A 72089-nucleotide genomic window follows, 5' to 3' on the forward strand; every position below is an offset into this window, starting at 1 on the left:
GGGCCCAAACCCACCATCACACAGCACCTTCAGTATAGGCTCACAGCTCAGAATAACCACTTGGCAAGGTATTGGAGGGCAAACAGTGACTGGGTCCAAACTCCACCATCACACAGCAACTTCAGTATAGGCTCACAGCTCAGAATTACCAATTGTCAAGGTATTGGAGAGCAAGCAGTGTCCGGGGCCAAACCCCACCATCATGCATCACATTCCGTATAGGCTCACAGCTGAGAATTACCAATTGGCAAGGTATTGGAGTGCAAACAGTGTCCGGGGCCAAACCCCACCATCATGCAGCACATTCCGTATAGGCTCACAGCTGAGAATTACCATTTGGCAAGGTATTGGAGAGCAAACAGTGACCGGGGCAAACCCTACAATCATGCCAGCTGGGGGATCGAGAACCAGGTGCCACTGTCTCAGAAGAAGGGGTCGGCCATTTAGGACTGAAATTAGGAGAAATTACTTCACTCAGAGTGTGGTGAATCGTTTGAATTCTCTACTCCAGAGGGCTGGGGAGGCGCAGTGGTTGAGTATATTCAAGACAGAGATCGATTCATTTTTGAATATTAAGGGGAGCAACGGATTTGTGGATAGTTCAGGAAAGTGGATATGAGGTCGAAGCACAGCTATGACCTTACTGAATGGCGGAGCAAACTCGAAGGGCCAAATGGCCTGCTCCTGCATCTATTTCTCATGTTCTTACATTCTTAAACATTTGCATATCTGAAACAGGGACAGGCCATTGCTCATCCCATTCCAGGCAGATCAGCGCTAATGCGGAGTGAGACAGGCAGGCATTTAGCTGTGGGCCCACAGCCAGGTGACAGGCTTCCTCCTCCCTGGGCCAGGCTGCGGCTGCTCGCTCGCTCCCACAGTAACCGGGCCTCCCGCTGCTGCCCTCCAGACGCTCGCCTCATGCTGCCATTCCCAGGGCTCGAACATGGGAAAGAGAAACCTCAATGGCAGCCTCCCACGGGACGGGCAAAGACCCCGAATCAGTGGGAGCTGCCATTTTTGTGGTCGGCCCCAGAGTCGCCGGTTTTGTGTGGATCCCCTGAGCCACCATCCTTGTGCGGGGCCACAGAGCATCCATTTTGTGCGGGTCCCTGAAGCCGCCATCTTTCTGCCTGGCCCCGGAGCCGCCAAATTTGGGCATGGCCCAGGAGCCGGCAAATTTGTGAGGAGTCCCAGAACCAATATTTTGTGCGTGGCCACGGAGTTGCCATGATTGTGCAGGGCGCCAAAGCCGCAATTATTGTGCGGGCCGTCAGAACCGCCATCTTTTTGCGGGATGCCACAACTGCCATTTTTGTGCATGGCGCGAGTGCTACCATCTTTGTGAAAGGCGCGTGTGCTGCCATCTTTGTGTGGGGTGCAGAGGCACCATCTTTTTACAGGCATCAGAGCTGCCACCTTTGAGCAGTGCGCTGGCGCCGCCATCTTTGTGGGTGTCGCATCTGTCTGCATCATTGGGCGGGGCCCTGGAGTGGCCTTCCTTGTGGTGGGGCCAGGAGGCACAATCATTGTGCAGGGCCCGAGAATCGCCTTCATTTTGCGGGTCCCCGAAGCCGCCATCTTTGCATGGGGCCATATATATGCGGGGCCATATGCGGGGCCCCAGAACCAATCATTTTTGTTTGTGCCCACAGAGCCACCATTTTTGTTCAGAGCCCCAGAGGCACCATCTTTGTGTGGGACCCCGAAGCCGCCATCGTTGAGTGGGATGCAGAGGCGCCATATATATGCGGGGCCCAAGAACCGCCACCTTTGTGCAGTGCCCCCAGAGCCAAAAATGTTTGTGCGGGGCCCCAGGCCGACCATCATTGAACGTGGCCCCAGAGCCACCATCTTTGTGCGGAGCCCCCAGAGGCGACAATTATTGTGCAGAGCCCCAGAGCCACTATCATTGTGCGGGGCCTCAGAGCCGCCATTTTTGCAGGGCGCCAGAGCCACCATTATTGTACGGGGCCCCAAAGCCACCATCATTGTGCGGGGCCCCAGAGCTGCCATCTTTGTGAGGGTATCCAGAGCCGGCATCTTTCTGCGGAACCCCACAGCCACCATCCTGGTGCGAGGCGCAGGAGCCGCCATCTTTGACCGGTGCTCGGGAACCTCCATCTTTGTGCGGAGCCCCCAGAGCTGCCATGTTTGTGCAGGCCCCTCAGAGCTGCCATTTTTGTGCTGGACCCCAGAGCAGTAATCATTTTGCTGGGCACCAGAAGTGCCAGCTTTATTCGTGTCCCCAGAGCTGCCATCTTTGTGCGTGGCCCCGGATCCTCCACCTTTGTGCAGGGCCGTGGAGCTGCCATTTTTGTACGGATCCACAGAACTGCCACTTTTGTGCTGGGACCAAGACCCGCCATCTTTCTGCTGGAAACCAGAGCCGCCATTTTTGTGCGTGGCCCAAGAGCCGCCATCTTTGTGTGGGGTGCCGCAATATCAAGACCAGGGAACTCTCAACACTCTGGCTGCAAACTCTCCGCTTCTACTCATCCTTTAATGAATTTTACAATCAGAGTAAAGGGATATTTCCCCACATTCTTCAACTGCTCTCTGAACTTAGTCTGGGTCACAGCATAAATCCCAGTGTTTTTGCAGCAACTCAGCAGCTGCAGCATGAATCCCAATTCCCGTACATAAGCAGGTATAAATACAGACCGATACCCCAAAAACCACATCCGCCTCCATATAGAATTCACCATAAACACTGCCCATAACAGGATGAAGTTGCCTGAGATAACAAGCAGTAAAATGATGGATTTCCTGCGGCTCTCCATCTCTGGGTCTCTGGGATTCTCCCCACTGCTGGGACCCCGGAGTCTCCTGCGGGCTCTGCTGGACACTACAATGTGTCTGACGGTGACAGCGTTGAGCAGCAGAATCACCACAAATGGGACACACGGGGTGAGAATATAATGAAGGAACTCGATTGTTCCCCAGACCCGTGAATTCTGAACATTATTTGAGACATCACAAAACCAGGGGACGTTCCCAAGCCTATACAGAACTCTGAACATAAAATACCAGGTGAAGTTCTTTAAACCGCTCAGCACAGTCACTGTTCCCAGAACAACAGCCGCCATTTTCTCGGTGCAATATTTAGTTTTCAGCTTCTGGCAACAAATGGCCACAAATCGATCAAAGGTGAAAGTGACGGTGAACCAAACAGAACAGTCTGTGGCTGCAAACAGCAGGACAGCGTGGATATTACAAACGGGGATGGACCACAGGAAATAAAACTGTTCACTATAAACAATCGGAATGTGCCTCAATATCAGGTCGAGGATAACGACCAATAGATCTGCCGCTGCCATGGCCACCAGGTAGCGAGTGACACATTTGGAGAGACCACACTTTCCCCGAGGCAGGATCACAATAGTCATTAAGTTCACTGTGAGGAAGGGAAATAAACATGGTCATTATACATCAGGCTGGCAGCAAAAGCAACATTTTGATGGGCTCCAGTGAGAAATCTGCAACTCACGAGCGACATTCAACGGTATAATCTAATTCTATAACCTATGAAGCTGAATACAGTGTTTAATGTAAGAATAAGCAGGAATACATTGTGGAATCAATAAATGAAATGGGAATAAATACAACATAACATAACAGATGTTTCATCAAGGTGAGATTAAATGACCGATCTATATTTAGCCCAACAGAAAACCCACCGCCCGAGGTACCAGGGACACAAAGGACCAGAACATCTCAGGAAGCCTTCGTGTCCCGGGATCAGTCAGCATTTGGAGTGGTGCAATTCGCTTCTGTGCACGTGTTAGGGAGGGGGAAAACCCGCTTGGATTCCTGCTCCTGGTTAGAATATCCTTTATATTTAGAACTGAGAAGGAATGCAACAGCCAAATACAGAAAGTGCAAGCTTGGCATGCAATAATTACAAGCAATTGTATATAAAATGTACGGATGGAATATGATAATGCTGAGATAATAAATACAAGTGCACTGCAGTTATAAAGATAACTGGGCTATCAGATGTGTTTTGAAGATTGAGTTTTCTACATTTTTGTTGAAATAGACAAATTGTAGCTCATTCATAGGCAGACTTGCCAAGTAACATTGCTAATAATGAACTCTGAATTAAAGTAAATAGTGATGATTGACAAGGTAATGTCGCACTAAATGCATTTGTCAGCATCGAAATCAGACGATTTATCCCACAGTCAAAGTGCCAGAGAATGCCTTTGTAAAGTATCTGGTCACAAGTGGAAGAGAATTAACCTGGTAATGTTTCACTTGTTGATTCCAACATGTGTAGAGAATATCAGACGAGAAGATTTCAAAGAATTTTCTTATCCTCAGTACGTCATTTATAATCAGCTGGGATTGTTTATCCTGAAGTAAAGCAGGAGGCAATAGGGAATCACTCTGTGTCTCACTGAAAGATCCATTGAATTGTGAGAGTGAGGCATGGGATCCAATTGTAAATTCAAAACAAAGATTGGAAATAAATCTATTGAAATCTGGCTGAGTGATCATTTTGTGATAATGTAAATTATCCTTGTAATCCTATATTAATCATCAGAAGCAGTGCCACTAATGCAGAACTGGAGAGGGTGGGAAAGGATTCACTGACTGGAACTCAATGATTAGCGGATATTTCAGACATTTAAAGATGTGGATGTGATCTGCCAGGATTTGTTCCTGTGACTCTGTAAGTAATCATACCGAGCATTAGGTGAAAACAAAAGCAAAATACTGCGGATACTGGAAATCTGAAATGAGAACAGAAAATGGTGGAAATACTCAGCGGGTCAGGCAGCATCTGTGGAGAGAGACAAACAGAATTAACATTTCAGGTCGATGAACATTCGCAATTAGGTGAAAAGTCGCCGAAACCAAGACAACATTCTTCTGATCTGACACGAATGATCAGTGTAGGTAACAGACTGAAATTCGTTAAATAAAGTGTCACCAACAATAAATTTGCTGGAGTTGAATACAGAACATGTGAATCTTGTTAACACGATATTACCTTCAGAATCAATAGCTGACAGCAGCGCGGATGGGATGGGGAATGACAAAGAGAGAAACATAGTTAAACATGCAGGGGAAAAGTCGGTTGGTTAGCGCCTCCACTTAGTGCCTGCAGGGGGTGCTAATGGGGCGCTGGGAGCTCCTGATTTGAGGGCAGCTATTTTAAGCTGCTCGCGAAATTGAAGTCATTTTGCGCCACGATCTCCTGCACCCACAGATCGTGATGTCAGTTGAGCGTCCAACGACCCGGTAGTGCCCCAGACCGGATATTGAGTGCCCCCTGCCTTAGTGCCTGCCACTTGGAAGGGCGGGTAGAGGGGAACGTTTTCAAGTCAGGACGCGGCTGGGGGAGTTCTAGTTTAATGCAGCTGCTTCCTGCCTTATCTTGTCGGCAACAGTTTTGGTGCACGCTGTTTGAGCGGGAGAGAGACGTCTGGAGAGATTCGACGATGACCGAAGGAGTTTTGGGTCCTGAGCACCATTTTGGAGGTTAATTTTTATTTCACCTTCCTTCTATCTATATTTAGAAGCTTCCATGTGGGCTGCACTAACTCGGGGCGTCGTTTTCTTCCAGCTTCACCATCGGAGGCAGCAGAGGCGCAGAGAGAGAGTGGCAAACGTGGCAAGAAATGGAGGAATAATAGGTCCCTGCACAGGAGACCTTAAGCTCCAAGGGTATTCCGGGAGCACTTCTACTATATTCAGTTGTCTGAGGAGCAGTGTTTCCAATGGCTGTGCTTCAGCAAGGAGCTGGTCACTGAGATCTGCCACCACCTGCAACCAGATCTGCAGCCTCAGATCAAGACCAGGACGCCTCTGTCGGTGGCAGTGAAGGTGACAGTGGCTCTGACTTTCTATGACTGCGGTTCTGAATATCTCACTGTTCGCTGTTCATTGTTGCATCCGGGAGTTGACAAAGGCTTTGTAGACGAGGAGACGCAGGTACAACTCTCCCCATGGCCCGGGACAAACAGCGCGAACACGCACGTGGCTTAGCGAGGATAGTTGGCTTCCCCATAATTCAGAGCGCCATTCACTGCACGCATGTGGCATTGTGGGCACCTCATGAGAATGCAGACGCCTTCTGAAACCAAAAGGGCTTCCACTCTCTGAATTTCCAGTTGGTGTATGACCACAGACAGCTCCTACTCACCGTCAATACCCACTATCCTGGCAGCAGCCACGATACCTTTATCCTGCGTCAGTCCAGAATCACAGACCTCTTCCAAACACCGTTAGAACATACTGGATGGTTATTCAGGGACAAGTGTTATCCACTCTGCACCTGGCTGGTGATAATGCTCTGGAACCCCAACACCCCTGTCAAGCTGCAATACAATGAGAGCCATAGCACCACCAGGAACTTCATTGAAAACACAATCGTTGTCTTGAAACAATGGTTCCGGTATCTGGACCACTCAGGAGGAGACCTGCAGTATACTCCCGAGTGAGTCTCACTCTTCATTGTTGTCTGCTGCAGGCTTCTTAACATTGCAATCATGAGGACCCAGCCATTGCCACCAGGGATTGGTGCACCACCTGAGGAGGAGGAGAAAGAGGGAGAGGAGGAGGAGGAGGAGAATGAAGAGGAGATTCAGCAGCACCAATGTGGGAGGGAGGGGCACAATGTTACCACTGCAAGGGCCGTGCCTGAATGGCTTATATGACACTGATTCTAAACCCTTACTGAGAAGGTGGCTTCTGGGATGAAGAAGCCCATCATTGAAAGCATCGTGCTCCCCCTTTTGCCGGGCAAAGCTGCAAACAATCAAATCATGAAAGATGTAAAGTAATAATTTAAAAAATGATTTATGTTACAAATACTGTGTCATTTATTCAAGACAAACAATTAGAAACAAAACCTATCAACCAGAAAAACTAGATCTCATAACATGGAGATAAACAATAAAACAATAAACAAATATAAGAACAACAACCTCGAACTTTCCCAACAGCAATCCCTCGATTTATTTATAGCTTGTGCTGTTGTGTCTTCGGGGGTGAACTCCAGCCCATGCACACTTCACCCCTTCCCACGCTGCTGCCCCTCCGTAGCAAGGCTGGTGGAAGGCAGCTGCGTCCCTCATTCAGAGATTGGAGATGGCCTTGGAGAATGCCCTCGACCAGCGCTGGGCCTGGTGGACCCGGCTGCAGACTGCACCGACTCTGCATGGGCGGCAGCAGTCTGGGCTGGCTGTGTAACAGGCCGTGCAGAGTGCAAAGGGCAAGTGGCAGTCTTCTTCTTCTTAGGAAGTCCTTTGGACGCAAGGATGATTTGCTTCCACGCTAAATCTGAGTTCTCAGGTGACTAATGAGTCCAATGCGGGACCTACAGTTGGGGCAGACGTTGGTTGAAGGGGCGGGTGAGTGGGATGATTGGGTTGACGTGCGCTCCTTCTGCTGTTTGCACTTAGCTTCCACTTGCTCCCGGCGAAGAGACTCGAGGTGTTCCGTGCCTTCCCGGATGCTTCTCCTCCACTTTGTGAGGTCTTGCGCCAGGGATTCTCAGGTGTCGATGGGGATGTTGTACTTTTTCAGGAGGCTTTGAGGGTATCCTTGAAGCGTTTCCTCTGCCCTCCTGGTGCTCTCTTGCTGCGTTGGAGCTCCGAGTAGAGTGCATCTTTTGGGAGTCTCGTATCGGGCTTGTAGACGATGTGGCCCATTCATCGGAGCTGATCGAGCGTGCTCAAAGTTTCGATACTGGGGATGTTGGCCTGAGCGAGAACACTGACGTTGGTGCACCTATCCTGCAAATGGATTTGCACGATCTTACAGAGACAGTGTTGGTGTTACCTCTCCAGTGCTTAGAGTTGCCTGCTGTACATGGTCCGTGTCTCTGAAACATAGAGGAGGGCGGGTATCACTACTTCTCTGTAGACCATGAGCTTGATGCTGGTATTGAGGTGCTGGTCTTCAAAAACTCTCTTGCGGAGGCGACCGAAGGCTGCACTGGCACACTGAAGGCGGTGTTGGACTTTGTCATTGATGTCTGCCCTTGTTGACAGTTGACTCCCGAGATATGGAAAGTGGTCCACGTTGTCCAAGGCCTCGTCATGGATTTTGATAATCGGGGAGCAGCAGTGTGTCGTGGAGGCAGGTTAGTAGAGGACCTTTGTCTTATGGATGTTTAGTGTAATGCCCTTGCTCTCGTACATTTCGTTGAAGGTGTTGACGATGGTTTGGAGTTCGACTGCTGAGTAAGCGCCGATACAAGCACCGTCTCCATACTATAATATGATGACAGAGGTTGGAACGACCTTGGATCTGAACTTGAGGTGAGTAGGTATAAAAGTTTCCTGTTTGTTCTGTAAATTAGCTCCACTCCAGCGGCGAGCTTACTGAGGGTGAGATGGAGCATTGCAGCCAGTTGGATCGAGAAGAGCGCTGGTACGATGACACAGCCTTGTTTGACACTGGTCCATACGTGAATTGGATCTGTGGTGGATCCGTTGGTCAGGACCATGGCTTGCTTGTCACTGTGAAGAAGACAGAGGATGGTGTCAAACTTTTGAGGGCAGCCGAATTTGAGGAGGACACTCCATAATCCCTCATGGTTGACGGTGTTGAAGGCCTTTGTGAGGTCAAAGAAGGCCATGTACCGCGGTTGGTGCTGTTCCCTGCATTTCTCTTGTAGGTGACACACTGTGAAGATCATGTCCAGTGTGCCCCTCAGTGGGCGGGACATGCATTGCGATTCTGGGAGGAGCACTTCAGCCACTGGGAGAAGGCGATTGAGGAGGATTGTGGCAGACAGCAGGGGGAATCCTCTGTAATTACCGCAATCGGACTTGTCACTTTTCTTGAAGATGGTCATGATTACGGCGTCTCTGAGATCCCCTGTCATGCTCTTCTCCTTCCAAATAAGAGAAATTACTTCATGTACTTTGGACAGTAATGAACCCTTACCATGTTTTATCACCTCGGCGGGGATTCCATCTGCTCCTGAGGCCTTTTAGTTCTTCAGTTGTCGGACGGCCTTTCCAACCTCGTGCCGGGCTGGGGTTGTGATGACGTGGTGGCGGGTAGCATTTTGCGTGATGGAGTTGAGGACACTCGCGTCAAAGACAGATTATCGGTTAAGGAGATCTTTGAATTGTTTCTTCAAGTGGACACTGACTGCCTCTCTGTCCTTGATGAGTACCTCTCCATTCTTGGCCCGAAATGGGTTGGGACCTTGGGTGATTGGGCCGAAGGTGGTCCTGACTGCTCTAAAGAATCCACGCACGTCGCGGTTTTCAGCTGGCTGCTGGATCTCCTATGATTTCTCCACCCACCATCTGTTCATTAGTTCATGAGTTTTTTGTTGGACCTCGGCCTTCAGGCGTCTGTAGAGCTGCTTTCTTGCCCTCAATTTCTCTTGCTGTTTCCAGATCAGGAATGCCTTGTGCTTGCAGCTTATTATCTCCTAGATCTCCTGGTCATTCTCGTCGAGCCAGTCTTGGTGTTTCCTGGTTGAGTGACCGAGCGTTTCGTCACAGGTGCTGATTATGGAGGCCTTCGAGTGCAGAGCAGATGCTGTGGACAATCTGTGTCTCTGAATTACTGGGAGTTGGCAGATTGGTTGTGAGGCACAGGCTGAATGTGGCTTTCTTAGCAGAGTCTTTGAGTGCTCCAACGTTGATTTTCATCCGACATTTCTTCTGTTGCCACCGCTGTTTCGGGGCTACGCTGATAGCGATGACATAATGGATTAGGCATTGGGCTGTCCAGCAGTCGCCAGCTTCTGTCATGGCGTGGGTGATATGGACATCCTTGCAGTCCTTTGCTCGGCTGATGATGTAATCCCCCACATGCCAGTGATTGGAGCGAGGGTGTTGCCTTGAAACCTTGTACTTATCTCTCTGATGGAACAAGGTGTTGGTTATGACAAGGCTATGTTCTAATCATTTCGTCAGGAGCAGGGTACGATTAGAGTTGGCTTTCCCTACCCCCTCTCTGCCGATCACAACCTCCCCAGATATCTGTGTCCTTTCCAGCTCTGGCGTTTAAGTCACCAAGTATAATCAGCTTGCCCCCATTGGTACTCGGGCCAGGGATTGTTGGAGGCTGGAGATGAATTGGTCTTTGGTCTCGTCTGTGGCATCCACTGTTGGGGCGTATGCACTGATGACTGTAGCGCACTGGTTCTGGGCTAGCGTGAGCAGTAGAGTCATTATGCATTCGTTTATTCCACAAGGGGAATCTCCGAGATGCTCATCTAGCTCATTTGTTATGTCGAAGACAACTCCATGGAGGGGCCATTCTTCTCCAGCTTTGCCTTTCCAGCAGAATGTGTAACCACCACCTTGCTCCTTGAGCTGGTATTTCACTGCCTGCAGGTCTGGCTTAGGGCGGTGATGTCTATGTCAGTGATTGGAGCAGGAATGCTGTCATCCTGAGAGAGGACAGCACCTTCCTGTTCGACCAACAAACTGCCACTTCGCCGGGGCAGAAACTTTTGCAATACAATCTAGCTCACCTTATTGTGCACAGTTTTAAATCAAAAGTGAGCGAATGCGCAATATTTCACCCACCCATACACATAAGAATATAAGAATTAGGAACAGGAGTAGGCCATACGGCACTTCGAGCCCTTCATTGACTAAAATCATGGCTGATCTTCGACCTCAAATCCACATTCCTCCCCACCCACTCCCCGATCCTCATATCCCTTGATTCCTGATGAGTCCAAAAATACCGAGGAGAGAATAGAGAGAAGGGAGTTGCTCTACCTGTAATGATCTAAAGCTGAGGACAAAAGATGAGAAAGTGAAAAGGAAAGAAAGGAATAATGTGTTAGCTGTGGATCACTGGGTTGCACACTCGTCTCTGACTCACAAGGTTGTGGGTTCAACTCCCACTCCAGTGACTTGTAACACATAAATCTAGGCTGGCACTCCATGGCAGTGCTCAGGGAGTGTCACACTGTTGGAAGTGCCGTCTTTCATATTAGACATTAAACCGCGGCCCCGCCTGTGCTTTGAGGTGGACGTAAAAAATCCCATGCCGATATTTTTAAGAGGAGCAGGGGAGTTATCCCCGGTGGACTGGCCGATATTAATCCCTTAATCAACATAACAGAAACAGATTATCTGGTCATTATCACATTGCTGTTTGTGGGAGCTTCCTGTGCGCATATTAGCTGCCACGTTTCCCACATTACAGCAGACTACACTTCCAAAAGTACTTCCTTGGCTGTAGAGCGTTTTCAGACGTCCGGTGGTCGTCAAAGTTGCTACATAAATGCAAGTCTTTCTTTCTTAAAAGATAGAATCATAGAATGGTTATAACGCAGAGGGAGGCCATTCGGCTCTTTGAGCCCGTGCCAGCTCTCTGCAGGACAACTTCAGCAAGTCCCACTACCATGCACTTTCCCCGTTGCCCTGCAATATTTTCCTTTAGGTACATATCCAATTCCCTTTTGAAAGTCACGATGGAATCTGCCTCCTCCACCTTTTAAGGAAGTGCATTCCAGATACTAACCACTCGCTGCGTATAAAAGTTTTTTCTTATGTCCCCTTCGGTTATTTTGCAAACTACCTTAAATCTGCGTCCTCTGATTCACGATATTTCCACCAATGGGAACAGTTTATCTCTCTCTACTCTGTCCAGACCCCTCATGATTTTGAACACCTCTATCACATCTCCTCTCAACCTCCTCTGCTCTAGGGATAACAACCCCAGCTTCTCCAGTCTAGCCACGTAACTGAAGTCCATAATCTCTGGAATCATTCTTGTCAATCCTTACTGCACCCGCTCAAAGGCATTAAAATCCTTCCTAAATTGCGGTGCGCAGAATTGGACACAATACTCCAGTTGAGGCCGAACCAGCGTTTCACAAAGGTTCATCATAACTTCCTTGTTTCTGTACTCTATGCCTCTATTTATGAAGCCCAGGAAGCTGTATAGTTCTTTAACCGCTTTCTCAACCTGCCCTGCAACCTTCAACCATTTGTGCACATATATCCCCAAGTCTCTCTGTTCATGCACCCCTTTTAGAATTGTACCCTGCAGTTTATATTGTCTCTGATCATTCTTTCTACCAAATTGTATAATTTCATACTTTCCTGCATTAAATTTCATTTGCCACGTGTCCACCCATTCCAACACAATGTCTATGTCCTCTTCAAGCCTATCACTATCCTCGTCACTGTTCACTATACTTCCGAGTTTTGTATCATCTGCCAATTTCGAAATTGTGCCCTGTACACCCAAGTCCAAGTCATTAACATTCATCAAGAAAAGCATTGGCCCTAGTAGCGGCCCCTGGGGAACACCACCGTGTACCTTCCTCCAGTCCGGAAAACAATGGTTCAGCAGTACTCTCTGTTTCCTGTCACCTCGCCAATTTCGTATCCATGCTGCCACTTTCCCTTTTATTCCATGGGCTTCCACTTTGCTGGCAAGTCAATTATGTGGCAATTTATCCACGTCTTTTTGAAGTCCATGTACACCACATCAATCGCATTGCACGCATCAACCCTCTCTGTTTAATCATCAAAAACACAATCAATGCTGGCTTTCCTTAATTAACACAAACTTGTCCAAGTCCCTGTTAATTTTGTCCCAGAGTATAGTTTCTAAATGCTTTCCAACCACCAAGGTTAAACTGGTTGGCTTTTAGTTGCTGGGTTTATCCTTACACCCGTTTTGAATAAGCGTGCAACATTTGCAATTCTCCAGTCCTCTGGCTCCACACCGTATCTAAGAAGGATTGGAAGATTATGGCAATTTTCACCCTTCCCCCCTCAGTATCGGAGGATGACTCCCATCTGCTCCTGGTGACTTATCTACTTTAGGCACAGCCAGATTTTCTAGGACCTCGTCCTTATAAATTTTTAGCTCATGCAGTCTCTCGACCACCTCCTCTTTCCCTATGAATTTGGCAGCAGCTTCTTCCTTGGTAAAGATAGATACCAAGTATTAATGTATTATCTCAGCCATGCCCTCTGCTTCTATTCATAGGTCTCCTTTTTGACCCTTAATCAGCTTCTCTCCTCTTAATACCCGTTAAATGCCTACAGAAGACGTTTGGATTCCATTTATTGGTAGCTGCCGGTCTATTCTCATAGGCACTCTTTGTCCCTCTTATTTCATTTTTCACTTCCTCTCTGAAGTTTGTATATTCAGCCTGGTTCTCACTTGTATTTTCAACTTGACATCTGTTATACGTCCCCTTTTTCCTGCTTCCTCTTACTCTATCTCTTTCATCATCCAGGGAGCTATGGCTTTGTTTGCACTGCCTAACACCCTTGTGGAAATGTACCTCGAATGTACCCAAATCATCTCTTCTTTAAAGGCGGCCCATTGTTCGAAGACAGTTTTGTCTGCCAATCTTTGATTCCAATTTACCTGGCCCAGCTCCGTTCTAAACCCACTGAAATTGGCCCACCCCCAAATAAGCATTTTTACTCTAGTTTGCTCCTTTTCCTTTTCCATAGCTAATCTAAACCTTATGATACTGTGATATCCGAGTGGTAAGGTCAGAAACTGAGAGAAGCGAGATATTAGGAACAAAACCCAACTGTTTATTTACACGGTGTAGCAGAGAAACATCTCTTAAAGGCTGCAAGCAAAGCAGACAATGCATGATGGCAAATTGAGGATGAACCTCTGAGTCATACCCATAATGCAATGCCACCTTACCTTAATAACTGGTGTACCAGGACATTCAACACATGACCCATTACCGTAAAAACTGGTGAATGTGAACCCTTAATATTTGGCTCCATCTGGTGGAAACTTAAACATTACATCCCAGATTACCATAGATCCTATGATCACCGTTCCCTAAATGTTCCCTTACTGGGACTTGCTCCACCAGTGAGTATAGGAATAGGCGGATAGAGCAGATGAATGCATGGCTAATGAGTTGGTGCAGGAGCGAGGGCTTTAGTTTTCTGGATCACTGGGCCTGCTTCTGGGGAAGGTGGGACATGTACACGTCGGACCGGTTACACCAGAACAAGAGCGGGACAATTATCCTTGCGGTGACATTTGCTCGCACTGTTCAGGGGGGTTTAAACTAAAATGGCAGGGGGTTGGGAACCTGAGCAGGGAGACAGAGGAAAGGGAAACAGGGATAAAAGCAAAAGATAGGAAGGAGAAAAACAAAAGTGGCAGTCAGAGAAATCAACGGTTTAAATCAAACGTGACCGCAGTAAATAATAATTCTAATAGGTCTAAGAGCGTTAAAACAACAAGACTGAAGGCTTTGTGTCTTAATGCAAGGAGCATTTGTAATAAGGTGGACGAATTGGCTGCGCAAATAGAGGTAAACGAATATGATTTGGTTGGGATTACGGAAACGTGGCTCAAGGGTGGCCAAGACTGGGAACTCAACATCCAGGGGTATTCAATATTCAGGAAAGATAGGCCTACTCCTGCTCCTATCTTCTATGTTTCTATGTTTCATTCCCCAGAACCAGACCCAGCAATGCCTCCTTCCTCTTTGGGTTGGAAATGCACCAATCAAGAGAGTTCTCTTGAACTCACTTCAGAAATACTTCCCCCTCTCTGCCCTTCATAATATTACTATCCTAGACTATATTAGGATAACTGAAGTCCTCCATTATTACTATATTTCTTCAACCTCTCTAATTTCCCTGCAGTTGTGCTCCTCTATATCCTTCCCACTAGTTGGTGGTCTATAGAATACACCCATCAATGAATTGGTACCTCTATTGCTCCTTAAATCTAACCAAATAGATTCTGTCCTTGACCCCTCTAAGACATCCTCTCTCTCCAACATTAATATTTTCCTTAATCAATACTGCTGCTCCACCTCCTTTCTTTCCTTCCCCTCTTTCCCGAAAATCTTTTATCCAGGAATATTTAGTACCCAATCCTGTCCTTTTTGAGCCAGGTCTCTGATATCACCACGGCATAATTTTCTATGTGGTGAATTGCGCCTGCAGCTCAACAACCTTATTTACCACGCGAATTACACACATGCACTGTAAACCTATTTAACAGTGTCTGCTGTGGCTCAGTAGGTAACACACTCACCTCTCAGTCAGAAGTTTGTGGGTTCCAAGTCGCACAGCAAGGACTTGAGCCCATAAATCGAGGCTGACACTCCAGTCTGCATGGTTGGAGGTGCCGTCTTTTGGAAGGGATGGGAGCAAGCACTGAGTGCGGGTCATCAAAGGGTGCTGTGAGTTTGGGTAAGTGTGAGGGTTCTTTAATTGTTATTTCTCTTTAAATCATTCTTGATAAGGTTACTTATGCAGTTTAAGTAAAGGGGAAAAGTTAAATATTGGGGATTCTGTTGGTTTAAGAAGAGTAAAACAAGGTTACACTGCAGTAGGAGTAAATTGGCACAGCAGGCAGTGGAAACCAGTTTTCTAACCAATCAGCAGGGATGACTCATTTGGCTGTAAACAAACAAACAGTATAAAAAGACCAGTCCTAGTGCGAGCAAGCACTGAGTGCGTGTCATCAAAGAGCGCTGTGAGTTTGGGTAAGTGGGATGTTAGGTCACTCTTTTCAAACTTTACCTCTGTGGGTTGTAGTTAATAAGACCTTTCTGGTGAAGAGTGCCTGTTGGTAAACCATTTAACTGGTGTAACTAGAGGGATTGATTTGATTTAAATCAAATTAATTAAAGGGGATACTAGCATCTAAAATCGGGCAGAGGGTGTCCGTAACTAACAATAAAGCATTTAATTAATTACATTGAATGGAGCAGGTGATGTGTCACTGTTGTGAGATGTGGGAGCCGGTGAACCCCATTGAGGCTCACGGTGATCACGTCTGTGAGAAGTGTCTGCTGCTACAGGAACTCCAGCTCCGAGTTGATGAGCTGGAGTCTGAGCTTCAGACACTGCGACACATCAGGGAGGGGGAGAAGTACCTGGACTCTGTGTATCAGGAGGTGGTCACACCTATGAGGTTAATTAATTCAGATGTATCCAATGGTGAGGGACAGGATGGTGTGACTATGAGTGAGGCAGGTACAGGGATCCAGGAGGTAGAGCTGGAGGAGCCACAGCCCTTGCTCTTGTTCAACAGGTTTGAGGTTCTTACTCCCTTTGGAGACTGGAGCAGGGACTGCAGGGAGGATGAGCAACCTGGCCACAGCACCGTGGAACGGGGTCCATTCAAGAGGGGGGGAGTAAATAGAAATGGTGTAGTGGTAGGGGATAGTAGTATTAGGGGGATAGATAGAGTTCTCTGCAGCCGAGAGCGAGAGTCCCGAAGGCTGTGTTGCCTACCCAGTGCCAGGGTTAAGGACATCTCCTCTGGGCTGGAAAGAAACGTGCAGTGGGAGGGGGTGGATCCAGTTGTCGTGGTCCATGTTGGTACAAACGACGTAGATAGGACTAGGAAGCCGGTTTTGTTAAAGGAGTATGAGCAGCTAGGGGTCAAATTAAAAAACAGAACCTCAAGGGTAATAATCTCCGGATTATTACCTGAGCCACGAGCGAATTTGGCTAGGACAAATAAAATTAGAGAGTTAAATGCGTGGCTCAAAGTCTGGTGTGGGAGAAATGGGTTTTGCTTCCTGGGACACTGGCACTAGTACTAGGGCAGGAGGGAGCTGTTCCATTGGGACAGGCTTCACTTGGCCAGTGCTGGGACTAGAGTCCTGGCGGCTCACATAACTAGGGCTGTAGAGAGGGCTTTAAACTAACTAGTGGGTGGGAGGTTCCTAGAGAGCAAATAATAAAAGTGACAACAGAGAAGGTCATAGACTTAGGTAGCAGTGTGGTAATTAAAAACCAGAGCGTGTCAGGAAGTGGCAGAAGGTATGGAGTAAAAGATAAAGTAATAAAAAGGGCAAAAGCAGGAACTAAGTGTCACAAAACATATTTGAAAGTTCTCCATCTGAATGTACGTAGCATTTATAACAAAATAGACGAGTTAATGGCACAAATAGTTACATATGGGTTTGATCTTGTGGCCATTACAGAAACATGGCTGCAGGGTGACAATGCCTGGGAATTAAACATACCAGGTTATTTAACGATCAGGAAGGACAGGCAGGAAGGAAGGGGCGGTGGGGTGGCTATGTTAATAAAGGAAGGAATCACTGTAATACAGAGAAATGATATTTGGTCAAAAGATCAGGATAACAAAACAGTTTTGGTGGAGGTAAGGAATAATAAGGGGAAAAAAACACTATTGGGCGTAGTCTATAGGCCTCCGAACAGTTGCAACTCTGTTGGACGGAGTATCAATCAGGAAATAGTTGAGGCTTGAAATAAGGGAATATCTGTAATTATGGGGGATTTTAACTATCATATTAATTGGACAAATCAAATTGGGCAGGGCTGCCTTGAGGACGAGTTAATTGAGTGTATTAGGGATGGGTTTCTTGAGCAGTATGTAACTGAACCGACCAGGGGGCAAGCAAAATTTGATCTGGTCCTGTGTAACGAGACAGGATTAATTAATAATGTCCTAGTAAAGGATCTCCTTTGAATGGGTGACCATAACATGGTTGAATTCCATATTCAATTAGAGGGTGAGAATATTGGATCTCAAACAAGCGTGCTAAGCTTGAATAAAGGAGACTATGAAGGTATGAGAGCGGAATTGAGTAGAGTGTTTTGGGAAATAGATTAAAGGGTAAGACGATACATGATCAGTGGTGCACATTTAAGGAGTTATTTTACAACTTCCAAAAAATAAATATTCCACTGAGAAGAAAACGGTGTAAAAGAAAAGACAGCCATCCGTGGCAAAGTAAAGAAATTAAGGATAGTATTCAACTAAAAACAAGGGCATGTAAGGTAGCCAAATCTAGTGGGAGGATGGAGGATTGGGAAAACTTTAAAAGACAGCAAGAAATAACAAAAAGATTGAATACGAAAGGGAAGATAGATTATGAAAGTAAATTAGCAAAAAATATTAAAACAGATAGTAAGAGTTTTTATAGTTATATAAAAGGAAAAAGGTTGGCTAAAGTAAATGTTGGTCCCTTAGAGGATGAGACCGGGAAATTAATGGTGGGAAATATGGAGATGGCAAAAACACTGAACGAATATTTTGTATCAGTCTTTACAGTAGAGGACACTAAGAATATCCCAACACTGGACAAACAGGGGGCTATACGGGGGGAGGAGCTAAACATGATCAAAATCACTAAGGAAGTGGTACTCGGTAAAATAATGGGACTCAAGTCGGATAAATCACCTGGACCTGATGGCTTACATCCTAGGGTCTTGAGGGAAGTGGCGGTAGGGAATGTGGATGCATTGTTAAGAATTTTCCAAAAATCCCTGGACTCAGCAAAGGTACCGGCAGACTGGAAAACTGCTAATGTAACACCCTTATTTAAAAAGGGCAGTAGACAAAAGGCTGGAAATTATAGACTGGTTAGCCTAACATCTGTGGTAGGTAAAATTTTGGAGTCCATTAATAATGAGACAGTAACAGGACATTTGGATAATCATAATTTAATAGGACAAAGTCAGCATGATTTTATGAAGGGGAAGTCATGTTTGACAAATTTGCTGGAGATCTTTGAGGAAGTAACATATAGGGTGGATAAAGGGGAACCGGTGGATGTAGTGCATTTAGACTTCCAAAAGGCATTTGACAAGGTGCCACACAAAATATTATTGCTTATGATAAAAAATCACGGGATTGGGGATAATATTCTGGCATGGATAGAGGATTGGCTATCTAACAGAAGGCAGAGAGTTGGAATAAATGGTTCATTCTCAGACTGGCAATCAGTAACTAGTGCTATTCTGCAGGGGTCAGTGCTGGGTCCCCAACTCTTTACAATCTATATTAACGATTTGGAGGAGGGGACCGAGTGTAACATATCAAAGTTTGCAGATGATACTAAGATGTGAGGGAAAGTAGTGAGTGAGGAGGACATAAAAAAACAACAAGGGGACATAGACAGGCTAAGTAAGTGGGCAGAGATTTGGCAGATGGAATACAATACTCGAAAGTGTGAGGTTATGAACTTTGGCAGGAAAAATCGTAGAGCAAGTTGTTATCTTAATGGCAAGAAACTGGAAAATACTGAAGTACAAAGGGATCTGGGGGTCCTGGTGCACGAAACTCAAAAGGTTAGTATGCAGGTGCAGCAAGTGATTAAGAAGGCCAATGGAATGTTGGCTTTCATTGCTAGGGGGATAGAATATTAAAATAGGGAGGTATTGCTTCAGTTGTACAAGGTATTGGTGAGACCGCACCTGGAATACTGCATACAGTTTTGGTGTCAAAATTTAAAAAAGACGTACTTGCTCTCGAGTCAGTACAAAGAAGGTTCACTCGGTTAATCCCGGGGATGAGGGGATGGACATATAAGGAGAGGTTGAGTAGATTGGGACTCTACTCATTGGAGTTCAGAAGAATGAGAGGCGATCTTATTGAAACATATAAGATTGTGAAGGGGTTGGATCGGTTGGATGCGGGGAGGATGTTTCCGATGATGGGTGAAACTAGAACTAGGGGGCATAGTCTTAGAATAAGGGGCTGCTCTTTCAAAACTGAGATCAGTAGGAAATACTTCACTCAGAGGGTGGTAGGTCCATGGAATATGCTGCCCCAAAAAGCTGTAGAAGCTACATCATTACATAAATTTAAAACAGAAATAGACAGTTTCCTAGAAGTAAAGGGAATTAAGGGTTACTGGGAGCAGGCAGGAATTTGGACATGAGTCTAGGTTCGGATCGGACATGGACCTGTCAGTAGCGGAGCGGGCCCAGGTGCCGTGTAGCCTGATCCTGCTCCTATTTCGTGTGTCTAATTCTGTTAGATTCAGGAGATGGTTCTGTGATCGTAGATTGGCGGTTAGGATCAGATCAGCCAATAATCTTATTGAATGGCGGAGCAGGCTCGAGGGATTGAATGGCCTACTCCTGCTCCTATTTCTTATGTTCTTATGTTAAACCAGGTGGATGTAAAAGATCCCATGGCACTAGTTCGAAGAAGCGTAGTGGCGTTATTCCCGGTGTCCGGGACATCAGTTATCCCTCAATCAACATAACAGAAACAATTTAGCTGATCATTATCACATTGCTGTTTGTGGGAGAATGCTGTGCTCAAATTGGCTGCCACGGTTCTCACATTACAATAGTGACTACAAACCAAAAGTATTCATTGGCTGTAAAACACTTCGAAACGGCTCGTGGTCGTGGAAGGCGCTATGTAAATGAAAGTCTTTCTTTTTCTTTAATCTTAGGCCTTACAATAGCAAAATACTGCGGTTGCTGGAAATCTGAAATTACAACAGAAAATGCTGGAAACACTCAGCAGGTCAGGAAGCATCTGTGGAGAGAAAAACAGAGTGAACGTTTCAGGCATGGGACCCTTCGCCAAGCTGGAAAAATTTAGAGATGTAATAGGTTTTAAGCAGGTGTAGGGGAAGAATGACCAAAGGGGACGGTCTGTTTAGGGTGGGAGGCAGGAGTGGTTAAGCGTTGCAAATGGGGATGGCAGAATCATCAGCAACTGCCACCTGAAAAATAGGGGCCGAGGATATGGGCTGAAATTGTTGAACACAATGTTGTGTCCAGAAAACTGTAAATTGCCTAATCGAAAGATGAGGTGCTGATCCTCGAGCTTATGATGTAAGAGGCCGAGGACAGAGAGGTCAGAGTGGGAGTGGAGCGCTTGTCGCTTTAATTCTCCGCTCCACTCCCACTCTGACTGCAGCTCAGGCGGCAGCTGGTGATGGTTCTGCCATCCCCATTTGTAACATTTAACCACTCCTGCCTCCCACCCTATCACAGACCGTCCCTTTTGTTATTTCCCCCTCCCCCATTTCCCTGCCCCTACACCTGCTTACAATCTGTTACATCGCTAACTTTTTCCAGTCCTGACAAAGGGTCACAGTCCTGAAACACGAACTCTGTTTCTCTCTCCAAGGATGTGGCCTGACCTGCTGAGTGTTTCCAGCACTTTCTGTTTCTATCTTAGAACTTCTTGGACACTCTCTTAGGCTGACCCCACCTAATACAGTACTGTTCCTTAATCAACTGCTATCTGTCTCTCCCAATATTTTGTGCACCTTGTTTCTCCTTTCTAATGCCACCTCCAAGTGCCCAGCGCACTGGCAGATTAGTTTAAACCCTCCCGAACAATACTAGCAACCACAGCCCAGCCCCCACGAGGATATTGGTCCCAGCTCTGTTGACGTGCAAAACGTCTGGCCTTTAAAGGTCCCACCTGCCCCAGAACCGGTCCCAAAGTCACAGGAATCTAAAGCCCTCCCTCCTGCACCATCTCTCCAGCCACGCATTCATCTACTATATCGTCCTTATTTTATTTTTACTAGCTTGTGGCACCAGGAGTTATCCGCAGATTACTAGCTTCGATATGCTAATTTTTAATCTCTTTCCTAGCTCGCTATAATCTGCCTGCAGGATCACTTCCCTCTTTCTAGTTATGTTGATGATACTGATATTGACCACGACCTCAGTCTGTTCACCCTCCCCCTCAGAATGTCCTGCAGCCACTCAGTGACATTCTTGACCGTGGCACCAGTGAGGCAACATATCAGCCTGGAGTCACGTCTGTGACTGGAGGAAAGCTTGTCTGTTTCCCTAACTATCGAATCTTCTATCACTATTGCTTTCCCAATCTACTTCCTGCCCCACCTACAGTTGAGTCACCCGTGGTGCCGTGGACTCGGCTCTGGCTTTACTCCCCAGAGGAACCATCGAATACTGGTTAGAGAGTAAGATGCACTCAGGGGACTCCTGCACTACCTGCCTGGTCCTCATTGTCTGTCTGATGGTCACCCATTACCTCTCCGCCTGCACACACTTATGGTGATCACCACCTGAAGCGTGCTATCCACGTAGCTCTCAGTCTCACGGATGCACCGCAGTGACGCCAGCTGCTGCTGAAGCTTCGGAACCCGTGGGAAGTTTCGTGCCGTTCCCACATGGCACAAGATGTGCATTCCACGGGACTGAGGTGCTCTGCCATGTCTCTATTTAACAGACTGTAAAATAATTTAACAGCATTAGACGCAAGACTTTAAAAAAAAATCACCATGAACTCACCATTTCTTTTCTTTGCAGGGAGTTCCCTGGTGCTGACTTCACTGACTTCCCTCCTAGCGATCGCTCCCGGCTCCGGGTTCTCTGCCCTACCTTTATCTCCAGCCGCACCTCTCACTCTCTCCTCCACCCCCCTCTGCTCCTAATTCATACTCTCTCCAAATTCACATCCTTATACCGCTAAAATAATCGACTTCCTCGCCGTTGTTCTCTGATTTATTCCATACCAGGCCATCAAGATTAAAAATTAACAATAAATAAATGGTCTGAGACAGCAGTACCTGAGAGATGAGCTCAGCGATGAAACTCGCTGACATGACAGTGCTCCCAGCTCAATCCAGGAATTTAATTCGCAGGACTGCTTAGTTTACACTGCTCCCGTTTCAGTGTAGGAATATAATTCCCAGGTCTGCTTAGATTATCCTGCTCCCGTCTCATATCCAGAATTCCCATTCCCAGTGCTGCCTAGTATGCACTGCTCCCGCCTAAGTATAGAATTTAATTCCCAGGAATGCCAAGGTTGCACTGCCCCCGCTTCAGACCTGGAATTAAATTCCCAGTTACTTTCTCTATTGGCTGAAACTAGAACTTGAACAAGAACAACATGTTTCTAAAGACTGATCTACCCAGACAAACATGTCATGGTGTTTCACAGAAGGGGAAGAATAATTTAAAGTAGCAAAGCGTTGATACCATGAAATCAATGGAAACTATTTAAAATATGAACCGCCGAGATAAATACCGTGTAAGCTCGTCAATATTCCATGAAAGGCTCTGGAAAAGTTGAATTTTCGCATAGTCATACTCACAGAATCATAGCTATCAGTCAACATTGCCTAGACCTCCATCACCATCCCAGGCTGTGTCCTTTTCCACCAGTAGAACAGGCCCACCAGCGGTGGGAGCAAAGTGTTGTGTAATCACGTGGGCGAGGCACTGCGATTGCAGATCATTGCCTAAGGATATATTGGCTCTGAAATTAGGATCGGGTGCTTGCCGCGCGTGCAAGCCCCCAATCTGCACTCACCCTGCGCACCGACATTTGTAGTTCGGGCCTGCTTGCATTTCCTGTCACTGGCCCGGTTCAGATGTCGGCGCGATGTGCTTACCTGATCCAGCGGCGTAGTTAGTGCGATGTGCTAGCTGGGATCAAGTGAGCACTGTGCAGCCAATCAGGGGAGGGGAAACTCATTCATGCGTTTGACAGAAAGAGCTGTCAAACTCATGAAAACCCCTAGCCCTAAAACACTACTTAAACCAGAAAGAAAATGTTAAAAAACACTGCACTACTTAAATGAACAATAAAGAACTCTGCAAAACTATTTTAAACAATAATTTTAAAATTTGAAAAAAAAAAAAATTTTAAATCGGGGCTAAAACTAAACTTACCTTACTGTAAATTCCTTACAAATAAAAAACCTGTAGAAAAAAAAATTCTCAAATGTACTAAAAGCCCACTTACCTGAAAAACTAAGTACTTACGTGTGGTTTTTCTATGCGTAAAGACCGGAGGAATTTACACACGCGCAACTTTGAAAAAAAAAAGGATTTTCACTGCGCACACACTGCCTGTGCAGTCGCGCATATTCTGCCTCTGAAACCCTTGGGTCAGAGGACAGGAAATGCCGGTTTTCTGCGCGTGCGCTGTGTATGCTGAAAACCGGCAATTCCTCCGGGCACACGCATGAGTACCCCATTCTTACTCACGCGTTGTGCCAGGAATTACTGGGCCATTGAAATCTCATGGCTTCCAGTCAGACATGGGCAAAGTAACTTCCTTCCGATTACCATCTACCACCCTCTCTCAGCTGCTGAATTGGCACATCTTCATGCTGAACACCAGCTGATGGGAGCACCGAGAGCAGAAAGGCCGCAAATTACACACTGGGTTGGAAGGGGTAAGCTTCAATGTCCATCACCAAGAAGTGGCTCGGAAGTACCATCATTAACCGAGCCCTGAAGGACACAGCTGCTGGACTGGGCTTGTGGCAAGTGGTGGGAGAAACAACATGAGAGAATAGCCTGCTTGACCTCGTCCTCACAAACCTACCTATCGCATACACATCTGTTAATTATGATATTGGTAGGACTGACTGACCAATGCAAAATAATTCTGGAGAAAGGGTCTCACCGTCACCCTGAGGCCACCCTCCGATGTATCATGTGCATCTACCATGGTGCTCAGTGGGACGAAATTGGACAGAGCCAAGCAATCCCACAACCAACAGATCAGACAATTTCAAAGCTGTCATATCCTGTCGTGAATTGTAAACATAGAAACATAGAAGATAGGGGCAGGAATAGACCATTTGGCACCTCGAGCCTGTTCCGACATTTAATGAGATCACCGCTGATCATCCAAATTCAGCAACATGTGCCTGCTTTCTCCCCATATCCCTTGAACCCTTTAGCCATAAGAAATATATCTAACTCCTTCTTGAATATCTTTAATAAGGTGGACTCAACTGCCTTCTGTGGTAAAGGATTCCACAGGATCACCACAATCTTGGAGAGGAAATTCTTCCTCATCTCAGTCCTAAGTGGCTTAACCCTTATCCTTTGATTGTTTCCCCTGGTTCTGGACTCCTCCGCCATCGTGAACATCCTTCCTGCATCTAGTCTGTCGAGTCCTGTTAGAATATTTTATGTTTGAATGAGATCCCCTCTCATTCTTCTAAACTCTAGCGAATATAAGACTGATCGACCCAATCTCGCTTTATACGACTTTCCTGCCATCCCAGGTATCAGTCTGGTGAATCTTTGCTGCATTCCTTCCATGGCAAGAACATCCTTCCTCAGATAAGGCGACCAAAACTGCACACAATACTCAAGGTGTGGTCTCATCAAGGCGCTGTACAACTGCAACAAGAAATCCTTGCACCTGTACTCGAATCCTCTCGCTATGAAGGCCAACATACCATTTGCCTTCTTAACTACCTGCTGCACCTGCATGCTTACATTCAGCGACTGGTGCACAAGGACACCCAGGTCTCGTTGCACTTCCCCTTTTCCCAATCTATTGCCGTTCAGAAATTAATCTGTCTTCTTGTTTTTGCCACGAAAGTGGATAACCTCGCAATTATCCACATTATACTGCATCTGCCATGCGTCTGCCCAATCACCCAACCTGTCCAAATCACACTGGAGTTTCTCTGCATCATGCTCACAGCACACACGCTCACCCAGCTTTGTGTTGTCTGCAAACCTGGAGATATTACATCTAGCTCCCTCTTCTAGATCATTAATATATATTGTGAGTAGCTGGGGCCCTAGCAGCGATCCCTGCGGTACCCCACTATTCACTGCCAGCCACTCGGAAAACGACCCGTTTATTCAAAATCTTTGCTTCCTGTCTGCCAACCAGTTTTCTATTCAAGTCAGTACCTTACCCCCAATCCCATGTGTTTTAACTTTGCATGCCAATCTCTTATGCGGGACCTTACCGAAAGCATTCTGAAAGTCCAAATGCATGACATACACTGGTTCTCCCTTATCTATTCTACCAGTTATATCCTCAAAAAATCCCAGTAGTTTGGTCAAGCATGATTTACCTTTTGTAAATCCATGTTTACTTTGTCCGATCCTGTCACTGTTTTCCAAGTGCTCTGCTATTACATCTTTTATAATGGACTCTAGCATTAGCCGCACAACCGATGGCAGGCTTATGGGTCTATCATTCCCCATTTTCTCTCTACCACATTTTTTAAATAGTGGGGTTACATTAGCTACCCTCCAATCCATGGGAACTGTTCAAGATTCTATAGAATTTTGGAAAATGACCAGCAATGCATGTAATATTTCTATGGTCACTTCCTTAAGTACCCTAGGATGTAGATTATCAGGCCCTGGGGATTTATTGGCCTTCAATCCCGTCAATTTCCCGAACGCCATTTCCTTACAAATACTGATTTCATTCAATTCCTCCCTCTCATTAGATTTTATGTTCCCCGAAATCTCTGGAAGGTTATTTGTGTCCTCCTTTTTGAAGCCAGAACCAAAGTACGTATTTAGTTGCTCTGCCATTTCTTTGTTCCCCATTATAAATTCCCCTGATTCTGACTGCAAGGGACCTACGCTTGACTTCACCAATCATTTTCTCTTCACATATCTATAGCAGATTTTACAGTTCACTGCAAGCTTACTCTCATATTCTATTTTTCCCTCTTAATTAATCCCTTTGTTCTCATTTGCTGAATCCTAAACTGCTCACAATCCTCAGAGTTGCTGCTTCACTCTCCATCTTATTAACCAAATTAGTAACAATACTGTGGAGGAGCAATTACTGGAGTGTATACGTTATGGTTTCCTGAACCAATATGTCGAGGAACCAAAAAGAGATCAGGCCATCTTTGACTGGGTAATATGTAATGAGAAAGGATTAATTAGCAATCTTGTTGTGCGAGGCCCCTTGGGGCGGAGCGAACATAATATGATAGAATTCTTCATAAAGATGGAAAGTGAAGTATTTGACTCAGAGACTATGGTCCTTGAATTTAAATAAAGGAAACAACGGTGGTTTGAGGCGCGAGTTGGCTAGGATGGATTGGGGATTGCTACTTAAAGGAATGCCATTGGATAGGCTGTGTAATCATTTAAAGATCGCAAGGATGAACTACAGAAATTACTAAACCCTGCTTGGCGTAAAAATAAAACTGAAACGGTGACTCAACCGTGACTAACAACGGAAATTAGGGATAGCATAAGATCCAAGGAGAGAACATATAAATTGGCCATAAAAAGCAGCAAACCTGAGGATTGGGAGCAGTTTATGATTTAGCAAAGGAGGATATTGGGATTAATTCGGAGGGGGAAAATAGATTATGCCAGTTACATTGCAGGGAAATTAAAAACTGACTGTAAAATCTTCTATATATGTATGTGAAGAGAAAAAGATTGGTGAAGTCAAGCGTTGCTCCCTTGCAGTCAGAGTCAGGCGAATTTATAATGGGGAACAAAGAAATGCCTGACCAATTAAATACATACTATGGTTCTGTCTTCACAAAGGAGGACACAAATAAACTCCCAGAGATGTCAGTGAATATAATGTCTAATGAGATGGAGGAACTGACTGAAATCAGTATTGTAGAGAAATGATGTTAGAGAAGTTGACGGGATTGAAGGCCGATAAATCCCCAGGGCCTGATAATCTACATCCTAGGGTAATAAGGACGTGGCCCTACAAATAATAGAGACATTGCTGGTCATCTTCCAAAATTCTATAGGCTCTGGTACAGTTCCCGTGGATTGGAGGGTAGCTAATGTTACCCCACTATTCAAAAAGGTGCTAGAGAGAAAATGAGGAATTATAGACCGGTAAGCATGACATCGTTCTGAGGAAAATGTTAGAGTGACAGGATCAGACAAAGGCAACTTGGATTTACAAACGGAAAATCGTGCTTGACTAATCTCCTGCGATTTTTTGAGGATGTAACTGGTAGAATAGATAAGGGAGAACCAGTGGATGTGGGGTAGTTGGATTTTCAGAAGGCTTTTGATAAGGTCCCGCATAAGAGATTAGCGTGTAAATTTAAAGCACAAGGGATTGGGGGCAATGTGCTGACTTGGATAGAGAACTGGATGGCAGACAGGAAGCAAAGGGTTGTTTTCCCAGTGGCAGGCAATGACTAGTGGTGTACCGCAGGGATTGGTGCTAGGAACCCAGTTATTCACAATATATATTAATGATCTAGACGATGGAACTAGGTGTAATCACTCCAATTTTGCAGACAACACAAAGCTAGGTGGGGGTGTGTGCTGTGAGGAGCATGCTGAGAAACTCCAGTATGATTTGTACAGGTTTGGTGATTGGGCAGATGCATGGCAGAGGCAGTATAATATGGATAAATGCAAGGTTATCCACTTTGGTGGCAAAAACAGGAAGGCAGTTTATTATGTGAACGGCAATAGATTGGGAGAAGGGGGATGTGCAAAGAGACCTGGGTGTCCTTGTGCAAGAGTCGCTGGAGGTATGCATGCAGGTGCAGCAGGTGGTTAAGAAGGCAAATAGTATGTTGGCCTTCGTTGCGAGAGGATTCGAGTACAGGAACAAGAATGTCTTGCTGCAGTTGTACAGGGCCTTGGTGAGACCGCATATTGAGTATTGTGTGCAGTTTTGGTCGCCTTATCTGAGGAAGGATGTTCCTGCATGGAGGGAGTGCAGCGAAGATTCGCCAGACTGATAACTGGGATGGCAGGAATGACGTATGATTAGAGATTGGGTCGATTCGTCTTATACTCGCTGGAGTTTTGAAGAATGAGAGGGGATCTCATTGAAACTTATAACATTCTAAGAGGACTCCACAGACTAGAAGGAGAAAGGATGTTTCCGATTGTGGGGGAATCCAGAACCAGGGGTCACAGTCTAAAGATAAGGGGTAAGCCATTTAGGACTGAGATGAGGAGGAATTTCTTCACCCAGAGAGTGGTGAACCTGTGGAATTCTCTAGCACAGAAGGCAGTTGAGGCCAATTCATTAAATATATTCAAGAAGCAGTTAGGTATATTTCTTAAGGCTAAAGATATCAAGGAATATGGGGAGAAAGCAGGGACAGGGTACTGAAATTGGATGATCAGCCATGATCTCGTTAAATTTCGGAACAGGCTCGAGGGGCCGAATGGCCTACTCCTGCTTCTATCGTCTATTCTTCTATTTTGCTATGTGATCAAGAAGAGCCAGAATAGAGCTTTTTTTAAGCATAGACCATGGATTTTGGATCCACGTGTTGTTGATGGTGCAAGATTAATGAGACTAATTCCTTGACACAGAAGTTACTTCACTGAGTTACGGAGAAGCCTTTCCATACCGACGTATTCTGCCTTCACGCAGATTAACATCCTGGTCTCTAATAAGCTCTATACTTTCCTTAGTTATCTTCTTGCTCTTTATGTATTTATAAAACATCGTTGGGTTTTCCTTGATTTTACCTGCCAATATTATTGATACGCTTTCTTTGCTTCCCTAATTTAGTTTTTAATTTCACCCCTGCACCTTCTATACTTCTCTAGGGTTTCTGTAGTATTTAGCACTAGGTATAGAAACATAGAAGATAGGAGCAGGAGTAGGCCATTCGGCCCGACGAGCCTGCTTCGCCATTCAATGAGATCATGGCTGATCATTCAAATTCCGTACCCTGTCCCTGCCTTCTCCCCATATCCCTTGATCCCTTTAGCCTCAAGAAATATATCCAACTCTTTTTTGAATATATTTAATGAACTGGCCTCCACCGCCCTCTGTGGCAGAGAATTCCACAGGTTCACCACTCTCTGGGTGAAGAAATTCCTCCTCATTTCAGTCCTAAATGGCTTAGCCCTTATCCTTAGACTATGACCCCTGGTTCTGGACTCCCTGTCCATCAGAATCATAATTTCTGCATCTAGTCTGTCCAGACCTGACAGAATTTTATAGGTTTCGATGAGTTCCCTTCTCAGTCTTCTGAACTCCAGTGAGTACAAGCCCAATTGACACAATCTCTCCCTGTACGTCATTTCTGCCATCCCAGGTATCAGCCTGGTGAATATTCGCTGCACTCCCTCCATGGCAAGAACGTCCTTCCTCAGGTAAGGTGACCAAAACTGCACACAGTACTCAAGGTGCAGTCTTACCAAGGCCCTGTACAACTGCAGCAAGACATCCTTGTTCTTGTACTCGAACCCTCTTGCTACGAATGCCAGCATACCATTTGCCTTCTTAACCGCCTGCTGCACCTGCATGCTTTCCTTCAGCGACTGGTGCACAAGAACACCCAGGTCTCTTTGCACTTCCCCTTCTCCCAATCTATTGCCATTCAAATAATAATCTGCCTACCTGTTTTTGCCACCAAAGTGGATAACCTCACATTTATCCACATTATAGTACATTAGCCATGTTTCTGCCCAATCACCCAACCTGTCCAAATCGTACTGGAGTTTCGTGACATCCTCCTCACAGCATACCCTCCCACCCAGCTTTGTGTCGTCTGCAAATTTGGTGATATTACATCCAATTCCCTCGCCCAGATCATTAATATATATTGTGAACAGCTGGGGTCCTGGGACCGATCCTTGCGGTACCCCACTAGTCACTGCCTGCCACTCGGAAAACGACCCGTTTATTCCAACTCTTTGCTTTCTGTCCGCCAACCAGTTCTCTATCCAAGTCAATACCTTGCCACCAATCCCATGTGCCTTAATTTTGCACGCTAACCGTTAACCTTATCGAAAGCCTTCTGAAGGTCCAAATACACCACATCCACTGGTTCTCCCTTATCTAATTTAGCAGTTACATGCTCAAAAAATTCCAGTAGATTAGTCAAGCATGATTTACCTTTTGTAAATCCATGTTGAATTTGTCCGATCCTGTCACTGCTTTCCAAGTGCTCTGCTATTACATCATTTAGAATGGACTCTAGCATTTTCCCCACTACCGATGTCAGGCTTACTGGTCCATAATTCCCCACTTTTTCTCTGCTACTTTATTGAATAGTGGGGTAACATTAGCTACCCTCCAATCCATGGGTACTGTTCCAGAATCTATCGAGTTCTGGAAGATGACCAGCAATGCATCGACTATTTCTAGGTCCACTTCCTTAAGTACCCTGGGATGTAGATTATCAGGCCCTGGGGAATTATCGGCATTCAGTCCCATCAATTTTCCTAACAACATTTCCCTACTAATGCTGATTTCTTTCAGTGCCACCATTTCATCAGACCCTATGTTCTGCGGTATTTCTGGGAGGTTATTTATGTCCTCCTTTGTGAAGACAGAACCAAAATATGTATTTAGTTGGTCAGCCATTTCTTTGCTCCCCATTATAAATTCCCCCGATTCTGTCTGCAAGGGACCTACGCTTGACTTCACCAATCATTTCCTCTTTACATATCTATAAAAGCTTTTACAGTCAGTTTTTATGTTCCCCGCAAGCTTACTCTCATATTCTATTTCACCTTTCTTAATTAATCCCTTTGTCCTCCTTTGCTGAATCCTAAACTGCTCCCAATCCTCAGGATTATTGATTTTTGTGGCCAATTTGTATGTCCTCTCCTTGGATCTTATGCTATCCCTAATTTCCCTTGTTAGCCACCGTTGAGTCACATTTTTTGTTTTATTTTTATGCCAAACTGGGATGAACAACTTCTGTAGTTCATCCATTCGGTCTTTGAATGTTTGCCATTGCCTATCCACCGTCAACCCTTTGAGTGCCATTCCCCAATCAATCCTACCCAACTCGCTCCTCAGACCATCGTAGTTTCCTTTATTTAAATTGAGGACCCTAGTTTCTGAGGCAACTACTTCATTCTCCATCTTAATGAAGAATTCGATCATATTATGATCGCTCCGACCCAAGGGGCCTCGTACAACAAGATTGCTAATTAATCCTTTCTCGTTACTTAATACCCAGTCTAAGATGGCCTGATCTCTGATTGGTTCCTCGACATATTGGTCCAGGAAACAATCCCATAAACACTCCAGGAATTCCTCCTCCACAGTATTGTTACTAATTTGGTTAGCCCAATCTACATGTAGATTAAAGTCACCCATGATGACTGCTGTGCCCTTATTGCACGCCTCTTTAATTTCCCTTTTAATGCCAAAAGCTTCCCTTTTTTCCTTATCCTAACCTGTATGCACATTGATATCCAGGGGGGTTCTAGATTTGGGAGTTCCATCCATTTTTTGGGGGAGAACTTATTTGCTCTGGCCCCTCACTATTTCCTCCTTGAATGCCCCCCACTGTGAAGCATCGGTTTTCCTTCAAGAAACTGCTTTCCTTTCAAGAAGCTATTTTCAGTCGACTTTTGCTAAATCACATCTCAGTTTATTAACATTGGCCTTTCCCCAAGTGGAAATATTTACACTTATTCTATCTTTGTCATTTTCCATAAGGGGACATTCAATATAGATACTGAACATCATGATGGGTTTTGATAGATTTAGTAAGTCTGTTTCCAGAGGCAGAATTGTGGGTAACCAGAGGAAACAGATTACAGGTAATTGCCAAAAGAATCAGAGGAGAGATGAGGAGAATTTTCTTTACGCAGTGAGTTGTTGTGATCTGGAATGCACTGACTGAGAACGTGGTGGAAGCAGATACAATAGTAACTTTAGAAAGGGAATGAAATAATTCGATGAAGTGAACATTTTCTTACAGGGCACTGGCTAAAGAGTTGGAAAAATTATATAGCTCTTTCAAAGAGATGGCACGGACATGATGGGCCTAATGGTCTCTTTCTGTGCTGTACCATTCTCAGATTCTATGAGCAAGAGACAGAGAGAGAAGAGTGAGAGGGAGCGATAAAATGAGAAAGAGAGGAATAAAAAGAGAGACAGAAAGACTGGGAGTGGCACAGTGGGAATGAAATTAACTTTAAAAGGGGAATTGGATAAATACTTGAAGGGGAACAATTTGCAGGAATATGGGAGAACAGCAGCGGATGGAAATAATTGGAGGGGTGAGGCCATGGTGGAATTTGTACATAAGGAGGAGAATATTAAGATAGAGATGTTGCCGGATCGGGAGCAAATGTTGGTCAGTGATCACAGGGGTGATGGGTGATCAGGACATGAAGTGTATTAGGATATGGGCAGCAGAGTTTTGGATGACCTCTAGGTTCTGTCGGCTTGTAACTGGGAGGCCGGTCAGGAGCGCATTGTAACAGTCAATCTGGATTTAACAAAGGCATGGATGAGGGTTTATGCAGCGGAAGGGCTGAGGCGGGGTGGAGATGGGCAATATTGTGGAGCTGGTGGTAGGCAGGCCTGGTGATTCCGAGGATTACAGATGTAATTGCTGGATATAGAGATATAACAGTGACACCAGCAGCAGCAAAGAGGAAGAGTAAATTCCAAGAACAGTAATAAAGTTAGCAAAGGTTTGGAGACTTAATAGTTGGATACAGAGACTAACCAGGAACAACAACAGCAGCGAGGAGGGAAGAGTAAATGAAAAGAACAGTAACTCAGTTTAACATGATTTATAGAAGTAATATCTGGATAAAGAGACTTACCAGGAACACCAACAGCAGCGAGGAGTGGATATTAAATGTATTGAATAATCACAAGTGCGAAATAGAACCGATCCTCTAAAAACATTCTATCATAATATTCTGAAAGAATGTCAATATCCGAAATGAAACTCTTGTCCATTGTTGTGACATTCCAATCTACTGTTCTCAGACTCCAACACATTGTTGTAACATTCTAATCTACTGTTCTCAGATTCTGACTGCCGCTCTGTTGAGCAGCGCGCTGATCCCTGTTAGTGCCGGAGGTGAGGCTCTCAATGACAAATTGGGATAACACGTTGAAATGAGACCCTTTTTAATAGAAGAGGGAAACCTTGCACTGATACAATTAGGGTACATGGAGACTGACCTTAATTACAGTCACTAAACAATCAGATTCAGTTAACCCGTGGAGACAGACATTAATTAAAGTCACTGAACAAACAGCTTCAGTTAACCCCTTTCAAGCCAACACTTTTTGTACCACAGTAAAGTAGAACATTTGCCCGGTCCGGATGGGATGTATGAGGGTTGCTTGGGGAAGGAATAGTGTAAATAGCGCAGGCGCTGGCCAGAATATTTCAATCCTCTTTGGATATGGAATTGCGGCCAGAGGACTGCGGGGTTACAAATTTAAAACCCTGTTTAAAAACGGAGAGAGGGTTAAACCCTGTAACTGCAGGCCAATCTGCATAACCTCAGTGGTGGGATAACTTCGAGAGGCCACATTCCAGGACAAAATTATCTGTCATTTGGAAAAAACATGGATGAATAAATGACAACCAGCACAGATTGTTTTAAAGTCTAATTGTGTCTGACAAAATTTAGTAAGTTTCTGATGAAGGATCGGGGAGGTTTGATGAGGGTAGTGGGGTTGATGTTTTGTATATGGACTTTCTAAAGGTGTTTGATTAAGTGGCATTTAATAGACTTGATAGGGAAATGGAAACACATGGGATTAAAGGGGCAGTGGTTGCATGGATACGACATTGGCTGTGGGACAGATAACAGAGCGTAAAGATGAACGGTTGTTTTTCAGACAGAAGTGAAGTATACAGTGGTGTCCCCCAGGGGTCGCAGGAGTCGATATTAGGGCCAGTGCTCTTTTTGATAGACAATAATGGCCTGGACTCAAATCTAACGGTATATTTTCAAAGTTTGGAGATGAGGCAGAACTCAGAAAGGCAGTAAACAGAGAGGATAGTAGCAGACTTCAAGAGCATATCGACAGACTGCTGAAATGGGCAGACTCATGGCAGATAAAATTTAACTCAGTGAAGTGTGAAGTGATACACTTTGGGAGGAAACTGAGGAGAGGCAATATAAAATAAACGGTACAATTTTAAATGGAGTGCAGGTGCAGAGTGGCCTGGGAGTTTATGTGTGCAAATCTTTGAAGGTGGCAGAACAAGTAGCTAAGATTGTTAAAAACACTTACAGGAGCTTTGGGTTTATAAATAGAGACATCGAGTACAAAAGCAAGGGAGTTACACTAAACCTTAATAAATGACCGGTTAGGCCTGAGCTGGAGTATTGTCTCTAATTCTGGGCACCACACATTATGTAGGTTGTCAAGGCCTTGGAGAAGGCGCAGAAATGATTTACTTGAAAGGTACCAGAAATGGGACGTTTCAGTTGTATGGTGAGATGGGAGAAGCTGAGATTTATCCCCTTCGAGCAGAGATGGTTAAGGGGACATGTAAAAGAGGTGTTCACGGGTTTGGATAGACTAAGTAATGAGAATCTGTTTCCAGTGGTAGAAGTGTTGGTAACCAAAAGAGACAGATTTAAGATAATTGTCTCTCATTCTGTCTGCCTCTCGCACTCTCTGTCTCCCTGTCTGTCTCTCTCTCTGTCTCTCTCTCTGTCTCTCTCTCTGTCTCTCTCTCTGTCTCTCTCTCTGTCTCTCTCTCTGTCGCTGTCTAACACAATCTCTCCATGTATGGTTACCTCGCTCTCTCTGTTTCTGACAATCTGTCTCTCTGACTATCTGTCTCTGTCTCTCTCTCCCTCTCTGTCAGTCTCTTTCTCTGTCCATAATCTCTGATTATATGACTGTCACTGTCTCAGTCTCACCCTCTCAGGTTGCCTCTTGTCTCGGTCTCTGCCTCTCTCACTATCCCTGTTTCACTCCATCTTGTATGTCCCCCCATCTCTAGTTCCGCCTCCCTCCAACAGTATATCTACCTCTCTCGCTCCCAGGCTTTCTATGTCTGTCTCTGTTCTTCACTCACAATATGCATCTCCAGCCACCTCCCCGTCTGCTTCTGCCCCATCTGCCCCTTCCAGTCTTTCCCTCCCACTGTGTGTTCCTTCCCCGCTTCTCCTCTGATTCTCTAGCTCGCTCTGTATCTCCCTCTCTTCCTATGTGTCTCCGCATATGATTGTGCCGTGTCTCTCTCTATCTCCTTCTTGCTCACTCTCTCACCCTTTACTATTCTCTGCCTACAACTCTATCTCCCATTTCTCTCTGTTTTTCTCTCTCCCTCTCTTACTATCTGCCTCTCACCCTCAATCTGTCACTCCTTCTTTCTCTCTCTGTTTCTCGCATCCCTCCACAATGTCTCTCTTACACTCATGTCTTACTCTCTCTCTGTTTCTGTCCATCTCTATATATGTCCGCCTCTCGCTCTGAATCTCCGTCTCTTCCGATGTTTATTTCCCCTTGTCTCTCTTTTATTCCCCACCCTTGCTCTCTCTGTCTCTCATGCTGTCTCTCTCTCTTTGTCAGGTTCTCTCTCTCGCTGTCCCGCAATCTTTCTTCCCCTCTGTCTCTATCTGTGTCTATCTCACATTACGTAGCTCTCTATCTCGTTGTCCCTCTCTCACACTGTGTTTCTCCCTCTGGCTCTATGTTTCAGTGTTTATGTCCCCTTCTATCTCTGTCTCTGTCTCTCTCTCTGCCCTTTTAAATCAGTCTGTGTCTCACTTTGTACATCTCTCCATCTATGTCTCCCCCCTCTCTCTGTCACTGTATGTTTACTCTGCCTGTCTCTCTCTGTTTTTCTCTCTCTCCGTCTCTGTAGCTCTCACTGGCAGGATATCTCTCTCCCTCTAACTCTCGGTCGCTCTGCCTTTCTCTCTCTCTCTATCACTATCACTCTGTCTCTCTTTATGTCTCTCTCTCTCTCTCTCTCCCTGTGGTAGCTATTGCCATGCATCAGGGAGTTGGAGAGTTATCTTTATACATTGATCCAGGAGGAAGTCAAGTGGTCAGGGACTGGACGGTGTGACTGCTTGTTAGGAAGGTATGGGGACGGATGATGTAGTGATGGTGGATGCAGGTAGATGCAGAGGAAAGCTCCCTCTGCAGTGCCCCATCAAAAAAAGCCACAGCCGCTTTATCACAGTTTATATATAGAGTAATGCTCCATCTACACTGCCCCATCAAACAATCTCAGGACAGGTACTGCACGGGTTAGATGAAGAGTAAAATTCCCTCTACACTGCCCATCAAACTCTCCCAGGGCAGGTGCAGCACGGGTTAGATACAGAGTAAAGCTCCGTCTACACTGTCCCATCAAACACACCCAGGGCAGGTACAGCATGGTTTAGATACAGTGTAAAGCTCCCTCTACACTTTCCCATCAAACCCTCCCAGGGCAGGTACAGTACGGGTTTGATACAGAGTAAAGCTCCTACTACACTGTCCCATCAAACACTCCAGGATAGGTGCAGCACAGGTAAGATAAAGAGTAAAGCTCCCTCTACACTGCCCATCAAACACTCCCAGGGCATGTACAGCACAGTTTAGCTACAGCGTAAAGCTCCATCTACACTGTCCCAACAAACACTCCCAGGGCATGTACATCAAGGGTTAGATACTATGTAAAGATCCCTCTACACTGTCCCATCAAACCCTCCCAGGGAAGGTACAGTACGGGTGAGATACAGATTAAAGCTCCCTCTACACTTTCCGAACAAACACTCCCAGGGCACGTACAGCACGTGTTAGGTACAGAGTAAACCTCCCTCTAATTTGTTAATTCAACATTACCAACTCAGACACGACATGTGTTCAATGCAGCATAGAGCTCCTTTGACACTACCTATTCGGCCCTCACAATGCGATCCTATGCAGAGCTAGACAGATAGCAAACAACTTGATATCTTCCCATAAAAATCACAAGGCTTGACTTTTCTTGGAAAACTTTACTGAAAGATTCTTATTATTGTAAAACTGAAATACAACACAGAAATGGAAGCACACATTAGTATACAAGTGCATAACTGATATGTATACACAAATTTAGGTACGCCTGAGCAACACAGTACATTTAGTAAACTGGGAGGCATTCTCTTTAAATTAGCCCTGTACATAGTGTATCAAAATACAGCTACTAGTTAATCAGCTAGACAGAGAAAAGTTACAACTAAACATTATCTACAACATACAGTGTACGCTAATCATCTATAGCATTCTAAAATACTTACAGACAAACAATTTCCAAGACTCAAGCATGGGGACAATACAACTGAGGAGCACCGTGGCGCAGTACTTGCTCCGGCGGAGGCTCCACGAGGAATGAGCTCGCAGTCCCGTGGGGAGCGTGATGACCTCATCACGCTAGGGGTTGTGACGTCATCACGTTTGCCGGTCCTTGCGTCGCTGGCAGTTGGGGCCAAAGTCGGGAGCGGGAGCTGGAGGCCAGGCTGAGCCGATGCTTGCCGCGGGAGCGGAAGATCGCGTCGCTCCCGGCGGCTGGTAGATGCGGCCGAAGATGCTAGGTCTGGCTGTGCTGGCGGCCTTTCTGGAAGGCCGAGTCGGGCCGGCAGCCGCCTCACGCACGTCACGTTATGCGTGCCGTGACGTCAGCACGCTACATCGTACGTGACGTCAGCACGCTAAGGCGCGTCTTAAAGGGGCAATGGCCCTAAAAGGTAAGTTAAAGGGGCAACGGCCCCAACAGGCAGGTTATACATATATAAGTAAGTTTAAGTTAGAGGGAGAGGCAGCACACTCCCCGCTTGGTACAAATGTACCACTACAGATACAAAATAAACCTGAAGAAAACATCCTTTGGCCGCAACATACTCAGAGTCCGTTCTCTAGGTTTCTTCGGAAACGAGGACTACGATCTCTGAGACTGGCCTCAGAAACACTTTGACAGTCGCCTCCTTGACGATCTTCACCTCCACCTTGCGGAACCTCTTGTCCCTGCTCGGCAGAGTTTTGACGACCAGTCCCACTGGCCATTCGTTTCTGTGTGCTTGGCTGTCTTTCAGCAAGATGACATCTCTCACCTTGACATTTGGCTTGTCTTCTGTCCATTTCCTACGGTTCTGTAGGGTGGACAAATACTCTCCTCTCCATCTCTCCCAAAAAGTGTCTGCAAGACACTGGACTTGCTTCCACTGCTTCCTGTGCAGCTCAGCCATGTCAAAGTTTCCAGGGGGGGCTGAAATAGCACTCATCTTTTGAGTCAGGAGCATCGCTGTGGTGAGGACTGCGGGCATGTCTGGGTCGGTGGACACCGGCACCAGGGGTCTTGAATTCATGATCGCCATGACTTCAGCCATGAGAGTGCTGAAGACGTCATGTGTGAGACGAGTCGGTCCCGTCCGAAGCAGCATAGCATCCAGAATACGCCTGGCAACACTGATGAGCCTCTCCCATGCACCACCCATGTGGGATGAATGCGGGGGGTTAACACCCACGTGCATCCTTTCTTTTGGAGGTAGCTTCCTACCGCTGCATCGTCCGTGTGGATGTCTAACTCCTTACAGGCACCCATGAAGTTAGCCCCTCTGTCAGAGCGGATAAGTTTGGCTGGACCACGGATTGAGAAAAGCCTCCTCAGTGCATTGATAAAGCTGTCTGTTGACATGGATTCGTGCAGCTCAATGTGCACAGCTCTGGTAGACATGCACGTAAAGAGCACCACCCAGCGCTTGCTGCCCGCACTACCTCCTCTAGTGCGACGCGTCATGATGGTCCATGGCCCAAAGACGTCAAGGCCCACGCTGGTGAATGGAGGCTCTGGAGTGAGTCTGTCAGCGGGCAAGTCTGCCATCCTTTGGTCCTCTAACCACCCTCGTAGCTTGCGGCAGGTAACACACTTGTGGATAATGGAAGAAACCAGGCACTTGCTCCCGATTATCCAGTATCCGGCTGCTCGGATAGCTCCTTCTGTTATGTGTCGTCCTTGGTGAGCCACTTGCTCATGATAGTATCTCACGAGTAGTGTGGCAATGTGATGGGTGTGCGGGATGATCAGAGGGTGCTTTTCTTCTCTTGACAAGTCTGCGGATGATATGCGCCCTCCGACCCGGAGCAAGCCATCTTCGTCTGTAACTGGTTTGAACCTTTTAAGTGGGCTTTGCTTGGGGAATGTCTGTCCCTCTTCAAGGCATTTGAATTCCTCCTTGAAGTCATCATGCTGGGCAGAGCGAATGGTCACATCTTTGGCTTGTGAAAGCTCACTTGTGCTGGATACTTCTTTGGAACATTTCCATCCTTTGCATTCTATGTTGTCCGAATTCCCTTTGAAGGATGCTGCTACGTGAATGAGTCGGGCTGTGGTTCGGCAGAGTGTTCTCCAGCTTGAGAATCGCTCGAAGCGTTGTGAGCCCAACTGAGATTCTGAGGCTTTGGTGGCCAGGGTCGTAACTTCAGGCCGAATCTCAGTATCAGCTTCAGGCTCCACAATGGTGAAGGGATTGGACTCAGGAGTCTCCTCTGAGTTGACATTAGACAGGAAAGCGGGGCCCGAGAACCAACTGCTTTGCTGTAGGTGTGCTGCTGGTATAGGCCTGGTAGCATGGTCTGCAGGGTTCAGGTCTGTGGAGACATAGCACCACTGGTCGGGGTGAGTGGATCGTCTGATACGAGTCACCTGGTTGGAAACATACACGTAAAACCTTTTTGTGGAGTTGTGGATGTAACCAAGTAAAATCTTGCTGTCCGTGAAGAACTTGACGGCGCCCACATCGATGTCAATCTCGTCTCTGATCAACTCGTACAGCTAACAGCCAACACAGCTGCACAAAGCTCGAGGCGTGGAATGGTGTGGGCAGGCCGAGGGGCCAACTTGGACTTCCCCATAACGAATCCCACATGGTATTTCCCATCGGTGTCAGCAGCTCTCAAGTAGGCCACAGCTCCTATTGCTACTGTGGAAGCATCTGAGAAGATGCACAGCTCTCTTCTCTGTGTTGAAGACAGCGAGCCTGGAATGTAGCACCTGTCTATGCGCAGGTCTTCGAGAGCCTTCAAGGACTCCTTCCATAGGTTCCATTTTGCTTCTTTTTCTGGGAGGAGTGGAGCATCCCACTCACTCTGATCCGATGAGAGTTCCCATACTAATGCTTTTCCTTGCATCGTTATGGGAGCTACGAACCCCAAAGGGTCGTACAAACTGTTGACCGTGGACAGGACGCCTCTCCGTGTGAATGGCCTTTCTTCACGGGGCACCAGGAATGTGAAGCTGTCTGTTTCCAGGTTCCAGGAGAGCCCCAGGCTCCGTTGAAGGGGGAGAGGGTCCACTCCAAGGTGCAAATCCTTCAGATCCTTGGCACGGTCCTCTGCAGGGAAGGCTTCCATCACCCGTCCACTGTTCGATGCTACCTTGTGTAGTTTCAGGTTGGACTCTGCCAACATCGCTCTGGTTCTTGTCAGGAGATCTATTGCTTCTTCAGGTGTGGTAACCGAGGTAAGACCATCGTCAACATAGAACTGTCTCTCAACAAAATGCTTCGCATCGGAGCCATATTCTTGCTCACCTTTCTGAGCAGCTCGCTTCATGCAGTAGATGGCCACAGCAGGCGAACGGCTGTTTCCAAACACGTGGACCTTCATCCTGTACTCCACCACCTTCTTGTTGAAGTCGTTGTCCTCATGCCACAGGTAGCGGAGATAGTCCCTGTGGACTTCTCGGACGACGAAGCAATAAAACATTTGCTGCACATCTGCTGTCAGGGCTACGGGTTCTTTCCTGAACCGCAGGAGAACTCCCAACAAGGTGTTGTTCAAGTCTGGGCCGCTGAGGAGTACATCGTTCAGAGACACTCCTTTACATTCAGCGCTTGAGTCGAACACAACTCGTGCCTGGCCTGGCTTTTGTGGGTGATACACACCGAATGTTGGCAGGTACCAGTGTTCTTTACCTTCTTCCAGAGGTGGGGCAGGCTCGGCTTGGTCGTTGTCCAGCATCTTCTGCATGAACTCTATGTGATGACCCTTCATTTCTAGCCTTTTCTCCAGTGTTCTCCTGAGTGAGCAGAGACGCTTCATAGCTTGTTCCCTGTTGCTCAGAAGATGGCGTCTGGGAGAGTGAAATGGTAAGGGTGCCACCCAGCTGTGTCCATCGTCCTGGTAAACCTCCTCATCCATGATGGTTAGGAATGCTTTGTCGTCCATGGATAGTGCTGGCTTGTCATCATCCTTGGTCCTTTCAAACGTTGAGCATCCTAGGCTGTCTGTGCTCACAGTGAGGCCTGCCTCTTCCTCGCAGGCAGAGGAGGTTGACCTATGATGCTGCGTCCTGCCATCGTAGTCTTCCTTTACCTGGATCCTGTTTGGGCATGGGCTGAGAAAGGATGTGCGGCCATTGTGCAACACGTTTGTTTTATAGACGCTGACATCCGCTGGTTTGTGGACTGTTCCCAGGCAAACTCCACCCACGAGGACCCATCCCAGGTCAAGCCGCTGCGCATAAGGAGCGTTGTGGTGCCCGTTGATTTGCTCACGCACCTTGTGCACCCTTAAAATGTCTCTACCCAAGCGCAGGAGGATTGGAGCGTCCGGGTCCACAGCTGGAATCTTGTCCGCGACTGGCTGTAGGTGGGGCTGATAGCGTGCGACCTCTGGGGAGGGAATTTCTGTCCTATCGTCTGGCATCATGTCACACTCGATTAGGGTGGGGAGGGGAAGCTGTAGTTTCCCATCCATGGACTCGATCATGAAGTTCCCGACTCTCCTACCCGTAGTCTCTGTTGTCCCTGCACAGGTTTTTAGCGTGTACGGAGCTGCGCTGGCCTTGACTTCAAAGAGATTGAAGAATTCGGTCTTCGCTAGAGACTTGTTATTTGCTCATCAAGCACTGCGTACATTTTGATTGCTTTCTCCTTTTTCCCTGCAGGATATGCTTTAACCAAGCAGATTTTGGAGCATGAGCGTGGGCTGCTTGCATTTCCACAAACCTCTGTGCACTTGGAGGTGACTGAAGAAGATGTGCTTTCGCTTTGCTCCCCGCTATCCTCTTTGTCGACCGCAGCACTCTCGGTGGTTGAAGGAGGAGGACCTGGATGCAGGGCCGCGATGTGTTTTTCGCTGTTGCACTCAAGGCAATTGATTGTCGCCTTGCAGTCTTTTGCCATGTGCATGGTCGACCCACAACACCTGAAGCTAATGCGATTCTCTTTCAGGTATGATTTGCGCTCATCAATAGGCTTGTCTCTAAAGCTCCGACACTTCTTGAGTGGGTGGGGCTTCTTGTGTATTGGACACTGACGATCTGGGTCATCCCCTTTATTCCTAGCAGAACTGGATTGGTTGACTGAGGGTTCGGCTGGAACATCTGTTTTGTGCACACTCACAGAGGCTTTATTGCTGTACTTTGTGGGTTTCTCTGTTCTCGAAGGAGCATAACTGCTGGAGGTGGAGAAAGTGAAACTTGGATCATTCCTCACCTTTGCCTGTTGTTGGACAAATCTGGAGAAGAGAGAGAAGGGGGAAATGCCACTCCATTGTCCTCCTTGTACTTGGATCCCTTAGCTATCCATTTCTCTTGAAGGTTGTGGGGCAGCTTTTCCACTATTGGGTTTACCCCACGAGCTGTATCCAAATACGAGAGGCCAGTCAGGTAACCTTCTCCCTTGGCACACTCCAGTTCGAGGAGAATGTCGCCCAGTTCGCTGAGCTCGACATTATCCTTGTTGGTTAGCTTCGGGAAGTCCTCAATCTTCTTGAGCAGAGCGTGTTCGATGACTTCTGGTGTCCCATAAGAGTCCTCACGACGTTGCCAAACCAGGTTGAGGGCTGCTGTGGGATTGAGGACGTGCGCTGAGCGAATTCTCTTCGCCTGTCTTGACGACTCAGCTCCGAGCCACTTTGTCATCAGGTCTAGTTCTTCTCTGGCTGACAGATTCAAGTCCTTGGTGGTACTCAGGAAGGACGCTTTCCATGACCAATAATTTTCAGGGCGGTCATCAAATTCTAGGAGGCCTGAACTTAAATTTCTCGGCGAGTAAGGTACCTAGCGAGGTCTTGTGCACCATGCGGCTCGGGTGAGGACAGCTTGGCTGGATTGGCCGAGTATTGTGGTGGTCTCTGCAGGTGAGTCTTACTTGTTTCTTCTCTTTTAAGCTCGGTGTCTCCGAAAATGGGCCGTTTGTTGCTGTAGTGAGTAGCTGGTTCTACGTCGAGATACCTGAATGTATCCTTTGAGAACAATTTGGAGTGTTGTTGGACGTACTCACTTGTACGTTGCACTGGACTGAGGGGCTGTTCCAGATCATATGTTTCCTGGCTGGGCTCCCCGCCTTTGCTCTCCTCACCTTCTTCATAAGCTGCGGCTTCGGCTTTAGCGGCAGCGGCAGCTCTCTGGCTTTGGAGAATGTGGAGAATGGCAGCGAGATCAGCTCTCTGCTTCATCACACTAGCTTCTTTTTCAGCAAGGGCCAATTGAGCCTGGGCAGCTTCTGCCTTGGCACGTGCTTTGGCGGCTGCAGAAGCTGTCGATGACGACGGTCTGCTGGACTGCCGAGATGATCTAGTGGATACTTTGGAGGACTGTGCTGTCTGCTTCATCGCACTAGCATCGAGGTCGGCTCTCTGCTTCATAAGGTCGGCTTTCTGCTTCATAAGGTCAGCTTCTTTGTCATCGAAGGGCAATTGAGCCTGGGCAGCTTTTGCCTTGGCACGTGCTTTGGCGGCTGCAGAAGCTGTCGATGACGACGGTCTGCTGGACCGCCGAGATGACCTAGAGGATACTTTAGAGGACTGTGACTTGGCATCGTTTGCTAGGAGAGGCTCATGCTTCTCGCTTGACTGGTCGACGTCCTCTATGGTATATTGCCTTCCTGAGCATAGACTCATGGTAGCTGAGTGGCATCTTCCTGTACTTGAGCCCGCTGTGCTGCTGTCTTTTTACTATTCTGCCCTCGCAACGCGATGCTATGCAGAGCTAGACAGATAGCAAACAACTTGATATCTTCCCATAAAAATCACAAGGCTTGACTTTTCTTGTAAAACTTTACTGAAAGATTCTTATTATTGTAAAACTGAAATACAACACAGAAATGGAAGCACACATTAGTATACAAACGCATAACTGATATGTATACACAAATTTAGGTACGCCTGAGCAACACAGTACATTTAGTAAACTGGGAGGCATTCTCTTTAAATTAGCCCAGTACATAGTGTATCAAAATACAGCTACTAGTTAATCAGCTAGACAGAGAAAAGTTACAACTAAACATTTTCTACAACATAGAGTGTACGCTAATCATCTATAGCATTCTAAAATACTTACAGACAAACAATTTCCAAGACTCAAGCATGGGGACAATACAACTGAGGAGCACCATGGTGCAGGTCCTGTTCCGGCGGAGGCTCCACGAGGAATGAGCTCGCAGTCCCGTGGGGAGCGTGATGACCTCATCACGCTAGGGGTTGTGACGTCATCATGTTTGCCGGTCGTTGCGTCGCTGGCCGTTGGGGCCAAAGTCGGGAGGGGCCGAAGTCGGGAGCGGGAGCTGGAGGCCAGGCTGAGCCGCTGCTTGCCGCGGCAGCGGAAGATCGCGTCGCTCCCGGCGGCTGGTAGATGCGGCTGAAGATTCTAGGTCGGGCTGTGCCAGCGGCCTTTCTGGAAGGCCGAGTCGGGCCGGCAGCCGCCTCACGCACGTCACGTCGTTCGTGCCGTGACGTCAGCATGCTACATCGTACGTGACGTCAGCACGCTAAGGCGTGTCTTAAAGGGGCAATGGCCCTAAAAGTTAAGTTAAAGGGGCAACGGCCCCAACAGGTAGGTTATACATATATAAGTAAGTTTAAGTAGAGGGAGAGGCAGCACACTACCCAATGTAGCACAACCAGATCAGGTATAGCATGGGGTGAATACAGAATAAAGTTCCCTCTAAACTTCGGAAAACTCCTGGACTGATTGGATTCTCCGTACTATTTCTCATCTTTCCAACCATTGTTGAAGCTCCTTGTTTTATCCTGTCTCTGATGCTGGGGGGTTTATGTCCCAACAGATCTGCTCTGTGAACCCAGCGACATTTCTCCTGTCCCAGTGAGCGTGGCATTGATCCGACTTCTCTCTTTCCAACTTCCTGAGATATTACTCACTCCCAGACTCCGTCAATAGAAACATAATTCATATTAATCTCAGATACTGTAACTGGAATAGAGTGGCGCTGTTTTTGTGGCTGTGATTATATTTAATTTATATATGTTTGCAATGATTGAGTGTGTTCGATTATTACTATAATTGCTGTAGTGCCCGGCGGTGCCGAGGGTCTTTTGAGGGCATGTTGTTGTTGGAAGAGTGAGAGAGAGCGACTGGGGGAGGGTAAGAGAGAGAGCGACTGGGGGGGGTGAAGAGAGAGAGCGACTGGGGGGGGAAGAGAGAGAGCGACTGGGGGTCAGGGGAAGAGAGAGAGCGACTGGTGGGGAAGAGAGAGAGAGAGCGACTGGGGGGGAAGAGAGAGAGAGAGCGACTGGGGGGAAAGAGAGAGAGAGAGCGACTGCGGGGGAAGAGAGAGAGAGAACGACTGGGGGGGAAGAGAGAGAGAGAGCGACTGGGGGGAAGAGAGAGAGTGAGCGACTGGGGGGGGAAGAGAGAGGGAGAGCGACTGGGGGGGAAGAGAGAGAGAGCGACTGGGGGGGAAGAGAGAGAGAGCGACTGGGGGGGAGAGAGAGAGCGACTGGGGGGGAAGTGAGAGAGAGAGCGACTGGGGGGGAAGAGAGAGAGAGCGACTGGGGGGGAAGAGACAGAGAGAGAGCGACTGCGGGGGAAGAAAAGAGAGAGCGACTGGGGTAGAAGAGAGAGAGAGAGCGACTGGGGGGGAAGAGAGAGAGAGTGACGGGGGGAAGAGAGAGAGAGCGACTGGGGGGAAGAGAGAGAGAGAGAGTGACTGGGGAAGAGAGAGAGAGAGCGACTGGGGGGAAGAGAGAGAGTGACGGGGCGGGAGTGGAGGGGGGAGGGGGGAGTGGAGGGGGTGAGGGGGCTGAGGGGGGAATGGAGGGAGGGCGGGGGAGGGGAGGGGGGAGAGGGAGTGGGGGAAGGGGAAAGGGGGGAGGAGTGAGGGAAGGGGGAGGAGAGGGGGGGAGGGGGGAGTGGGGGAAGGGGGCAGGAGTGGGGGAAGGGGGAGGAGAGGGGGGGAGGGGGGAGTGGGGGAAGGGGAAGAGGGGAGTGGTGGAAGGGGAATGGGGGAAGGAGTGGGGGAAGGGTAAGGCAGGAAGGGGAAGGGGGAAGAGGGGGAGGGAGGGAGGAGGGGGGAGGAGGGGGAGGGAGGAGGGGAGGAGGGGGAGGGGGGAGTGGGAGGAGGGGAAGGGGGGAGTGGGGGAAGGGGAAGGGAGCGATGAGCGGGAGGGAGGAGGGGGAAGGGGGGAAGTGGGAGGGAGGAGGGGGAAGGGGGAGGGAGGAGGGGGAAGGGGGGAAGGCGGATGGAGGGGGAGGGAGGAGGAGGAGGGAGGGTAGGAGGGGGAAGGGGGAGGGGGCAAGGGGGAGGGAGGAGGGAAGGGGGAGGGAGGGGGGAAGGGGAGGGGGAGGGGGGAAGGGGAGGGGGGATGTGGGGAGGGGGGAGGGGAGGGGAGTGGAAGGGGAGGGGGATGTGGGGAGGGGGGAGGGGAAGGGAGGGGGGAAGGAGGGAAGGAGAGGGGAGGGAGAGAGGGAAGGGGAGGGAGGGATGGGGAGGGGCGAAGGGGGGAGGGGGGAAGGGGCCGGGGGGAAGGGGGCAGGGGAGGGGAAGGGGGGAGGGGAGGGATGGGGGAAGGGGGGAAGGTGGCAGGGGAGGGGAAGGGGGAAGGGTGTGGGGGGGGTTGGAGGGGAGGTGGAAGGGGGGTGCAGAGGGGGGGAAGGGGTCGGGGGAAGGGGGAAGGCGGTGTGGAGGGCGGGAAGGGGGGTGGGGAGGGGGGAAGGGGGGGTGGGGAGGGGGTGAAGGGGGGTGGATGGTGGGGAGGGGGTGTGGGGGTGTGGGGGTGGAGGGGGGAGGGGGGTGTGGGGGATAAACTTGAAGTACAGGAACCTTTGTGCTATCCAGCACCCACCCTCTCCAGAGTTAATGTTGAGAGATACGGAGATTCTTATCTCCGTATTTGACAACAAACACTGTTGCTTAGCAACAGCTTCTAAACACTCGGGTGTGGCCCTAAACCTCTGCAGCTAAAGCTGTTGCTATAGCTACAGACCTTGCACAGCTTGACTGTTGAAACAAAGGAAAATAAACAAAGAATAAAAAACAGCTGCTGATTTTTGTGGTGGCTCCAGATTGCTGGATAGCTCACCTCCAGATAGCACAAAGTTTCCTGTACTTATAAAACATTTTTGGTAAATCTTTCTATAACATACACTTTACAACCTCACCAATCTTTTTATTAAAAAAGGGGTCCTCACCTCTCAGTGTTGTACCACAAACAATGGCCGCCGCTTGCTTTTCAGTTGGAAAGATTAGGCCCCGCCCACACAGCCGATTGTCTGTCTCGGTCACCAGGACCCGACTTGGAGCACAGAAGCCCCACCCACTCACTGTTCCTGTACTAAGACGGCCGCGCAGGCACTCTGTTACACACTGAATCAAAATGGCGTCGCACTGAAACTTTTTGCCCTCCTTGACAAAGATGGCTGCTATTAACCTGGGGCTGCCTGCAGAAGAAATTTCGTCAGCTGCAAACACAGGATCTTCAAATTATTATTCGGGGCTTGCGACCTACCCCAGTTGCTTATGAAGCCTCCCCATCTACTGACCCTGGGAATGGAGCTGAGGCAGCACACCCTTTCTCCTCTGCCAGTGTTTGTCTCTGCCTAGGCCGGGAGCCTGGGACTAGAGTTGCACTGATGGCAGTTGGAGAAGCCTAGGCCCCGGGCCTGGAAAAACGGTGAAAGGTAGGAGAATGATAGAGGTTAGAGAAAAGATTATACAAATTAATTAACTTTTTTAAAAAACAATTTGCGTTTTAAAAGCAACTTTTTTTTTGGTGGAAATGTAGATTTGAAAAGAAACACGCAGAAAGCGGGAAAAAGAAATGAAAAGTTTAGAATGAAGATGGCGGCGACTCACCTCGGTTCAGAACGATAAGGCCCGCCCACACATGCACCGACTGGTCGACCGTCAGGTCACCGAAGCGTAGGATTGGTCAATCGTCCCGTCACTCGACCGTAGGAGGGCCCGGCCGCACGCGCCAGGAACCCGCCGTACGATTGGTCGACCTCGACGTCACTCGATGCTAATGAGCGGAATGTTGAATGTTTTTTGGATACCGTGGGCGCAATTTTTGTCTGGCCGAAACGTTAATACGCTTAGGACGGTTCTGGAATCGTCAGCTTTCTTTCGACGTAACACATGTGTTGGTACGCTCTATAACTTTCGAGTTTATTCAATGCAGACTGACGGCATGACAGACAGAAGAACCGCTTTATATATATATACTAGCTGAAGTGCCCGGCGGTGCCGAGGCTTTTTCGAGGGAATGTTGTTGTTGGAAGAGAGAGAGAGAGCCACTGGGGGAAGAGAGAGAGCGACTGGGGGGAAGAGAGAGAGCGACTGGGGGAAGAGAGAGAGCGACTGGGGGGAAGAGAGGGAGGGGAGTGGAGGGGGAGGGGAGGGGGAGGGGAGGGGGAGGGGGAGGGGAGGGGGAGGGGAGGGCAGGGGGAGGGGAGGGGCGGGGGGAGGGGAGGGGGAGGGGAGGGGAGGGGGGGAGGGGAGAGAAGGGGAGGGGGGAGGGGAGGGGAGGGAGGGGAGGGGGGAGGGGAGGGGGGAGGGGGGGAGGGGGAGGTGGGGAGGGGGGGAGGGGGAGGTGGGGAGGGCGGGGAAGGGAGGGCGGGGGGAGGGGAGGGGGAGGGCAGGGGGGAAGGGAGGGCGGGGGAGGGCGGGGGGGAAGGGAGGGGGGAAGGGAGGGCGGGGGGAAGGGAGGGCAGGGGGGAAGGGAGGGCGGGGGGGAAGGGAAGGGGGTAGGGAGGGCAGGGGGGAAGGGAGGGGGGAAGGGAGGGGGGAAGGGAGGGGGCGGGGGGGAGGGCGGGGGGGGAAAGGGGGGAGGGAGGGTGGGGAGAGGGGGGCGGAAGGGAGGGCGGGTGGAGGGGTGAGAGGGCGGGGGCCCCCCTGAGGGTCGCGGCCCCCCCCGAGGGTCGCGGCCCCACCCCGAGGGTCGCGGCCCCCCCCCCCCGAGGTGAAGACCGCCGATTGCGGCTGTGCGAGACGGCCGGCGGGCCCGGTTGCCAGGGTAACGCTGGATGCTCAGCAAGCCCCGCCCCCCGGCCGAGCCAGAGAGAGACACCGCGTCTCAGCTCCTGCTGAGCACGCACCCTAGCGTCGCTGGGCTGAGGCTCGGCCCTCCAGCCTTCGAGTGGGGCCGGGAGGTTCCGAGCTCCAGCGTGGGTGATGTGGAGATGCCGAGGCTTCTAGGCCTACCTGGAAAAAGGGGGAAAGGTAGGAAAATTAATGAGATTAGATAATTTAATTACTTTCTAAATCATTTTTTTTAAATACAATATGTGTTTTAAAAGCAACGTTTTTTTTTAAGACGCAGAAAGCGGGATAAAGAAAGGAAAAGTTTGGAATCAAGATGGCGGCGACTCACCTCGGCTCAGAAGGATAAGGCCCGGCCACACATGCACCGATTGGCCCGGCGGCACATGCCAGCAACCCGGCGTACGATTGGTCGAGCTCGCGGTCACTCTGTCACTAATGAGCGGATAATGAGATGCTAATGAGCGGAATGTTAAGGTTTTTGGGATACCGCGGGCGCGATTTTAGCCCGGCCGAAACGTAAATATGCTTAAAACCGTCTCGGAAACGTAAGCTTTCCTTGGAGGTAGCATGCGCGTAGGTACGCCCTGTAACTTTCGAGCGCATACCCGACAGACGCACACGCGATGACAGACAGAATGACAGACAGGCAGACAGAACTACCGATTTATATATATAGATAATGTTAAATTGTTCCCTTCTGCCACTTGCCCTGTTTATTGGGAATAAACTCTCCCAGTGTCAGCTGTCACTCCAGCTCCTCTCACACTGACATCCTACTGATAGGCCGTAACCTGGGGCATAAACCTGTCTCCAGGTGACTTCACACATGAGCCGGGTGCCAATCACACAGAAGCCAGGAATGATATCACAAAGCAGCCGGAGCCCCTCCACTCGAGGTGTCACAGGGTCACATTGACCAGGCTCTGCTCCTGGTGTGCAGTCTCACTGGGTATGAACAAAGGGTGTACAATCAGCCCAGTCTCCGAACCTGCTTCCCCTCATTGAATTATAAAATGATACTGACAAGGACGAGCCCATTCGGCCCATCCGGCCTGTGCCGCTCTATTAAAGAGCTATTCAATTAGTCCCACTCCCCTGCACTTGCGCAAAAGCCTTGCAACGTTTTCAGCTTCTATATTTATCCAATTCCCTTTTGAAGGTTTCTGTTCTATCTGCTTTCTCCACCCTTTCAACTCTGCATTCCAGATCACAACAACACTCTGTGTAACTAATGTTTTCCTCACGTTGTCTCTGGTTCTTGTCAATCATTTTAAGTCTATGTCCTCTGGTTACCCACCCTTCTGCCATTAGAAACAATTTCTCCTGATCTACTCTATCAATCCCTTCAGGATTTTGAGCAACTCTTTCAAATCTCCCCTCCAATGTTTGCTCCAAGGAAACCAGTTTCTCTAGTCTCTTCACATAACTGAAGTCCATCATCCCTGGTACCATTCCAGTGAATCTCCTCCACACCCTCTCCAAGACCTTGACATCCTTGCTAAAGTGGTGCCCAGAATTGGACACAATGCTGCAGCTGTGGTCTAACCAGTGATTTATAAAAGTTTAGCATTACATCCTTGCTTTTGTATTCTGCCTCTATATATAAAGCTAAGGAGCTCGTGTGTCTTTGTAACAGCTTTCTCAACGTGTCCTGCCACCTTCAAACAGTTGTGTACGTAAACCCCTAGGTCTCTCTGTTCCTGCTCCCTCTTTAAAATAATACCATTTAGATTATTTTGCCTCTCCTTATTCTTCCTACCAAAATGAATCACTTCACACCTCTCTCTGTTAAATTTTAACTGCCATTTATCTGCCCATTTCACCAGTATGTCTTTGACCTCCCGAAGCCTGTTACTGCTCTCCTCACCATTTACTACATTTCAGAATTTCGTGCCATCTGCTAACTTTGAAATGATGCCTCAATACCGATATCCAGCTCATTAATTTATATCAAAAGGAGCAGTGGTCTCGACACCGAGCCTTGGGGCACACCACTGCACACTTCCCTCCACTCTGAAATACAAGTGTTCACCACTGCTCTCTGCTTTCTGTCCTCAGCCAATGCTGTATCCATGCAGCCGCTGCCCCTTTAACACCATCGGCTTTTGCTAACAAGTCTATTGTTTCAGACTTAATCAAACGCCTTTTGAAAGTCCATATACACAACATCGACGTCACTACCCTCATCCACCCTCTTCATTACTTCATCAAAGAACTCAATTAATTTAATCAAACATGATTTGCCATTAACAAATCCATGCTGGATTTCATAGAGTCATAGAGGCACAGAAGGAAGCCATTCGGCCCATCTGGTACATGCCGGATCTCTGCAGAGCAATCCAGTTAGACTCATTCACCTGCTATATCTCCAAAGCCCTGCAAGTTTATTTCCCTCAAGTGCCTATCCAGTCACCCCTTGAAAACATTGAGTGTCTCCGCCTCCACCACTTCCGTCAGCAGTGAGTTCCAGGTGATCAACACTCGCTGAGTAAAAAAGTTGTTCCTCACGTCCCCCCTGTAACTCTGCCCAGAAACTTAAATCTGTGTCCCCTAGTCCTTGTACCATCAACTAGTGAGAATAGCCTTTCCCCGTCTAGCCTATCCAAACCCGCCATAATTTTGTACTGCGCTTACAAATCACCCAACCTCCTTTGCTCTAATGAAAACAAATCCAGCTTCTCCAACCTGTCCTTGTAGTTAAGATCCACCATCCCTGGAACCATTCTGGTAAATCTCCTCTGCTCCCTCGCAAGTGCCTTCTCATTCTTCCTAAAGTGTGGTGATCAGAACTGGACACAATACTCCAGCTGTGGCCTGACCAATGCTTTATAACGGTTCAGCATAAGTTCTCTAATTCTGTACTGAATACCTCTATTTATGAAGCCTAAGATCCCATATGCTTTGCTAACTACTCTCTCAATATGCCCCGCCACCTTCAGGGACCTATGCACATTAACTCCCAGGGCCCTCTGTCCCTCCACCCTCTTTAAAACTGTGCCATTAAGTGTATATTGCCACTCCCTGTTCCTTCTGCCAAAATGCATCACCTCACACTTCTCTGTATTGAATTCCAGCTGCCACTTGTCTTTCATTTATTAACTCATATTTGTCTAAATTCCAAATAATTTATTCCCGGATTAACGTCTTTAAACGTTTCCCCACCACCGACGCTAGGCTGCCTGGCTTGTAGTTTCCGGGTTTAACCCTGTCCTGTTTACTGAACAGGGGTGTAACATTTATAATCCTCCAGTCCTCTGGCACCACTCCCATACCCAAGGAGGATTGGAAGGTTGTGGCCAGATCCTCCACAATGTCAACCCTAACTTCCCACAGCAGCCTTGGATGCAGCCCATCCGGACTGGGTGACTTCTCTACTTTGAGCGCGTCAACCTTTATAGTTCCTTCACTTTATCTAATGTTTTCCCATCCAAATTCTCTCCTACCTCGTCCATTACTGTGACATTGTCATCCTCTAATTCAGTGAAGATTCAAAATGCTCGTCAGCCATGCCATCTCTCTCCAAAAGATCTCCTGTTTGGTCCCAAATTTGTCCCACCCTTCCTTTTACTATCCTTTTACGATTTATATGTTTATAGAAGACTTTGAATTACCATTTATTTTACCCGCTAATCTATTTTCTTTTTCCTCTCTTATTTGCTATTACAGTTCTCGGCTCTACATTTTGTATTCAGCTTTGTTCTCTTCTGAAATATGAGCTTACATTTTTCAAAAGCCTTCTCGTTCTCTTTCATTTTAATCCGTAGCTTTACTCGACCAGGGAGCTCAAGCTTTGAAAGCCCTTTCTTTACCCATCGTGAGAATGTGTCTGGTCTGTACCCGAACTATCTCCTCTTTGAAGGCGTTCATTGATCATTTACTGTATTACCTGGCAATCTTTGATTCCAATCCATCTGGCTCAGATCCCTTCACAACTCACTGAAATTAGCCAGTGGATCTTTCCTTGTCATTTTCCATAACTACTCTAAACCTAATGATATTTTGATCACTGTTCCCCAAATGCGCCCCCCCCTTCCCACTGAAACAGTCTCCGCTTGCCCCACTTCTTTCCCCAGAACTAGATCCTGCTTCCTTCCTCGTTGGGCTGGAAACACACTGATCAAGCAAGCTCTCTTGTAAACATCTCGGAAACCCCTCTCCCTCCTTTCCCTTTACACTGTTACTATCCCAGTCTACATTAGGACAATTGTAGTCCCCCATTATGACTACGCTAAAGTGCTAGCATATTCTTGCAATTGGCTTGAAAATGTGTTCCCCTATCTCCTTCCCAGCAGTGTAATAGGTCCTCTATTATTCCTTAAGTCTAACCTGACTTTTAAGCCTCACGTACATCCTCCCTTTCTACTGCTGTGATCAGAACTGCCACCTTTTATTCCTCCCCTGACTTTCCTGAATATATTGCAGCCAGGAATCTTATGTGTCCATTCCTCCCCATGTTTGAGCCATATCTCGGTTAGGTCTCTGTTGTCACTATATCATAATCCCATGTGACTACTTGTGCCTGCAGCTCAGCCGCCTTATTTAACCCACACCGTGCATTTACTCACTCCAAACCTATCTGAATCTGCTGCACATTTCCCCCGATCTAATCCCTTCTATTTCTGAATTAATCTATACTCTAATGTTAGTTGCCTCTCCCAATTCTATATGCACCTTGTAACACCCCTCTAATGCTTCATCCTGGTGCCCATATCCCTGCCAAATTAGTTTCAACCGACCCGCACAGCACCAGTTAACTATGAGGACATTGGTCCCAGCGCTGTTGAGGTGCAACCATCCGCCGTGAACGAGCCCCTCCTGCTCCAGATCTGGTCCGAGTGCCCTAGGAATCTGAACCCTCCCTCCTGCACAATTTCTCCAGCCACTCGTTAACCTCTGTTACATTACTGCTCCTATACTCACTAGCACATGGTACTCGGAGTAAGCCATAGATTATTACCTGCTCTTTAACTTCAACCTAAGCTCCTGAAACTCTGCCTGAAGGACTTCAACCATTTTTCTACTTACATAAGAACATAAGAAGTAGGATCAGGAGTAGGCCATACGGCCCCTCGGGCCTGCTCCACCATTCAATAGGATCATGGCTGATCTGAATCTAGACTCACGTCCACTTCCCTGCCCTCTCCCCGTCACCCCTAATTCCCTTATCTGCTAGGAAACTGTCTATCTCTGGGGTAGCAAATTCCATCGATTTACTACCCTCTGAGTGAAGAAGTTTCTCCTCATCTCAGTTTTGAAAGGGCAGCCCCTTATTCTTAGATTAAGCCCCCTAGTTCTAGTCTCACCCATCAGTGGAAACATTCTCACCACATCCACCCGATCAAGTCCCCTCACAATCTTATAAGTTTCGATAAGATTGCCTCGCATTCTTCTGAACTCCAATGAGTAGAGTCCCAACCTACTCAACCTTCCCTCATACGTCAAACTCCTCATCTCCGGAATCAACCGAGTGAACATTCTCTGAACCGCCTCGAGAGCAAGCATATCTTTTCTTAAATATGGAAACCAAAACTGCACGCAGTATTCTAGGTGTGGCCTCACCAATACCCTGTATAATTGCAGCAAGACTTCCCTGTTTTTATACTCCATCCTCCTTGCAATAAAAGCCAATATTCCATTGGCCTTCCTGATCACCTGCTGCACCTGCATACTAACTTTTTGTGTTTCATGCACCTGGACCCCCAGATCCCTTTGCACTGTAGCACTTTGCAGTTGCTCTCCATTTAGATAATAACTTGCTCTTTGATTTTTTTCTGCCAAAGTGCATAACCTCACACTTTCCATCATTATATTGCATCTGCCAAATCTCTGCCCACTCACTTAGCCTGTCTATGTCCTGTTGCAGGTTTTTTATGTCCTCCTCACTCACTGCTATCCCTCGCATCTTTGTATCATCGTCAAACTTGGATATGTTGCGCTTGGTCCCTTCCTCCAAATCGTTAATATAGATTGTAAAGAGTTGGGGTCCCAGCACTGCCCCCTGCGGAACACCGCTAGTTACTGATTGCCTACCCGGGAATGAACCAATTATTCCAACTCTTTGTTTTCTGTTAGATAGCCAATCTTCCACCCGTGCCAGTATATTACCCCCAATCCCGTGATTTCTTATCTTGATCAGTAATCTTTTGTGTGGACCCTTGTCAAATGCCTTTTGGAATCCCAAATACACGATAAACACTGGTTCCCCTTTATCCACCCTGTATGTTACATCCTCAAAGAATTCGAGCAAATTTGTCAAACATGACTCCGCCTTCATAAAACTATGCTGACTCTGTCCTATTAAATTAAGTTTATACAAATGCTCTGTTGCTGTTTCCTTAATAATGGACTCTAACATTTTGCCAACCACAGATGTTAGGCTAACTGGTCTATAGTTTCCAGCTTTTTGTCTACTTCCCACCTTAAATAAGGGTGTTATATTAGCTGTTTTCCTATCTGCCATGACATTTCCTGAGTCCAAGGAGTTCTGGAAAATAATCACCAATGCATCCACAATCCCTATCGTCTCTTCTCTCAAGACCCTAGGATGTAGGCCATCAGGTGCGGGGGATTTATCCGCCTTAAGTCCCATTATTTTACTGAGTTCCATCTCTTTAGTGATTTTAATCGTCTTTAGCTCCTCCCCCCCATTTGCCCACTGTTTGTCCGGTGTTGGGGTATTTTTAGTTTCCTCTACTGTAAAGACTGATACAAAATATTTGTTCAGCGTCTTTGCCATCTCCATGTTCCCCACCAATAGGTTCCCGGTCCCATCCTCTAAGGGACCAACGTTCACTTTAGCCACCCTTTTTCTTTTTATATAGCTGTAGAAACTCTTGCTATCTGTTTATATATTTTTTGCTAGTTTACTTTCATTATCTATCTTCCCTTTCTTAATTAATCTTTTAGTTATTGTTTGCTGGCTTTTAAATGATTCCCAATCTTCTATCCTCTCACTAGATTTGGCTACTTTATATGCACATGTTTTCAGCTGGATACTATCCTTTATTGCTTTACTAAGCCACAGATGGCTGTATTTTCTTTTACTCCCCTCTTTCCTCAGTGGAATATATTTATCTTGAAAGATGTGAAATATCTCCTTGAATGCAGACCACTGCTCTTGTACAGTCTTTCACTTTAATGTCTTTTCCCAGTCCACTTTAGTCAATTCTACTCTCATACCTTCATAGTCTCCTTTATTTAAGCTCAGTACGCTGGTTTGAGATCCAACCCTCTCACCCTCAAACTGAATTTGGAATTCAACCATATTATGGTCACTCATTCCAAGGGGATCCTTTACTAGGACATTTTTTATTAATTCTGTCTCATTACACAGGACCAGATCTAAGATTGCCTGCCCCCTGTTTGGTTCAGTTACATACAGCTCAAGGAACCAGTCCCTAATACACTCTATGAACTCTTAGAGTCTTCCTCAAGGCTGCCATGCCCAATTTGATTAGTCCAGTCAATATAAAAGTTAAAACCCCCCATGATTATATCTGTTCCCTTATTACAAGCCGCAACTATTTCCTGATTTATAATCCGACCAACAGAGTTGCAACTGTTTGGAGGCCTATAGACTACGCCCACTAGTGACTTTTTCCCCTTCTTATTCCTTATCTCCACACAAACTATTTCACTATCCTGATCCTTTGACCCAATATCATTTCTGACTATTGCAGTGATTCCATCCTTGCTAAACATAGCAACCCCACCTCCCTTTCCTTCCTGTCTGTCCTTCCTTATTGTTAAATACCCTTGCATGTTTAGTTCCCAGTCATGATTATCTTGTAGCCATGTTTCTGTAATGGCCACCAGATCATACCCATGTGTAGTTCTTTGTACTGTCAACTCGTCAATTTTGTTACGAATGCTGCGTGCATTCAGATAAAGAACTTTCAAATATGTTTTGTGACAATTTATTCCTGCTTTTACCCCTTTTACTACTTTACCTGTATCATTATACATTCTGTCCCTTCCTGACAGGCTCTGGTTTTTAATTCCGCCACTGCTACCTTGCTCTATTGCGTTCTCTGCTGTCATTTTTATTTTTTGCTCTCTTAAATCCTCCTCCCCACTAATTAGTTTAAAGCCCTCTCTACAGCCCTAGTTATTTGATTCGCCAGGACTCTAGTCCCAGCACTGGCCAAGTGAAGTCCGTCCCAACGGAACAGCTCTCTCCTGTCCCAGTACTGATGCCAGTGTCCCAGGAAGCTAAACCCATTTCTCCCACACCAGGCTTTGAGCCATGCAGTTAACTCTCTAATTTTATTTAATGTAGCCAAATTTGCACGTGGCTCAGGTAGTAATCCAGAGATTATTACCCTTGTGGTTCTGCTTTTAAATTTGGCCCCTGGCTGCTCATACTCCCTCAGCAGAACCTCATTCCTTGTCCTATCTATGTCGTTGGTACCAACATGGACCACGACAACTGGATCCTCCCCCTCCCACTCCAATTTTCTCTCCAGCCCAGAGGAGATGTCCTTAACCCTGGCACCGGGCAGGCAATACAGCCTTTGGGACTCTCACTCTCGGCTGCAAAGAACTCTATCTATCCCCCTAACAGTACTAAACCCTACCACTACAACATTTCTTTTAACACCCCCCACTTGAATGGCCCCCCGCTCCACGGTGCTGTGGCCAGGTTGCTCATCCTCCCCGCAGTCCCTGTTCCCATCCTCACAAGGAGTAAGAGCCTCAAACCTGTTGGACAAGAGCAAGGGCTGCAGCTCCTTCAACACTACATCCTGGATCCCCGTACCTGCCTCACTATGAGTCACATGATCCTGACCCTGGCCACGGACTACATCTGAATTAATTAATCTAATCGGTGTGACTACCTCCTGATACACAAAGTCCAGGTAACTCTACCCCTCCCTGATGTGTCTCAGTGTTTGAAGCTCAGACTCCAGCTCTTCAACACGGAGCTGGAATTCGTCGAGCAGCCAACACTTACTGCAAATGTGATCACTGTGAGCATCAATGGTGTCCACCAGCTCCCACATATTGCAGCAGCAACACATCACCTGTTCTCATATTCTATGTAATTAATTACATTTATTTATATTATTCTTAAATATCCTCTGCCCCGATCCTCGATGATGAATATCGTACCTTAGAAGCTTTAAACCACAGAGCTTAAGCTTAAAAAGAGAGAAATACTCACCAACCTATCACTTTCTGGTGACGTCACACTTGGATTACCTTTTACCCCTCTCCTTCCCTCTGAGGTCCGAGACTGGAGATTGGTGCGCCTTATCTCGGCTCTGGAGCCTTTATACAGCCGCTCAGCCCGCGATTCCCGCCGATTCTCACACTGAGGCCTTACCTGGTCTCTGGAGCCTTTATAGAGCCGCTCAGCCCGCGATTACCGCCGATTCTTACTTCATTGTTTCCAACATGAAACAAGAATTCCGGTTGTTGCCTTCCCATCTCAAAATGTTCTGCAGCTGTTCAGTGACGTCCTTCAACCTGGCAGCAGGGAGGCAACACACCATGCATAACTCACATCAGTGGTTGCTGAAATGCCTGTCTGTTCCCTTGACTAGTGAGTTCCCGATGACCACTGCATTTTTTTAATTTGCTCTGCCACCTGTGAAGACTTTTGCCACACTGTCGCATGGATATGCTCCCGGCTGCAGTCCTGTGAGGTGTCGTCATGCTTACTGGTATTCAGCACCGGAAAGCCGTTTGAGTGCCACACTCCCAGAGGACTGCTGCACTGTCTGCCTCTTCCTACCTTGCCAGCTGGCCACCCACATACTATCCTCCTGAAGTCGCTGTCGCTGCGGGGTGACCAGCTCCTAGAATGTGTGTTCCAGTTAAGTCTCAGCTCCCTTCAGCCCTGCAGTGACTCCAGCCGCAGCCCAAGCTCAGAAACCCTGAGCTCGAGTTGGAGCAGCTGGAGGCACTTCCTGCCCACGTGGTTATCCAGGACAGATGAAGCGTCCTGGTGTTCCCAAATGGCACAGGAATTGTAGGCAACGGGTTTCAGCTGTCCCAACATTTTACTTCAAAAAATATCTGCTGATTTTATATGAATATGTTTTTAATTTAGTATCCCCTTACTCCTATTTATTATTTAATCATTTATGTATACCAGGCTTTTATTTACTCTAATTTAGATCATTTTCATGTTCCTAGCCTCTACTTAGTTAATTTTAATCATCCTCTTAGATCTAACTAAACACTCTAATTATTTACCAATTTACTGTTGCCCCTTTGGTTTAAATTACTCAGCACCTCTTCCCCCTCTGCACCGAATTCCCGCCTTCCATCCTTCCTGCGTAAAAACATCTCCTCAATCACCTCTGGTTCTTTTGCCTGTGATATCCGAATGGTAAGGTCAGAAACTGAGATAAACAAGATATTAGGAACAAAACCCAACTGTTTATTTACACGGTGTAGCAGAGAGACATTGCACTTAAAAGCTGGAGGCCAGGCACATTTCTTACTGCACGAGCCAAGATGGAGCAACAACCTCTGAGTCATACCCATAATGCAATGCCACATTACCGTATAAACTGGTGTACCAGGACATTAAATACATGACCCATTACCTTAGCTACTGGTGAATGTGAACCCTTAATATTTGGCTCCATCTGGTGGATAACTTAAACATTACATCCCAGTTGACTATATCCCTCCCCTCTTAATTTGAACGTTAATTTCTTAACAACTTTCATAAAAAGTCCCATAAGGAAACTCCTTTAACGATAGTCCATACTGAACGAATCTAGCAGGTCGTTATCAATCTCTCTGGCGGATTGTGAGCCATTGGTGAATGTCTTATAGTCAAGTCCCTGCTTGGTTGTGGTAGAGCCACCTGCTGCTCCTGAGCAGTACACAGAGTATCTGACTCTGCTACGATGGTTTCCTCTTGATAAAGGGGTCCAGGTGGAATTGGCTCTGTTTGTGGTGGTGGTACCACCGATGCATTTGGATAACTGGGGGCCAACTTGTCCTCCGACATCTCCTCTGGCACCTCCATTTCGATTTCCACTTGTCTGGTCAGTATCTGATCTACATGTCTGCGTACTACCTGACCAGTTCCCACCATGACCGTATATGATACTGGATCGGTCATTGAGTCTATGACGCCAGGAATCCATTTTGGACCATAACTGAAATTCCTGGTAAGGACCGCATCTCCTTCTCCAAAACTGCACCTCTTTGTCATTCTGTCATGGTTTTCCTTTTGTTTGATTTGTCGGTTTTCCACCTTCCTTTTTAGATCTAGGTGAACCAGGTCAAGAGTGGAGTGAAGTCGACGTCCTAACAGCAGCTCAGCAGGAGAGAGTCCTGTGGTAGATTGAGGTGTTATTCTGTAGCTGAACAGAACTCGTGACACCTTGGCTGCCAAACTCCCTTCCGCACTTTTTTTCATCATCTCCTTAAATGTTTGTACGGCTCTCTCCGCAAGTCCATTTGAAGACGGATGATATGGAGCTGAGGTCACGCGCACTAAGCCATTGTTTCTCATGAACTCTTTTGTATCGGTACTCACAAAACATGTGGCATTGTCACTTACTACAATCTCCGGTAGCCTTTGATTACTAAAACTCCTACACAGGCAGTCTATAGTAACAGTAGATGCAGCAGAATTTACAGGATAAACATCCATCCATTTGGAAAGGGCATCAATGATTTTGAGGAACATCTTTCCCATGAATGGACCCGCATAATCTACATTTAATCTTCTCCATGGTTTATCCGGCCACTACCAGGGGTGGAGAGGAGCCGCTGCTGGTGCCTTCCTGTGTACTTGACAAGTGCTGCATGTCTTGACTAGATTTTCTATCTCCTCATCTAGCTTTGGCCACCGCAAATAATTCCTTGCCAGGGCTTTCATATGCGAAACTCCAGGTAACACTGATGTAGTTGCCCTGGGATAGACTGTCGTGCTGGCTGTGGAATAATCACTCGTGCTCCCCACAGCACGCAACCATCCTGCACACCCAGCTCTATCTTCCTGACACTGTAAGGTATGAAATTAGTCCCTTCCGTATGCTGGGGCCAACCCCTCATCATATATTCTCGGACTCGAGACAGTACTGGATCATTATCGGTCCATGTACTTACTTGTTCAGCGGACACAATTGCCGTGTCCGTGTCCTCCAACATCAAAACTCTGTCCTCTAGAGCTGCACAGATAGGTGTACCTGGCAGTGGAAGATGGCTCAAGGCATCTGCATTCCCATTGTACTTGCCCGCCTTGTAAACGATGACATACTCATATGCCCTCAACGTCACTGCCCACCTCTGGATCCGGGGTGACACCATCTGTGGTACTGCTTTCATTTCATTAAACAGAGATAGAAGAGGTTTATGATCGGTGCATAGTGTGATTTTCCTGCCATATATTTACTTGTGAAACCTCTGTAACCCAAACATTATTGCTAACCCCTCTTTATCTAACTGGGAATAGTTTTTTTCTGCCGGTGTCAGAGTTCGGGACATAAACCCTATTGGTCTTTCTGTTCTATCTTCCAAGCTGTGTGAAAGAACCGCCCCCACCCCGTAAGTTGAAGCATAACAAGAGACAATGATTTCTTTCTTTGCATTGTAGTGAACAAGCACATCCGAGGACAGCGTCAGTTCCTTGGACTGTTCAAATGAAACCCTCAGTTCCCCTTCCCACTGCCACTGTGTCTCCTTGTGCAGTAGTTTATGAAGAGGTGCTAACACTGTTGCCAAGTTTGGTAAAAATCTGTTATAATAGTTTGGCAGTCCCAGGTAAGCTTTTAACTCAGACACATTTGTAAGAGCTGGGGCTCCTGCAGTGCTTGTACCTTCTCCTTGATTGGATGGAGCCCGGTGGTGTCCACTCTGTGTCCCATGAACATGGCCTCATTCCCCAGGAAAGTGCACTTACTCCTCTTGAGCCATAACCCAGCCTTATCCAATCCTTGTATTACCTCTCTCAGAGTGCCCAGATGCATCTGGTCGGTTCTTCCCGTCACCAGAATGTCATCCAGATAGATTGAAACATGTGGGATCCCTTGCAGTACACCCTCGATAGTCCTCTGGAAAATAGCTGGACAAGATTAGACACCGAATGGCAAGCGGTTATAGGTAAACAAACCCTTGTGTGTATTTATGGTTGCATACTTCTTGGATTACTCATCTAGTGTAATCTGCAAGTATGCATGACTCATATCCAGCTTCGTGAATTTCTTCCCTCTAGCCAGGTTTGCAAAGAGATCCTTTGTTTTGGGAATAGGATACTGTTCTAGTTTAGATTTTCTACTTACTGTCAATTTATAATCTCCACAGAGTCTTACCGAATTGTCCGGTTTTAAAACAGGTACAATGGGAGATGCCCATTCTGAACATTTCACGGGTTCCAGTATGTTCTCTCTCAAAAGACCATCAAGCTCAGCCTCCACCTTTGGCTTCATGGCATAAGGCATAGGTCGTTGTTTAAAAAACCTTGGCAGTGCCTCCTTGTCTACATAAATCTTAGCTGGGGGGCCATCAAATGTGCCAAGTTCTTCCATGAACACGTTCTCTTGTTCAATCATCACTTCTTGCAAAGACAACTGTTTGCCTCCCTCTGTTTGATTTATTGCTCCCCACTCAAATTAAATTCTTATATCCAGCCCCGAACTAACAGGTTTGGTCCAGAACCCGATACTACAACTACAGGTAGCTGTTCCATGGTGTCCCTGTGTTGCACAGGTACAGTAGTTGTACCCAATGTCGCCACTCGTTCACCAGCTTATGTTTTAAGCTGCATAGGGCAAGACTTTAACTCTGGAACTTTTGCATGGTTCCACAATTTTGAGTGCCCCTCCCTGTTCATTATCACACCGCATCATGTATCCACTTCAAAGTTGACCTTAGAATCATTTACTGTCAGTTGCAAAGTGATAGAATCCACTTTTGGAATGTTCTCTACCATACTATGCATTATGAACATGTCATCTTCTTTCTCAGCTTCCCCGCTGATGTGATGTGCTCCCTGTTTTTTCACTTCTCTTCCTAGGTTTTGCTTTCCTCCCCCTTTTGGTTTGTATTCCTCCACGGTTGCTTTTGCCCTGCATGCACGTTTTATGTGTCCTTTTTTCCCACACTTGTGGCACTTTTCCTCCAGAAACCTGCATTCCCTCGCCAGGTGACCGCCAATGCATCTATAACATGCCTTTACATGCTCACGTTGTGGTTTTTGAAGCATTTTTAACTTGTGCACCACAACCTGACCACCAACTTGCTTTGTAGTAGCCCAGTCTGAACCTTGTATTTCTTTTACATTTCGGTTCACTGTCTCTATGGCTTGAGCAAGTTCCAACGCTTTTTCATACGTAAGCCCAGTCTCGGACAATAATCTCTGCTGCATTTGATCATCCATTATCCCGCAAACTAGCCTGTCTCTCAGCATGTCTTTCAGGTTGTTGCCATAATTGCAATCGTGTGCCAATTTTCTCAACACCACTACATAATCCAATACAGTCTCACCCGGTTTTCTGTACCGTGAATTAAATTTGAAACACTGTACAATCTCACTCGGTCTGGGACTGAAACGGTCCTTCGGCAAGACCACTAAGTTAGCAAATGATCTGGCTCCAGGCTTTGCAGGACTGCATACGTTTCTCATTAAACTATACGTCTGACTTCCCAAGGAAGTGAGCAAAATAGCTCTCCTATTTCCTACAACATCTGTATCATTTGCCTCAAAGAAATGCATCAACACCTTGCAGTATTCATCCCAGGTCTGTGTCTGAACATCAAAGGCAGAGATCATTCCTACCGTAGCAGCCATGATCCGTTATTCAGTGTTCCTTTTCTTTCTTTTTCTTCATGAAGATGTGATCTGTTTATCCTCGTCGCCAATATGTGATATCCGAATGGTAAGGTCAGAAACTGAGATAAGCGAGATATCAGGATCAAAACCCAACTGTTTATTTACATGGTGTAGCAGAGAGACATAGCTCTTACAAGCTGGAGGCCAGGCACATTTCATAAAGCACGAGCCAAGATGGAGGAACAACCTCTGAGTCATACCCATAATGCAATGTCACATTACCTTATAAACTGGTGTACCAGGACATTAAGTACATGACCCATTACCTTAACTACTGGTGAATGTGAACCCTTAATATTTGGCTCCATCTGGTGGATAACTTAAACATTACATCCCAGAATACGATATTGCCAATCACCTTAAATCTGTGCGCTCTGTTTACTGACCCTCCTGCCACTGGAAACAGTTTCTCATTATTTACTCTATCAAAACCTTTCATGATTTTAAACATCTCTATCAAATCTCCCCTGAAGCTTCACTGCTCTAAGGAGAACAACCCCAGTTTCTCCACTTAGCTGAAGTTTTTCATCCCTGGAGCCATTCTGGTAAATCTCCTCTGCACCCTGTCCAAGGCCTGGACATCCTTCCTAAAGAGCGGTGCCCAGAATTGCCCACAATACTCCATCTGGGGCCTAAAAACTGTTTCATTGAGGTTCAGCATAACTTCCTTGCCTTTGTACACCATGCTTCTATTTATAAAGCCAAAGATTCCGTTTGCCTTTTTAACAGTCTTCTCAATTTAGGGGTGCTTGTGCTCAACCAGCTCCCCCAGGCTCTCGGTTCCTGCACCAACTTTAAAATTGTACCTTTAGTGTACATTACCTTTCCTCGTTTTTCCTACAATAATAATCACCTTACACTTCAGGAGAATTGATTGAAACTATTGAAAGGCCTAATACAGACTGATATTAGCAAGTCCTTTAAATGAAGAGTAATCAGTTCAATGGAATGGAATGGATTGAGTAGGGTCATGGAGGCAAACATCCCAGAATTAATGGACAATCGTAGATGCTGTGGCTTGGGGGGAGGAATTGTCGACTCTTTCTGGATGAATGAACTAAGATCAGTGGAAGTGCAACATGACCTGGTAACAATGCTCCCCATGATTCCCCTTGGCCCTCCCCAAACACCTGCTCTTCACGGAGACCTTATCTGCTTCTTCTCTAAAGAATGCTGTGCTTACTGGGGCTGTGCACATCATTCAATAAAAACTTTAGACCTTTACCAGCGAGTCGCAATTCTCCAGTTTCTCCTCCACTTTCCCAGCTGTCTTCATTCTGTTTAGCCTCTTCTTTTCGAAAGCTCCTGTCCGATCGAAGAAGGGACCCTCGTCACTGTCGTAGACATCCTCGGCCTCCCAGTGTTTAGATTTTCCCTTCCGAGAAATTGGTAAGAAACAAATTATGTGGCTGTTAGTCTCAGTTTCAGAGCATAAAAAAACTACACAACTTTCTACTAATGATGAAAGTTCCTTCCGCTTAATGGCTGTTACTAAAGTTCGTGTCATCGTGAGTGTGCGCTTGTGTTTATTGATTTCAATTCACTTTCTGGCCTCGCCCTTCCTGATCTCTGTAATAGTCTCACATCCCTCTGCGATCTCTGTGCTCTTCGAATTCTGGCCTCGAGCATTCCTGACTTTAATCGCTCCAACATTAGTGGCTGTACCTTCAGCTGCCTGGGGCCTAAGCTTTGGAATTCGCTCCCTAACCCTCTCCCCCTCTACTTCTCTCTCCGTCTTTAAGACGCTCCTTAAAACCTATCTCTTTCATCGAGCTTTTGGTCATCTGCCATAATATCTCCTTATAGAATCCTAGAATGGTTACAGCACAGAAAAGGCCATTCGGCCCGTCGAGCCCGTGCCGAAACTCAGCTAGTCACACTCCCCTCCCTTTCCCTGGAGCCCTGCAAAGTTTTTTTTTGTTTCAGATACTTATCCAGCACTTTCTGAGAGATAAGATTGTTTCTGCCTCCAACACGCTTTCAGGCAGTGCATTCCAGATTTTAACCACTCACTGCGTAAAAAAGTTTTTTTCTTACATCGCCTTTGGCTCTTTTGCCAATAACGTCAAATCTGAGTCCTCTGGGTGTTGACGCTTCTGCCAATGGGAACAGTTTCCCTCTATCTACTCTGTCCAGACACCTCAGGATTTTGAACACCTCTATCACATCTCCTCTCAATCGTCTCTGCTCCAAGGAGAGCAAACCCAGCTTCTCCAGTCTATCCAGTTAACTGAAGTCCCTCATTCATGGAATCATTCTCGTAAATCTTTTCTGCACATTCTCTAAGGCTTTCACAGCCCTTCTAAGGTGTGGTGCCCAGAATTTCTGTATATAGCCTGATTCTCGGATGTATTTGCAACCTGACATCTGCCATACATGCTCTGTTTCTGCTTCATCAATTTGGCTATATGTTTCATCATCCAGGGAGCTCTGACTTGAGTTGCTCTACCTTTCCCCCTCGTGAGAATGTCCTCCGCTGCACCCGCACTGTTTCCTCTTTAATGGCAGCCCATTGTCCCTCCACAGTTTTGGCTACCAATCTTTGTTTCCAGTTTAACCGGGTCAGATCCGTTCTCATCTCATAGAAATTGGCCTTTCCCCAGTTAAACATTCTTACTCTAGATGTCTCCCTCTCCTTTTCCATAGCTAAACTAAGCCTTATGATACCATGGTCACTGTTCCCTAAATGTTCACCTACTGACATTTTCTCCACTTGACCAACCTCATTGCCCAGAACCAGATCCAGCAATGCCTCCGTCCTCATTGGGCCAGATATATACCGATCAAGAAAGATCTCCTGAACACACTTCAGAAATTCTTCCCCCTCTCTGCCCTCAAAGCTATTGCTACCCCAGTCCAAATTAAGATATTTGAAGTGCCCCATTATTACTACTCTATAGTTCTTGCAACTCTCAGTAATTTCTGTGCAAATTTGCTCCTCCATATATTTACCACTATTTGTTGGTCTATAGAATACACCAAGCAGTGTAATGGCACCTCTATTACTTCTTACCTCTAGCCATCTAGATTCTGTACTTGATACCTCCAGGACATCCTCTCTCCCCAGTACTGTAACATTCTCCTTAACTAATACTGTCACACCACCGCCTATCTTTCCTTCCCTATCTTTCCTGAGCACTTTATCACCAGGAATAATTAATATGCAACTTTTTAAAAATGTATTATTTAATGGGTTGTGGGTATCACTCGCAAGGCCTGTATTTATTGCCCATTCCTAACTGTCCTTGAGAAGGTGCTGCGTAGCCGCCTACTTGAACTACTGCAGTTGGTAAGCAATTTGTTACAACTGAGTGGCTTGCTAGAGCTTTTTAGAGGGCAGTTAAGAGTCAACCACATTGTGGGTTTGCAGTCACATATAGGCCAGACCAGGGAAGGACGGCAGATTTCCTTCCCTGAAGGACATTAGTGAACCAAATGGTTTTTTCAGACAATCCGATCATTTCATGGTCACTATTACTGAAACTAGCTTTTTATTCGAGATCTATTTAATTAACTGTATATAAATTCCCCAGCTACAGTGGTGGGTTTTGAACTCATGTGCTTGGATCATTAGGCCAGGTTTCTGGATTACTAGTCCAGTAACATAACCAGTATGTTAACAATTTTTGAGCCATGTCTCCATTATTGCCACAACAACATATTTCCATGTGGCTATTTCTGCCTGCAGCTCACTTACCTTGTTTACTACGCACTGTGTGTTCACATACATACACTGTAAACCCATCTTAGACAATGCTGTATTCTCACTTAGTCTGAACCCACCTAATTATTATTTCTGACTCTAGGGCTATCTGTCTCTCCCAATCCTTTGAGCACTTTATTTCCCCTTTCGTATGCTACATCCTGGTGCCCATCCCCCTGCGAAATTGGTTTAAATCCTTCCCAACAGCACCAGCAAACCTCTCCGCGACGAAATTGGTTCCAGGTCTGTTGAGGTGCAACCCATCTGGCCTGTAGAGTTCCCACCTCCACCAGAACCTGTCCCAGTGTCGCAGTAATCTGAAGCTCTCCCTCCTGCACCATCTCTCCGGCCAAAGGTTCATCTGCTCTATCCTCTTAGTTCGAAACTCACTAGCTCGTGACACCAGCAGAAATCCAGAGATTACTGCCTTTGAGGTCCTGATTTTAATCTCTTTCCGAGCTCCCTAAAATCTGCCTGCAGGACCGCATCCCTCTTTCTACCTATGTCATTGGTATAAATGTGGACCGTGACCTCATTCGGTTCACCATCCCACCTCAGAATGTTATGCTGCCACTCAATGACATCATTGACCCTGACACCAGGGAGGCAACATACCATTCTGGGGTCATGTCAGCGGCCGCAGAAACGCTTGTCTGTTCCTTTAACTATCAAGTCCCCTACCACTATTGCCTTCCCGACCATCCTACCCCTCCCCCGCACTGTACAGCTCATCCACCCGTGGTGCACTGGACTTGGCTCTGGCTGTACTCCCCAGCGGAAACAGGGCCACTCCCTCCCGACTGCATACCACTGGGCCGCCACCTCTGGTGTGTCTGTCCTGCTGGTGAGACAGAACATACCCAGGAATGGTGAAGGAGGAATCTGGGACATTGGCTGAAAGTTATGATTATGTGAGTATGAATAACTCAGAATGTTGCTTGACTAATCTGTGGGACAGCTCTGCAATTTTGGCACAAGTTCCCATATGTTAGCGAGGTGGACTTTGCAGAGTCGACTGGGCTGGGAATGCTGTTGTCATCACCGAAGCCAGTATCTTGTTTGATACCAGATGGTCCGTTGGGTTTTATTCTTATTATTGTTTCTCATAGTGGTTTCTTACAACTGAGTGGATTGTTCCAACTTTTCAGAGGGCAGTTAATAGTCAATTATTTGCTGTGGGCCTAGAGTCACATATAAGTCAGACCAGGTAAGGACAGAAGATTTCCTTCCCTAAAGGGCATTAGTGAAACTCACAGAACCACTCTGATATTCCCCACACCTCACTGTAACACTGATATACCCCACACCCCTCACTGTAAGACTGACATATATCACACCACACATTGTAACACTAATATACCCCACGCTGTGGAGATGCCAGTGTTAGACTGGGGGGAAAAAATGTAAGAAGTCACACAACACCAGGTTATAGACCAACAGCTTTATTTGAAATTACAAGCTTTCGGAGCGCTGCTCCTTCATCAGGTGACGTGTAGAGATGCCTAAAGACACAGCTTATATAGTCAAATAATAATGCCAGATGATTACAGGTAATCATTTTAACTGCCATTTATCACACCTCGGCATATAGATAATCACAGCAATCAAAGGTGTGAATAGTGTCCAAACAGGTCAGTCAGGAAAACATTACATCAAAGAAAAATGAGATGGGGTCACAAGGGGTCAAATGTTGCAGATGCTGGGGTCTGTATGAAAAAAAAAGAAACAGACAAAATACATTTTTATTTGCTGGAAATCACAGCAGGTCTGGCTGCATCTGTGTAGAGGGAACAAGCCAACGATGACTCGAGTCTGGATGACCCTACGTCAGGTGGGGTTACATGTAGCGTGACATGAACCCAAGATCCCGGTTGAGGCCGACCTCTTGAGTGCTGAACTTGGCTATCAGTTTCTGCTCGATGATTTTGCGTTGTCGTGTGTCTCGAAGGCCGCCTTGGAGAATGCTTATCCGAAGAGCGGAGGCTGAATGTACTTGACTGCTGAAGTGTTCCCCGACTGGGAGGGAACACTCCTGCCTGGCGATTGTTGTGCAGAGTCCGTTCATCCATTGTCGCAGTATCTGCATGGTCTCGCCGATGTACCATGCTCCGGGGCATCCTGTCCTGCAATGTATGGGGTAGACAACGCTGGCCGAGTCACATGAGTATGTACCATGTACCTGGTGGGTGGTGTCCTCACGTGTTATGATGGTATCTGTGTTGATGATCTGGCATGTCTTGCAGAGGTTGCCTTGGCAGGGTTGCGTGGTGTCGTTGTCACTGTTCTCCTGAAAGCTGGGTAAGTTGCTGCGAACAATGGTCTGTTTGAGGTTAGGCGGCTGTTTGAAGGTGTGTAGTGGAGGCATGGGGATGGCCTTGGCGAGGTGTTCATCGTCATCGATGACATGTTGAAGGCTGCGAAGAAAATGGCGTAGTTTCTCCGCTCCGGGGAAGTACTGGACGACGAAGGGTACTCTGTTGGTTGTGTCCCGTGTTTGTTTTCTGAGGAGGTCTATGCGATTTTTCACTGTGGCCCGTTGGAACTGTCGATCGCCGAGTCGATCGTCATATCCCGTTCTTACGAGGGCGTCTTTCAGCATCTGTATGTGTCCATCGCGTTCCTCCTCGTCTGAGCAGATCCTGTGTATTCGCAAGGCTTGTCCATAGGGGGTGGCTTCATTAACGTGGTTAGGGTGGAAGCTGGAGAAGTGGAGCATCACTGTAAGATTGATAAACCGCACAGCCCTCACTGTAACAATCTGTAACACTATGCCCCAGCCCCTCTCAGAAATATCTGGACACAGACAACTGAACATAGACCATACCCATCATTGTTACACTTTGACATACCCCACACCCCTCACTGAAACACACTGATATATCCCATACTCTTCACTGTAAAACTGATATACCTCACACCCCTCACTGTAACAACCGGATATGCCCCAGCCCCTCTCCGCAATATCTGGACACAAACTGGAAATAGTCCAAACCCACCACTGTAACACTCTGACATACGCCACACCCTTCACTGTAACACTGATTCACCACTCACCCTTCACTGTAACACTGATTTACCCCACACCCTTCACTGTAACACTGATTTACCCCACACCCTTCACTGTAACACTGATATGCCCACACCCCTCACTAGAACAATGCTATACCCCACAACCCTCACAAATAGTTTGAATATAACCCACACCCCTCACTTTAACACTGACATACTCAACATCCCTCATTGTAACACACAATATGCCACACACCTATCAATGTAAGACACTGATATACCCCATACCCTTCACTGTAACACATTGATATAAAACTCACCGCTCAAACTAAAGCACTGATATATCACAGACCCATCACTGTAACACTCTGATATACCCCACAATCCTACATAGATGAACTACACAACCCTCATTTCAAATGCTGATATATCCCATAACCATCAAACTCACTGTATCAATAATATAACCTGCACACCTCACTGTAACACACTCCGATATAGTCCACATCATCAACAGTTGAACTCGGATATATCCGACAACACCAAACCATAACGCTCTGAGATAACCATAACCCTCATGGAAACAGATTTTGATACAACACATCCATCACTAAAACACTGATACACCTCATTCTGCTAACTGTAACTCTCTGATATACCCCACAGCCCTCACGCTAAAACACAGATATACCCCACTGCCCTCATGGCAATACACAGATATACTCCACACCCCTCACTGTAAAACACTGATATACCCCACACTCCTCACTGTCACACTGATATACACCACACCAATCATTGTCAGACTCTGATATATCCCACAACCTTCACTGTAACACAGTGATATTAGCCACACCCATCACTGTACCAATCTGATATACCCCACAGCCCTCACTGTAACAATCTGATAAAATCCATACCCCTCACTGTAACAATCTGATATATCCCACACCACTCACTGTAACAATCTGATATACCACACACCCCTCACTGTAACAATCTCATATACTCCACACCCCTCACTGTAACAATCTGATATACCCCACACCACTCACTGTCACACTCTGATATACCCCACACCCCTCACTGTACCACTGATATACCCCACACCCCTCACTGTAACAATCTGATATGCCCCAGTCCCTCTACGAAATATCTGGACACAAGCTGGACATAGCACAATAACCTTCATTGTAACACTCTGATATACCCACACCCTCCACTGTAA

The 72089-nt window shown here is 46.9% G+C and overlaps 1 protein-coding gene across 1 annotated transcript; it reads right to left on the reverse strand.

Annotated features, from left to right (window-relative positions):
• Nucleotides 1-2324: 2324 nt before the first annotated feature.
• On the reverse strand, nucleotides 2325-37509 carry LOC147091338 (putative G protein-coupled receptor 139). The gene is made up of 2 exons (XM_085976537.1): nucleotides 37368-37509; nucleotides 2325-3397 (listed from the first exon to the last, which is right to left on the reverse strand). Exons 1-2 carry the CDS (start codon nucleotides 37393-37395, stop codon nucleotides 2496-2498), a joined length of 930 nt encoding a protein of 309 aa, XP_085832663.1. The 5' UTR covers nucleotides 37396-37509; the 3' UTR covers nucleotides 2325-2495.
• Between the last annotated feature and the right edge of the window lie 34580 nt (nucleotides 37510-72089).

The sequence above is a fragment of the Somniosus microcephalus genome, unplaced genomic scaffold (genome assembly GCF_052327205.1).
Source record: "Somniosus microcephalus isolate GS21.2 unplaced genomic scaffold, FLI_Smic_1.0 unresolved_chr3, whole genome shotgun sequence".
Taxonomy (NCBI): domain Eukaryota; kingdom Metazoa; phylum Chordata; class Chondrichthyes; order Squaliformes; family Somniosidae; genus Somniosus; species Somniosus microcephalus.

Coding starts and splice junctions, on each gene's coding strand:
- LOC147091338 (XM_085976537.1), bottom strand. CDS start 37,395: ATGCTTGAGTCTTGGAAATTGTTTGTCT. Junction 3,398..37,367: donor GTCTTGGAAATTGTTTGTCT/GTAAGTATTTTA, acceptor CCTTCCTCACAG/TGAACTTAATGACTATTGTG.